The sequence below is a fragment of the Brachyhypopomus gauderio genome, unplaced genomic scaffold, assembly GCF_052324685.1.
Source record: "Brachyhypopomus gauderio isolate BG-103 unplaced genomic scaffold, BGAUD_0.2 sc45, whole genome shotgun sequence".
NCBI lineage: Eukaryota > Metazoa > Chordata > Actinopteri > Gymnotiformes > Hypopomidae > Brachyhypopomus > Brachyhypopomus gauderio.
Window position 1 is genome coordinate 2640806 of NW_027506871.1, and position 69398 is coordinate 2710203.

General features: G+C 44.1%; 7 protein-coding genes and 1 long non-coding RNA gene across 28 annotated transcripts in view; 6 read left to right on the forward strand and 2 right to left on the reverse strand.

Moving 5' to 3' along the window:
- Positions 1-7695: 7695 nt before the first annotated feature.
- Positions 7696-15254, forward strand: LOC143486816 (uncharacterized). The gene is made up of 3 exons (XM_076986269.1): positions 7696-8769; positions 11244-11518; positions 12869-15254. Exons 2-3 carry the CDS (start codon positions 11245-11247, stop codon positions 14680-14682), a joined length of 2088 nt encoding a protein of 695 aa, XP_076842384.1. The 5' UTR covers positions 7696-8769; position 11244; the 3' UTR covers positions 14683-15254.
- Positions 15255-15680: 426 nt separating this feature from the next.
- LOC143486817 (proteasome subunit beta type-6-like) lies at positions 15681-22333 on the reverse strand. 2 transcript variants are annotated; one of them, XM_076986270.1, is made up of 6 exons: positions 22196-22333; positions 16889-16956; positions 16654-16785; positions 16452-16581; positions 15954-16098; positions 15681-15850 (listed from the first exon to the last, which is right to left on the reverse strand). In XM_076986270.1, the coding sequence occupies exons 1-6, from the start codon at positions 22280-22282 to the stop codon at positions 15747-15749; spliced, it is 666 nt and encodes a 221-aa protein (XP_076842385.1). In that variant the 5' UTR covers positions 22283-22333; the 3' UTR covers positions 15681-15746. The 2 variants fall into 2 exon arrangements, with proteins under 2 accessions (XP_076842385.1, XP_076842386.1); XM_076986271.1 differs by lacking the exon at positions 22196-22333 and adding an exon at positions 21496-21646.
- A 200-nt stretch (positions 22334-22533) lies between these two features.
- Positions 22534-24071, forward strand: LOC143486819 (trafficking protein particle complex subunit 1-like). 2 transcript variants are annotated; one of them, XM_076986272.1, is made up of 5 exons: positions 22534-22585; positions 22981-23079; positions 23251-23321; positions 23522-23660; positions 23772-24071. In XM_076986272.1, exons 2-5 carry the CDS (start codon positions 22981-22983, stop codon positions 23898-23900), a joined length of 438 nt encoding a protein of 145 aa, XP_076842387.1. In that variant the 5' UTR covers positions 22534-22585; the 3' UTR covers positions 23901-24071. The 2 variants fall into 2 exon arrangements, with proteins under 2 accessions (XP_076842387.1, XP_076842388.1); XM_076986273.1 differs by lacking the exon at positions 22534-22585 and adding an exon at positions 22594-22769.
- Positions 24072-24601: 530 nt separating this feature from the next.
- Positions 24602-28451, reverse strand: LOC143486782 (motile sperm domain-containing protein 1-like). Of its 15 annotated transcripts, none has more exons than XR_013123670.1 (9): positions 28194-28441; positions 27557-27846; positions 27040-27115; positions 26738-26961; positions 26507-26659; positions 26344-26395; positions 25607-25810; positions 25412-25531; positions 24726-25297 (listed from the first exon to the last, which is right to left on the reverse strand). XR_013123670.1 is itself a non-coding variant. In XM_076986216.1 (7 exons), the coding sequence occupies exons 2-6, from the start codon at positions 27765-27767 to the stop codon at positions 26367-26369; spliced, it is 693 nt and encodes a 230-aa protein (XP_076842331.1). In that variant the 5' UTR covers positions 27768-27846; positions 28194-28442; the 3' UTR covers positions 24729-25515; positions 26344-26366. The 15 variants fall into 15 exon arrangements, 5 of the variants coding, with proteins under 5 accessions (XP_076842331.1, XP_076842332.1, XP_076842334.1 ...); XR_013123671.1 differs by having other exon boundaries at positions 24727-25297; positions 25412-25515; XR_013123674.1 differs by having other exon boundaries at positions 24611-25531; positions 25607-25828; positions 26507-26580; positions 28194-28448.
- An 11325-nt stretch (positions 28452-39776) lies between these two features.
- On the forward strand, positions 39777-42601 carry LOC143486762 (profilin-1-like). The gene is made up of 4 exons (XM_076986169.1): positions 39777-39916; positions 40139-40285; positions 41716-41911; positions 42058-42601. Exons 2-4 carry the CDS (start codon positions 40154-40156, stop codon positions 42153-42155), a joined length of 426 nt encoding a protein of 141 aa, XP_076842284.1. The 5' UTR covers positions 39777-39916; positions 40139-40153; the 3' UTR covers positions 42156-42601.
- A 5613-nt stretch (positions 42602-48214) lies between these two features.
- LOC143486721 (beta-enolase) lies at positions 48215-58484 on the forward strand. Of its 2 annotated transcripts, none has more exons than XM_076986092.1 (12): positions 48215-48360; positions 49888-49973; positions 50209-50304; positions 50423-50481; positions 50636-50705; positions 50961-51094; positions 51240-51462; positions 51576-51773; positions 51851-52052; positions 53493-53601; positions 53684-53742; positions 53820-58484. In XM_076986092.1, exons 2-12 carry the CDS (start codon positions 49889-49891, stop codon positions 53887-53889), a joined length of 1305 nt encoding a protein of 434 aa, XP_076842207.1. In that variant the 5' UTR covers positions 48215-48360; position 49888; the 3' UTR covers positions 53890-58484. The 2 variants fall into 2 exon arrangements, with proteins under 2 accessions (XP_076842207.1, XP_076842208.1); XM_076986093.1 differs by lacking the exon at positions 48215-48360 and adding an exon at positions 48953-49023.
- Positions 58485-62214: 3730 nt separating this feature from the next.
- On the forward strand, positions 62215-63703 carry LOC143486722 (uncharacterized). Of its 2 annotated transcripts, none has more exons than XR_013123641.1 (2): positions 62215-62387; positions 62672-63703. It is a non-coding gene; the product is annotated as an uncharacterized LOC143486722 (long non-coding RNA). The 2 variants fall into 2 exon arrangements; XR_013123640.1 differs by lacking the exon at positions 62215-62387 and adding an exon at positions 62402-62502.
- A 1749-nt stretch (positions 63704-65452) lies between these two features.
- LOC143486729 (stress-associated endoplasmic reticulum protein 1-like) overlaps positions 65453-69398 on the forward strand; it is a 10203-nt gene continuing 6257 nt past the window's right edge. The window contains exons 1-2 of one of the 3 annotated variants that reach the window (XM_076986114.1): positions 65453-65815; positions 66157-66618. In XM_076986114.1, the coding sequence (XP_076842229.1) occupies positions 66535-66618 (84 nt within the window). In that variant the 5' untranslated portion in view covers positions 65453-65815; positions 66157-66534. The remainder of the gene's footprint in view (positions 65816-66156; positions 66619-69398) is intronic. The other 2 variants (XM_076986112.1, XM_076986113.1) reach the window with 2 other exon arrangements.

The following is a 69398-nucleotide window of genomic DNA, read 5'->3' on the forward strand; positions in this document are numbered from 1 at the left end:
ATTGACTTCAGTGATTTCTTGTCATATATATATATATATATATATATAAACTTCTTTATGATTATGTTTAGGGTTTATAAACTAAGCACTGTTTCTCTGAAAAAGCATTAATGATCATGTGACAATTTGTGAGTGTGTGTGTGTTCACTGATGCGGGAGACACCTGTGAATCCACTTGGACTCTGATGGTTTCTGGACATTTGGATGGTCTGGTTGTAGGATATACTGATGAGTTGTTTTTGAAGAGCTTTAGAGGATGTTTGCTTCCAGATGTCGGTCTGCTGGACGGTTATAACCCTAACCCTAACACTAAAAATAACCCTTGTCTTTGTATTTTTCCCTTGATATGCGAGTGGAGAAACTGCATTTCTTGTGTGGATGTAGAAAGTTGAATTCAAATGGAAACAATTAAAAGAATATAAAATGTAAAAAATTTAGCATCATTCAGACAAATGAGAATAGATAAATAGACCTGTCCTCTATAAATACATCATGTTTTGCATTACTAGACTATTTCAGAACAGAAAGAGACCATCAAACAACTGCATACGTTTCCGACAACTGCAGCACATCATTACTGACGTCACCATCAGCATCATCCATTCAGTGAGTCTGTCCACATTGGGCCAGTGACTGAATATATTAATAATAATAAAACATCAGTCATCAAATATTATGTATATAAAAATAATACAAATATATATCAACAGCTATATGCCTTTTTAAAAAGATAAGTCTTAAGAAGAGCTTTAAAAGTGTCCTGGCTCTGTGTAGACCTAAGTTGGACTGGGAGACAGTTCCAGAGTCGTGGCACCGCTGAGCAAAAGGCTCGGTCCCCCATAGTTCGAAGCCTAGTGGGGGCACCTGGAGGAGCTGCCTGATGATCTGAGGGTGCGGATTGATGTTTGGGGGGTGAGAAGTTCTTGTAGGTATAATGGGACTTGACCAGTAATACATTTGTATGTAAGCAGAAGGATTTTGTAGTTTATCCGGGATGAGACAGGAAGCCAGTGCAGCGACTTTAGAATGGGGGTGATGTGTTCATATTTTCTGACCCTCATTAGGATTCTGGCGGCACTGTTTTGAATATATTGTAATACCTGGATGTCCTTGCCAGAAATCCTAATAAAAAGACTGTTGCAGTAGTCCAGCCTTGAAGAAATAAAAGCATGGACAAGTTTCTCAGCATCTTTGTGAGTCAGAAGAGGACAAAGTTTTGCTATGCTCCAACGGTGGTGAAAAGAGTTTTTGCGGAGATGTTTTATGTGAGTATTACAAGTCAGTTGCGGATCAAACCGAACCCCTAGATTTGTGACTGAGGAGGAGAGAGTGATAATCTGACCATCAAAAGTAAACTGGGATATGAGAGAAGAACGAACTTGATGAGGAGTACCAACAAGTAGGGCCTCAGTTTTACCACCGTTGAGCCGAAAGAAGTTGCTGCTTATCCATTCCTGTATATCCTCAAGACATATGGTAAGTTGAGACAGGGTTGTAGAGGAACTTGTTGCAGTTTTAAAATAATGTTGGGTATTGTCAGCATAACAATGAAAGGACAACCGATGTTTACTGATTATTTGTCCGAGGGGTAACATGTAAATGATAAAAAGAATTGGGCCAAGAACCGACTCCTGTGGGACGCCACATACGACAGGGAGTTACCTGGACTTACGACCACCCAGTAGAACATATTCAGTCCTGTCAGCCAGGTAGGACTGGAACCACTGCAATGCAGTTCCAGACAGTCCAATGGTGTCGTAGAGATGATCCAGTAGGATGGAGTGATCCAATGTATCAAAATATCCACTCATACCGTTTTCTGGTGTCCTGAGCCACACAGCACTGACAACATTATGCCTATTTCATACTGTCCTACAATACTGTAATGAACATCATAGGACACTATACCAATGTCAGTCCCTGACAGCATGGCAGCATCACAGTGGGTGCAGCTATTACCCAGAATGGTGGTGTTCATCATCATGCCCCTCTTGGTCCCTACAACACTGCCTACGTCATCACCTTCCCCAACAGAGCACAACACACACATTCTTCATCACTAGAGGGATGAAACAGAACAGTCTGGGGTTGTTGTCATCTGGGCAATGTGAGTTTGCACCGAGCTTTTGAAGTACCAAACAGGTTCACTGAACAGCCATGATTTGTCAAGAGTTGCAAGAGTTTTAGTTGAAGTGTTTGCTTTTTCCAAAAGTGTGAGATGTTTTGTGTTGTGTGTGTGGCATTGGCTGCTGTGTGATACATTTTGACAAAAGGAAACATACTTTCAGAAATTGGTTCTTAGTGTCTGCAAAAAACTAACTAACTGTTAGGGTTAGGTTAGCACTGCTTAAATGGCAGTGTCGTGTTAGAGTTAAAGTAGGGTTAGGATTAGGGTTAGTTAGCGTTAGGGTTAGTGTCAAGTGCTGCCATGACACTGAGACACATTAAGCCTGATCTTGGTGACAGTGAGGGTTCCAATACAAGAGGGTCAGGGTAGAGAGGGTTAGGATTAGATTAGGGTTATAGAGGGTTAGGGTTATAGAAGGTTAGGGTTATAGGGGGTCAGAGTTATAGAGGGTCAGGGTTACAGGCAGTGGCGGATGCAGCCAGCGTTTTTTGGACGGGCCAGCGTGTAATTGGGGTGGGCAAACACGAACTAAAGTTGTTGAGCGGGGTGGGCGGGTATATGATCATTAAATGACTCATGCGCTAGCGCTAGGCGAAAAAAAATTTTCATTCATTTTCATACGGAAAACTGTATTCTGAGCTTGTGATTGGATGGGCCCAGCTGCCAATCAGGGTGGGCCTGGCCCACCCAGGCCCACCCGTAGATCCGCCCCTGGTTACAGGGGGTCAGGGTTATAGGAACTCACAAATAACAGGACCCAGTTACCCTCGCCTGGATCAGGGTTATCAGGGCCTCACCCTGGAGCCAGGCCTGGGTGAGGGGCTCATTGGTGAGTGCCTGGTGGCCGGGTTTCTACCCATGGGGCCTGACCAGGCACAGCCCGAAGGAGATACATGGGTTCACTCTCCCATGGGCCCACTATCTGTGGGAGAGGTAGTAGGGGTTCGGTGCATTGTGGATTTGGCAGTGGCCGAAGGTGGGGGCCTTTGTTTGTTTGAAGAGTTCCGCTGTGTGTCTGTGTTGTGTGGCACGGCGAGGACCAGGGCGTCTTCCCTGGGAAAACTCTTCATGTTGTGTGCGCTTTAAAGTGTGTACACGTGAACGGGCGTATGGATCAGTGTGCGTGCTCATTGTGTTCAATGTTTTGTGTGTGACGCTGGTGCTGCTCCTCACTGTCGCCTCGCTCCCCGTTTTGTCTTGTGTTTCATGTGGGGAGCGACTGCGAACATGAGCGACGCGTCACTGTTATGTGTAAGCACAGCGCGCATTTGTGGGCCCATCTGTTTGTTGTTTGTACACCGTTTTTTTGTTTGCCAAGTCTATACATGTTCGTTTTGTCCTAATGTGCTTGTCAAACGTTCGGCGTAATTCCACGCATGCTCCTCCCCTTAAATGTGTGTTGGGGGGGGGTGCTGTGGTCCCGTGCCACGGAGTGTGTAGCTCCCGAGGGAGGCCCTGACCAGGAACGCTGGTTATTATATCCTTATTTCGGATCATGTCACGGGTTTTTGGTTTGGTTCTTCATTAAACCCTCCTTTTTCTCTGAGATTTGGCGTGATCGCTTCCTTTTTGTTTCGCTCACCCTGCCCATCACAGAATAACCAGCCACCCTTCAGAAGCCGCCAGTCTCCTTTACTTTCTCCTTCGTTCGTGGTCATGTCTTGTGTTGAGTGTGTACGTGGTGTGTGTTTGTCGTGTGTGTTGTGTGAGAGTGTGTTGAGTCTGTCTCCGCTCGTCCCTCCCTGTTTAAGTGTTGTGTTTGTATTGAGAACCATAAGTTAACACGGCGGGTGACTTGAGCCTGGGACCACTGAACGCTGCTCTCTCCCAGTGAAACCGTGAGTGCCTCTCGTTATACTCGTCCAGCGTTAGTTAGTATGTCTATTTATGTGCGTACTGTGTGTGGTTAATGTAACAACGTGGACTTGAGCAAGTTTGAGAGTTTGCCCGTGTGTGAATGTTTCACTGGTTGTTTGTGTGTGGACAGGTTGACCGGTGTGTGAATGTTTCACTGGTTGTTTGTGTGTGGACAGGTTGACCGGTGTGTGCTGCACGCACAATTGAGTGTGTGAGACGCGAGAGCTTCTTGGTTTTTTCGCCTCTCTCGCCAGATATCCAGTGTTGATGGGGGTGAGCGACTGCGAGCCGGAGAGGCACGTTCCTGTAGGCGTGACGCAGTTGCCACTCATGTTTAGCTTTCTCTCCGTGTATCTGCGGATCCCATTTTTTTTTCGTGCGTCTGGGTCCTGTCCGTTTGTTTGTATTTTGTCTTTGCGTGTTCATTTTGTCCTAACGTATAGAGTGATTTGTTTTATGTAATTCCTTGCATGCACCTCCCCCCTAAATGTGTGTAGGGTGGGGGTCCAGCGAGGTCCCATGCTACGGTGAGTGGTACGGAGGGTGCAGTTCCTATGGAGGCCCTGACCAGGGATTCAAGGGTGTTCTCCAGAGCCGGTAGGGGCCCCTCTCCTGCTGAATGAGGTGAGCTGTTTGGTGTCCCCTCCTGCTGAGATGGATACCCCTCCCCCCAGGTGCGGGGTGCCGAGATGGTTATGGTAAGTTTGTCTATGTGTTTTGTGTTGTGTTATTAAAATTAATTTTGTTATTCCACCCTTAAATACATTTTTGGTGGGGGGCTATGAGGTCTCGAGTCACAGAATGTGGCTGGGAAGGCGTAGCTCCACGAGGAGACCTGACCTGTTGGGAGGGACCCCTGAGCAGGTAGGTGCTCCTGAACCCCTTTATTTAGGCAGGGGAAGCCTGGGGTGTTGTAGTAGCAGGGTGTCTCCTCATGCTGAGAAGGGGTCTCCTCCCCCCTGGGTAAAGGGGGTTTTAAACAGTCAGGGCAAGTACGCTTTTGTGTTGTGTGTAGTACGTGTGCGTGTGTGTGTAATGTGTTGCAGGTTGCTCCTGGCGGTGGACCACGGCACTCCTGGACCTTGTGGGGTCTACCGGATGGAGACCCCCGCTCTCCTTCTCGGGGTGACCAGGAGGGCTCTGGGGCGGTTCTCCCAGCGTTGATGGGAGTGCACTCCTGGGTTGGGTGGAGGAGTCCACGCATGATGGGCCCCGGGAGGGGTTGACTCCCCAGGAGGCTGGGGTGACCCCTAGCGGAAGGCAGGGGTCAGCTCCGAGTGGAGAGGTAGGTTCGGGAGGTGGTTGCTGGGTGGTGTTGCCACGCCCCAGTGTGGCAGCCTGCACACATCCACACCTGTGACGTGTGGGGAGCTTGGTGTTCCCGGTCCGCACACAGCGGTGGGGCTCAAACAGCCAAGGGCCGGTTAGAGCGTGAGGGCCCTGTGACCGACCGGGGTGTGGTTTCATCTTGTTGACGGCCCAGTCGGTCCAGGGTCCCGCCCAGGGAGGTGAGCTAACCTGTTTGTTTTTATGTTCCAGCTCCAGGACTGCAGGGAACGGGTTCCTGTCTTGTCCCCGCCCTCCCACCCCTTTGCTCTGTTTTGTGTGCTGCCGCTGTGAGCCGCACAGCCAGAGGGGAGTGCGGCTTTGGTGGGGGGGTCTGTCACGTTGCGGAGGGCTCCCTACTGGTTGCCTCCGTCCACAGCGGCAGTTGTCCTGTTGTTGCTGTTGTGTTCATCCCTCGGGTGGGCAGAGCCCGCGATTTGTCTCACCTGAGGGTGGTTTGTTTGTCTATATATGTCTTGTCTTCATACCAGTTGACCACTGGTTATTATATCCTTATTTTGGATCATGTCACGGGTTTTCATGGCTCCCAGTTCATGTATGTATATCTGTTTCCTCACGCTAGTTTGGCTGGTCGTGTTAATCCACTGCCGGTGTCTAGGGGGTTATCTGTTTGTTCCTTTCATCTTTTGCTTTGCCAACAGTGTTGTCTGCCCTTTGTTAGTGTTGCTTTTTCTGTTTATAAGTGTATTATCCTTCCCCCATTCATGTCTTCATCCTTGTGTTTCTGCCCTGGGATTTTCATGCACAACCATCTCTAGGGTTTACAGTGAATGGTCCGAAAAAGAGAAAATATCCAGTGAGCGGCAGTTCTGTGGGCGTAAATGCCTTGTTGATGTCAGAGGTCAGAGGAGAATGGCCAGACTGGTTCAAGTTGATAGAACGGCATAATAACCAGCCGTTACAACAGAGACATGCAGAAGAGCATCTCTGAACGCACAACACATCAAACCTTGAGGCGGATGGTCTACAGCAGCAGAAGACCACACCGGGTGCCACTCCTGTCAGCTAAGAACAGGAAACTGAGGCTACAATCCTGGTCTGATGAGTCTTGATTTCTGCTGTGACATTCAGATGGTAGAATTTGGCATCAACAACATGAAAGCATGGATCCATCCTGCCTTGTATCAATGGTTCAGGCTGGTGGTAGTGGTGTAGTAGTGTGGGGGATATTTTCCTGGTACACTTTGGGCCCATTAGTACCAATTGAGCATCATGTCAATGTCACAGCCTTCCTGAGTATTGTTGCTGACCATGTCCATCCCTTTATGACCACAGTGTACCCATCTTCTGATGGCTACTTCCAGCAGGACAACATGCCATGTCATAAAGCACAAATCATCTCAGACTGGTTTCTTGAACATGACAATGAGTTCACTGTACTCAAATGGCCTCCACAGTCACCAGATCTCAGTCCAATAGAGCACTTTTCAAAATCAAATCAAATCAAAATCAAATCAAATTTTATTTATATAGCGCTTTTTACAACAGTTGTTGTCACAAAGCAGCTTTACAAGTGCCGAGTCCTAGCCCCCAGTGAGCAAGCCAAAGGCGACAGTGGCAAGGAAAAACTCCCTAGTTTTTTTGCATGAGGAAGAAACCTTGAGAGGAACCAAGACTCAGGGGGGGAACCCATCCTCCTCTGGCCGACACCGGTCACCATGACAACAACAACAATATAGACAGAAAGAAGAGAAAGAAAAGGAAAAAGATGTAATAATGTCCATCTTGGTGTAGGCATCCGGTTAGGCAGGAGGTGGCTGGCCCAGTATGGATCGCTTGTCTCTCCTCATCTCATTATTCCTCGAGCAGGCGGGCAGCCATGTGGAGAAATGAAACAGGGAAAATTAGCACTGTATGAGGACATGTACAGGACAGGTAAAATTATAAACATTTCTGGAGTGTGGCAGCAACTCCGGCACCAAGTTAAATTATTATAGCCTAGCTAAAAAAGGCAAAACCAGAAGGTAACATAGACTTGGGGGCATTCTGAGACAATGGCATCCATCCACTGCACTGTCAACAAACTTGAGTGACCACGAGCAGTGACAGGATGACAGCACCAGCACCCCAGTCTACCATAAAACCCTTCGTCTATGAACCCCTGGATCTGTACCTTTATCTAAGGGGGATATTAATTATCAAACGCTAGACTAAATAAGTGGGTTTCAACCTAGATTTAAAGATTGTGACTGTGTCAGAGTCCCGGACGCATTTAGGAAGAGCATTCCAAAGCTGGGGGGCCTTATAAGAAAAGGCTCTTCCCCCTGCTGTTACCTTGTTAATTTTTAGAACTAATAAAAGACCAGCACCCTGTGATCTTAGTGGACGTGGGGGTTCATAGTAGGAAATAAGTTCCTGGAGGTATTCAGGAGTAAGCCCGTGCAGTGATTTATAAGTTAATAAAAGAATTTTAAAGTCAATACGGAATTTAACTGGGAGCCAATGCAGGGCTGATAGGACTGGACTGATATGTGGCATTTTGAACTATTTAAATTCCTATTTGAACATCCTGACAGTAGTGAATTGCAGTAGTCTAGTCTAGAGCTAACAAAGGCATGCACCAATTTTTCTGCATCATCCTGTGATAATGCATTTCTTAACTTGGCAATGTTGCGGAGATGTAGAAAAGCTATCCTAGTAGTATTATCTATGTATTTATCAAATGATAGGTCAGAGTCGAGTATGACGCCTAGGTTTTTGGCTACTGTGCCAGGTGTAATGGGGTAGTCTGCGAGATTAAGCATTAGATCTGGAATTTTCTGTTTTGAGGCCTTATGGCCCAGGAGGAGAACTTCTGTTTTGTCCTCATTTAGTTGGAGGAAGTTTAGAGACATCCAGCATTTAATATCTCTTACACAGGCCTCAATTTTTCCTAAACTGAATTTGTCATCAGGTTTGGCTGATATGTAAAGTTGTCATCTGCATAGCAGTGAAAATTGACACCATGTTTGTTTATAACTGTTTATAACTTTGGGATGTGGTGGAACGGGAGATTCACATCATGGATGTACAGCTGACAAATCTGCAGCAACTAATAAAGGTATAAACACTTTATTTACCTAATAAAGTGGCCGGTGAGTGTATATGTACCATATGTAAAGTACACTGTGCGCATAAATGATGGCATCAAGTGACTCATGACATCATGATGCGTTATACAGTCTCACTGCTGTTGGGATGGATGACCTATGAAAGCTCGATTCTTCAGCGAGGGTGTTTCTGACTGAGGGAGCTGCTCACATCACCCACGGTCTCGTACAGAGGGTGACGGGGGTTAACTGAGAATAAATAACTCACTGAAGGAAGTGAACTTATCAGGGTCCATAAAGGAAACATGGACTCAAATGATAATGAACTGCTATTAAAAACACAGCAGGAGATGAGAGTGCACAGTTATTCAGCAGCAGGAGAGACGTGTTCATCACAGCACTGAGCAGGTGTGTATGGTTTAGGGTTAGGTTTAGGGGGTTATTGTTAGGGTGTGTATGGAGCTCATTTACCCTCAAGAACCTTAATTTTAATGTGTTAATTATAATGTGTAGTGTGCATGAATAAAAATTATTAGACAAGTTAGATTTTGTTTAAATAAATTGAAAGTTTATGACTTTAGTTATGTAAATAGTGAGATAGCAGCTTATGCCTAAAATACTGTTTACAGGGTTGTTGTTTACAAGGTTATTGTTTACAGGGTTAATGTTTACAGGGTTAGTGTTTATAGGGTTATTGTTTACAGGTTTAATGTTTACAGGGTTATTGTTTAAAGGGTTAATGTTTACAGGGTTAATGTTTACAGGGTTAATGTTTATAGGGTTATTGTTTACAGGTTTAATGTTTACAGGGTTAGTGTTTATAGGGTTATTGTTTACAGGGTTAATGTTTACAGGGTTAGTGTTTATAGGGTTAGTGTTTATAGGGTTATTGTTTACAGGTTTAATGTTTACAGGGTTATTGTTTACAGGTTTATTGTTTACAGGTGTATCATTTATAGCAGGGGTGTCAAACTCATTTTCACCGCAGGCAACTTATAAATGTAACTACTCCTTAATGTTAAATAACTGCATTTATTACTTATTCAAGTTACAAATATTACAGATATATTTGCAAAGATGTAAAAAATGTTTGATTGTTGCTCTGTTATTATAACAAATACTTTTAATTTGATTATGAAACCCACATTACTCCACATTAATCAAACTATCCAAGTGAATAAAGAAAAATAACATCAAAGATATCACATTTACTTTGTTCAGAATTTGAAATATCAAATAACTGTGAAAATAGCTTTATGCTTATAGTCAAAGATTTGTGTTTCGAAAATGCTCCCTCTGAAAAAGACTGAAGCGCAGGCCATTGTCACAACAAAGCAGCTTTTACTGCCGCTTCGTTTGTGGTTGTGAACACATTCTGTTGCGATCACAGTTTGCCTTTTAATTCTTTGGCAATTTGTTGTTTTTCTTTATGCCTAATTTTGGCATATTAGCTCCATATTTGGTCTCAAAATGCCGACGCTGGTTGTACTCTTTGATAACTGCCACCGCTTCATAACACAAAAGACACACCATTTTATCTTCTTGAAGCACAAACACGTATTCCCTTTCTCATCTTTCTTGAAACATCCTTCTATCTGCATCAATGTTTCTCTTCCTGGACATTTTTGGGAGCATTATTTGTATTTGGGTCATTCCAGGATTTTGGTACATTTCCTGTCCCACCAATTAAATTTCAAATGTACATATCCAAAATATCTAAATGACTATTTTTTTAACATTGTACTTGTTATAAGACAAACTGTAAAATTTGGTGGAAAAATAAGCACCTTAGATATTATTCAAAAGACCGAATACCTTTGAACCACCTCAAAAAATTGCCATTTTCTCTTGTCCCACACATTGGGTGACCAAATCCTTTGCCAAATTTAACAATTAAATTAAGCTCTAAATAAATTACTTCCTCTTGTATATTGTTGAAATGCATCTTCTTTACTTATGAAAACAACTTCTTTGGTCTACATTGTATTGCATGTCAGTTTTTACACTATTAAGTTGTGTCCCACAATATGCGCGCAGCCCTGTTACCATAAAGAATTTTATCTGGCAGAGAAAGGGTTAAAAATATTTGTGTACTAGCACAAAGGTATTTGCATCACAAGGACATTTCCTGCCCACATGGCAAGAAAAATGGTAAGTGCTCTAACAATTTTCAAGGTTTTTTTCCAAAATATGTTTGTCCAAGTTGTGTGTGTCACTCAGTGAATGCAACCCTGTTCCTCATATTGTAAGACTAATATTGAGTAGAGTCAAAATTTACTTTATATACTTATATAACCATATTTGTCCTTGATCTTGTATACATAGCTAAATTTTACAGTGAGCATCTGTTCCTGGGGTAGACCACAACTTAGCCTAAATTTACAACCCTGTTAGTCGCAACCCTGTTACTGCATACCAATTTACTGCACACCAATCTAATAAAGAAAAAACTTCTTCCATATCTGAGATTGACAAATCAAACTTTTTGATAGTTTATAACCTGTAGATAATAAATATATGATTTAAAATGATCAAAAATGAGCAAAAGTTACCACCCCTGAAATGTACCAAAATCCTGGAATGACCCATTTCTCAATTACACTTATTAGAAAAATCACATGACACTACAGTGTTGCGATGCCGTCACTTCACAGGCAACATAATTGTGGGAAATGTAGTTTTTGGTCACTGCATGTATTTGACTTTTATTTTGGACAATTAGGCTTTTAAAGTTCTCGTGGGCCACAAAAATGACGTGGTGGGCCAAAATTGGTCCGAGGGCCTTGAGATTGACACCCCCGATGTACAGGGTTAATTCTTAGAGGGTTATTGTTTACAGGTGTGTTGTTTACAGGTTTAATGTCACATCTCTTCTTTGTCAGAATGCTCCTCTTCACCGTCCTCTTCCTCATTTCTCGGTGCTTCGTCATTACAAGCAGTGGTTGCCACAGCGACAGGAACAAAGACCACCGACCTCGTGTGAGCTGCGTGGCTCAAAGTCTAAGTGCAGTGCCTGATGGGATAGATTTAACCACACAGGTTTTGGTTCTTACTCAGAACCAGTTCATGCTGCTCTCCTGGGTCACCTATAGCGCATTCACACACCTGCACGAGCTGGACCTGAGTGAGAACCACATCAGTATAATTGACCCGCCAGGTGAGTCAGAACCACATCAGTGTAATTGATCCACCAGGTGAGTCAGAACCACATCAGTATAACTGAACCACCAGGTGAGTCAGAACCACGTCAGTGTAATTGACCCACCAGGTGAGTCAGAACCACATCAGTGTAATTGACCCGCCAGGTGAGCACCACTAATATGCACTGGTGCTGGGGTTGGGCTTTTATATAAAGCTGCTCAATATGGTCTGTAAAAACAAACTTTCACTGTCAGTTTACACATAATGACATGCAGACCTTCCCTCATAATAATATTAATATTTATTATAATGACATGCAGACCTTCCCTCATAATAATATTTATATTTATTATAATGACATGCAGACCTTCCCTCATAATAATATTTATATTTATTATAATGACATGCAGACCTTCCCTCATTATCAAATGTATGTTTATAATGACACATCTTCCCTCATTACAATATTTATTTATAATGACATACACTCACCGGCCACTTTATTAGGTATATCTTGCACCTTGTTAGTACCAGGTTGGACCCCCTTTTTGACTTCAGAACTGCCTTAATCCATCATGGCAGACTCAACAAGGTACTGGAAACATTCCTCAGAGAGTCTGGTTCATATTAACATGATATCATCACACAGTTGCTGCAGATTTGTCAGCTGCACATCCACAAGGCATTTGCGTCCACAGAACTGAGGCTTACTGGAGGCTTATTTTCTCTTTTTCTGACCATTCTCTGTAAACCCTAGAGATGGTTGTGGGTGAAAATCCCAGTAGATCAGCAGTTTCTGAAATACTCGGACCAGCCCGTCTGGCACCAACAACCAAGCCACGTTCAAAGTCACTTAAATCACCTTTCTTCTCCATTCTGATGTTCAGTTTGAACTGCAGCAGATCGTCTTGGTCATGTCTACATGACTAAATGCATTGAGCTGCTGCCATGTGATTGGCTGATTTAACATTTGTGTTAATGAGCAGTTGAACAGGTGTTCCTAATAAAGTGGCAGTTGAGTGTACAAGCCTTCCCTTGTTAAAATATTTACATTTATTTATAAAGACATGTAGACCTTTCCTCATAATATTTACATAATGATTATGAAAATGTTCATCAAGTACATTTCACAAGTTAATTTATTTATACTACAATTAGTGTTTAAAAGTGAACTACTATGGTTAGAGTACTGAACACTAAAGTGTTTTGGTTAGAGTATTTAAGAGTAAAATACTCGTTTATTGACATTGAACAGTTTGCACAACAAGAGATCTTACTACAGGAATACATCATAATGCTGACATCAATAAAAATGTCTTCAAATTCCTCATGGTTGAATTCCTTGCACTTGCATGGTCTCTCTCAGGTCCAGTGCTTGGAAACCTGAGCGTGTTGCGGTTGTCCAATAACAGGCTGAGGGGTTTAGGGAGCCGGGTCTTCAGCTCCACCCCCAGACTTATGGAGGTTTACCTGGATGGAAACGCTCTTCACTCCCTTCATGATTCCACCTTCGCTGACCTTCCACACCTAGAGGTCATCAACCTGTCACGGAACCAGCTCACCGTCCTCCCCCTCCGGCTGCTCGAACACGTCTCCTCACCCAACCTCAAGACCTTTGACCTGGAAGATAATTACGTGCAGACCATGCCTGATGGGTTCTTCTCCTCAAAGCCTGACCTGCCCTACGTCTACCTGTCCCGGAATCCGTGGCAGTGCAGCTGTGAGGCGAGCTACCTGCAGCTCTACCTGGAGGACCAGGCTCACAACATATACCAACACACTGGCCCCACCACGCTGGAGAACAGTCCAGAGAGCGTGGTGTGTGCAAGGCCACAACACCTGAATGGCCAGCCCATTATTGATCTGAAAAAGGAAGACTACTGCAACTCAGACATGCCTACTGACACCATCATGGCCACGCCCACTAACACCCACATGGCCACACCCACTAACAACCTCATGTTGACAACCATGGCCATACCTAATGAGACACACACTAACACTCCCATGGCCACATCCTCGAACACCCTCATGGCCATGCCCACTAACACTCCCATGGCCACACCCAGGGGGCATGGGAGGGGTGTCGTCAGGGGGGATTTCTGGCACTTTCTCCCCACCCAAACATCCACCCAAACAACATCCAGGAGCACAAGCAAACATACTGAACCCACCACAACCTTAATGATTGTTAAACCAGCAACTAAAACAACAATTAAACCATCAACATTTAGTCCATCTGCTACACCCAGTGCATCATTTCCCACCTCCACCCTTCCCTACACCGTGTCCTACGTCTGGATTACACACAGGTCATCTAGTGCCCCCTCCTCTCACACTGCCCAGGCCAGGCTGCCCCTAGTGGGGGCGGGTCTGGAGCGTGGTGTGCGGGGACTGTGGTGCTGGTGGCTGTTTGCTGGGCTGTTGCCACTTTGTGTTCTTTCAGGTATCTGCTGCTGCATGCTGCTCCTGTGGCTCTTACGCACCTACAGCGCCCTCTACAGGCCACTCCGAGAACAGCGCCACACTGCTGCCTGTGGTGGGTCCGTCGCCCTGCAGGCATACCGCGCTACGGACGGGGGAAAAGGTATAGGTGGGGCAGGACCCAGTGGACAGCCAGAGGGGGTGGTGTTCTTACCCCCAGAGCAGATTCGAGAGACACAAGCGGTGTTTCGGTCAGTTCTGTTCATCTCAAAAGGACAAGAAGGAGATGACAGGGCAGGAGGAGTAAAGGATGACAACGGAGACGCAAGAGAAAATGACCTCGCATCTAAAACGAAAGAGGAAGAAGATAGGCTAGGGGTGTCTGAGCAGAGAGAGAGAGGGGGAGAGAGGGAGGGAGAGAGGGAGGGAGAGAGGGAGAAAGAGACCACAGCAGCAGACACAAAAGAAGTGTTCAGGAAGACCTTGTATAGGGTGATAAGCCGAGAGGAAGAGATAGAAGGATGGAATCAAGTGGAGGAGAGCTGGCAACTGAAGCAGGCAGGGAAAGAAGAAGGGATGAGAGGGGAGGAGGAAAGAAGGAAGACACGGTACAGTCTGATCCTCAGGGAGGAGAGAGGGAGTGTAGTGGAAGACAGGAAAGGGGGAATAGAGTGGTTGGTGGGAGAATGGTTGATGAGTGGAGGAGGAGTGGAAGAGGGGAGGAGGGGGGAGGAGGGTGGAGGAGGAGAGGAGTAGGAGGCCAAACGTGTCTGTCATTAGAAGGAGAACAGAGCCTCACTGACTCCGCCCACACCTGCACGAGTGACACACACCTGGCGGAGCTGCTGCACAGGTGTGAGTAGCAGCTCTTGCGTCTGAAGGACGATTTCTAGCAGCAGTTCTAGTGTGTTGTTGTGTGTTCATTTTTCCTTGTGTTCTTTTTGTTTCTATGCTTTAAGTGTTTCGAGATGTTAATACAAGTCTGTCATCTCTGTCAGGTATGTAGGTGTAGCTTGTGCTGACATGACAGTAATAGAACCCTCTGTTTCCCGAGACCGCATGGCGCCTCGTCTTAACCATGACTACTTCAACCCACGTGTAATGGATGTGACTTTCATATTTTGCAGCACATTTTAAATCATTACAGTACAAGACTGGTGAAGAAATTATTAAACCTTTAAATCTCTGGCCTGTGTTCAGCATACTTTAGATAGACAGAGAAATAGACAGATTGACAGACAGATGACTGAGATGTTCACAAAAAAAAAAAAGTCACAAAATACAAGTCCAAATTAAGTCACAAGACTTTAGGCTGGAGTCTAAATCAAGTCTCAAGTCAATACCAGGATAAACTGGGGGAGAGATCATTGTATATATGACCTTGGGGCCTCTGCCCGTTATCGCCAATACCACTGAGATTTTTTTTTAATGTAAGCGCCAGTCTTAGAATGACATAGAATGTGATTTAACAATTACATGAAAGCTTTTAATCCCTTCAAGAAGAGCCTCAAAACCTGTTTAGATTCGTATTTAGTTAAGGAACTTTGATGGTTAATTATTTTATTACTTTATCACATTTTTCTTAATTACATTTTGTTTATTATTCTAATTATTATTCTAAGTGTTGCCATGTTATTTTTATTGTGTTTTTCTTATATTAATTCTGTAAAGCATTATGTATGAAAGGTGCTATACAAACAAAGACTATTATTAAAACTCTTTCACTCAAATAATCACAGGAGGAAATTACATCATCCATTTTATTGCAGCATTTTTTTATAAACAAAATACAATGTTTTCAAACTACACAATTACGGGAGTTATTTCCCGGTGATCACGTGCCTCTCTACGCCGTTCTCAGAGATGACGGCGAGCCTCACCACTCCACCACTGGACCCGTCTCTCTCCATGGCCAGAGACAGCGCTGGACACAACACAACACACACGTCAGCTCTCTGCCTCTTACACACACACACACACACACACACACCTCCCCCTCTCTTCTATGCCCCCCCTCTCTTACCAACCTTGTGCAGTGAACTGTAGACAGTCGTCCTTGCTCATGCCGGCTCTGTAGCTGGAGTCCACAAAGCCGTAGATGTAGCTGCTACCAGATCCTCCCACACACACTGGCTGCCTGGTCAGCATCCCCCCCACAGGCACAGTGTACACCTGCCACACACACACACCAGGGTGTGGGGGAGGGGTGAGGGAGGGTGTGGGGGAGGAGGAGGGTGTGAGGGAGGGTGTGGGGGAGGAGGAGGGTGTGGGGGAGGAGGGTGTGAGGGGGGAGGAGGGTGTGAGTGAGGAGGGTGTGAGGGAGGGTGTGGAGGGAGGAGGAGGAGGAGGAGGGTGGGGGGGTGAGGGGGAGGAGGAGGGTGTGAGGGGGGAGGAGGGTGTGGGGGAGGGTGTGAGGGAGGAGGGTGTGGGGGAGCAGGGTGTGGAGGGTGTGAGGGGGGAGGAGGGTGTGAGGGGGGAGGAGGGTGGGGGTGTATACATGAGGGCTTTGTCAAAGCAGCACTCACCTGCCCACCCCTCCGTCTGTCCCAGCCAGCCACAATGATCCCTGCCATTAGCTCCTCCCTGTACCTATAGCACATCTCTCTAAAGAGATTAGCAGCTGTCTGGACCAATGGGGGCTCGTTCAGTTCAATACTGTATGGAGCAGAAGGAAAACTGTGAGATCTAATAACTGAACTCTGACGTGAGAGTTTGAGTTACACGTACCCGTGGAAGCCCAGCTGGTAGGTGACGGCGTCAGCGATGGCCTGAGTGTCAGCTGCAGACCCGGACCGACAGCAGAAGATGGAGTGATGAATTGGGGTGAGCTTGTCCGTCACCCTGTTAGCTACGTATGCACTGCACACAACACGTTTAAGGACTGTTAAATCTGTGGCGTATGAAAGCTTAACATTAACTTTAATATCACGGGCATATAGTGTGAGGCTGAACATGAACTTACCCTGTGGTGGTTCGAGAATCTGCGCCAATTACAACTCCCCCATCAAACTCCACGGCCATGATAGTGGTCTGCACAGGTAGAACCAGTTGTGTGTTACTAACAGTGTTAGGAACGTTTCTTTAAAAAAGTAATTAGTTATAGTTACTCACTACTTGTTCAAAAAAGTAACTGAGTTAGTAACTGAATTACTCTATAATAAAAGTAACTCGTTACCAGGGAAAGTAACTATTTGCATTACAGTAAAAAAAAGTTATATGCCAATGAATAAGGATTTTTTGAAAAAGCAGTTTTCACAGTCAGTTGAAATGAGTAGATCAGAAAGGTGTTTAACTTTTGATATTTATTGCACATCAACAGACCAGTGCAGGATAAAATCCTTTAAAATCCCAAATCTTTGTAAAAAAAAAAAATAAAAGTAAACAGTTACACTATATAAAGTGCATTTACAGGGTTGCCAACTCTCACACATTGAGCGTGAGACACGCATTTGACCGTCTTCACACGCTCTCACGCCACACTTCCGATATCTCACGCCGAAAAAAATCTAGTTTATTTACCTCTGATCCACATCTATGATTCAATGAGTTACTAGTTCGCTCTAGTATCTATCAAATTAAATTAAATTCTCTCAACCTGAGACAACTGGTTTGTTCACAAAAGAAGTAAACTTAACAATAAAACCTCTATTCTTAATTAAATAAATCAAATACCCAGTCTGGTAGACATTCAGGAACTTCAAGTATTTTCTTAAATAATGTTTATATCGCCACCTTGAAAATGCTAATTTTTCTTCAGCTTGCTCCTGACTCGCCATTTCTGCCTCTTCTCCGTTTGGTGCGTCACTGGTTGTGCTTCGGCGCACATGTAAAAACACTGGCTCTGATTGGCTACCATAACGCTGCCTTAGCCTTACTGTCTTGTTAAGTTAAACAGGTGTTACACAGATAACTGTGACCTATCGAGATCTGTTACTCCTCACTAGCCTGGGCAGGGGTCCGCTTGCATTACTGTTAGTATATCAATATATAGTAACACACCGCTTTTAATGACCAGTAACGTCAACGGCGTTGTAACGACAGGAAAAGTAATTAATTATATTATCCCGTTACCAACACTGGTTACTAACTGGTACAATACGAGGTCGAGGTTTTATGCTGTAGCTACTTACTTATGGTAAGAGGAATTACTTCAGAACAAGCAGTTAGCTCACGGTCCCAAAAGTTTAAATACGTCACTGCAACCTACCTGGGTTATATGACTTAGCTACACTGCTAACATAGCTAGCTGGCATAGCTAGTTAACCACAGAGTTGGCGATTAGGCCTGCGAATCTTTGGGAATCCCACGATTCGATTCAGAATCGATTCTTGGGGTAACAATTCGATTTCTTCCCGATTCTTTCATATCCCAACGATTCGATTAAAAAAACGATTATTTTCCGATTCAAAAACTATTCTCAATTCAAAACGAGCTACTCCGGTCTGCTGGCATGAAAGCAGAGTACATTTATAAAGATATTATAATTGTAAAGGTTTTATCAACATATTGCAATAATGTAAACACACAAAGGTAAATCCAAGACAACATGTCTGTTTGAGGCTGACACTCAGAACACTACATTAAACTAATAAAACTGTAGTAAAGTAAATAAAATTGGTAGGCTTAGGCTAGGTGCCAGAACTGGCCACTACTCAAAAATTTTATTATACAAAAATACTGCTCTTTCTGTAAAAACAACAAATTGCTTCGTACAAGAATTAGGCTTAGGCTAGCTGCCTGTTTCTGAGAACATGCCACTTCCAGAAACAAAATTACACGTTTTTCCTTAACAAATCACAAAAATAAAAAATATATGAAAGTGCTTCCAAAAATAAAAGTGCTGTTACATTAATAAAATGGGTATGTATTTTCTAAAAGCCGCATATATCTACTGAACTGAACACATTTAACTGAACGGTTTCTGATCTGAACGGGGCCTGTAGCATTTCATGTGTGACAGATTTGGCTTGTGTGTTGTGTTGAATTCAGACTCCCCTCGTTTATCCGCATAAAGACGCTACAGATTATATTGTTGATTTATGTTTCTATGCATAAATAAGAGCTAGACTTTATCCATCATTCACCTCTGACCACATGACTTCGCAGTATTACAGCAGTATTATGTCTAAATATCTAGTTAGGACAAAACTAGAGTGCTCAATGAACTAAGTATTTTTATTTTAACTTTATTTTACCAGGAGTTATAATCATTGTAACTTCTGAATATCATCTGTAGTGTCTTTATGGGTGTGCAAACGATCAAGCCCATTCTAACCCGGGCCGGGTTGACGGTAAAATCTAAAGTGTTTCCAAATGGTTGCTGTGGACCGCAGAGCCGTTTGGACTTCATAGCGGCGCAACAACAAATACCGTACACTACACAACCCGCTGTAGCTTTACTAGCATGCCTGCACATAGTCAAAGCTGTTTCCTTGTTTTGCCTAGCACTACGGTGGCTGAGAAGGCACACACACACACCCGAAAAAAAAAAATCGATTAAAAAAAAAATATGAGAATCGATTCTGAATCGTTCAATATTAGAAACGCGATTCGAGCTCGAATAGATTTTTTCCTGCACCCCTATTGGCGATACCAAGTAAAATGTAGTAAGCGTAGCAAATACCCAAAAGTCAAGTGCAGAGTGAGGGTGAGGTGAGCCCGCTCTCTCTCCAGAACCACACAATACTTCACGGACAGCCCCACTCTCTCTCTCGCTAGAACCACACAGTACCCCGCCCAGAGCCCCACTCTCTCTCCAGAACAGGGGCGGACTGGGGAGAAAAAGTGGCCCGGGAGACTGGCCCACTATATATATATATATATATATATATATATATATATATATATATATATATATATATATATATATATATATATATATGTGTGTGTGTGTGTGTGTGTGTGTGTGTGTATACTGTATATGAATCTATACATGGCATGTAGTGTATATGACGGCGTTTATTGTCATATGGACAATATTAATTCCAGCAATAATATGATTACAATATTGGCTTTTAAATAGTCCACCATAAGACCACCAAACAAGTTGTTAAATAGTCCACCATAAGACCACCAAACAAGTGCACGCAAAGTGCATCCTAAAGAACAACCTACAACTCTAACGTGGGTATTTCTTCCTCTTACCTATTTGTGGTGGTTAGTTTTAATCTAAGAATTTCAATAGCTTTAAAAAAACGCAGTGCGCAGTGCTCTGGAACCTTTAGGACCGCCACTTGCGTCCGTGTTAACCGTGTTAAGGTAATTTGTACATGGTGCCTTAGACGTTGCAGAGGCGACAGCAGTACATTTAAAATAACATGTTATTTACAATTTAAACTGCTGTATGTTTTCGTAGTCCGGCCCGTATTTTCTGGGACAAGTTGGTTTTTTTCTGATCTCCGCTGCATACTGTCAGCCCGCACCAGCTGGCCCAGTCCGGTCCAACTCGTTCATGTGTTTACAGGCTCAGACCGCGGCCGCGCTGAGCAGGTTTGCCTGACTGGAGCGGGGGAGGTAATAGACACAGTTAAACAGCAGCGTGACTACGGGCCGGGGCCGCAGTGCGCGGCAGTGGCTCCTCCACGGGCTGAGTTAAACCACCGGCGGCCAGCGGCCCGGCGGCCCACTAACCCATCGGCCCACCGGGGAAATCCCCGGTAGCAATGTATGCCAGTCCGCCCCTGCTCCAGAACCACACAATACTCCACGGACAGCCCCACTCTCTCTCCCCAGAACCACACAGTACCCCGCCGAGAGCCCCTCTCTCTCCAGGACCACACAGTACCCCGCCGAGAGCCCCTCTCTCTCTCCAGAACCACACAGTACCCCGCCGAGAGCCTCTCTCTCTCTCCAGAACCGCACAGTACCCCACCGAGAGCCTCTCTCCCCCCCCCTCCCCAGAACCCCACAGTACCCTGCTGAGAGCCCCTCTCTCTCTCCAGAACCACACAGTACCCCGCCGAGAGCCCCCCTCTCTCTCCAGAACCACACAGTACCCCGCCGAGAGCCCCACTTTCTCTCCAGAACCATACAGTACCCCACCGAAAGCCTCTCTCTCTCCAGAACCACACAGTACCCCACCGAGAGCCTCTCTCTCTCTCCAGAACCACACAGTACCCCACCGAGAGCCTCTCTCTCTCTCTCTCCAGAACCGCACAGTACCCCACCGAGAGCCTCTCTCTCTCTCTCCAGAACCGCACAGTACCCCACCGAGAGCCTCTCTCTCTCTTCTGCCCTCAGTTAACTGTTCTGTAATCAACCTAGACAGCGAGCTAAACATTAAAGGACTCAGCAATGATGAGACGATGTGACGTTGTTTTGTTCTTTACTGAGACCCTTTTTACTGTAAAACTGTAACAAAACGAGAATTGACAATGTACATAAATGTTTGTCATAAAATAAATACACTTCCATAAACATACTGTCACAAGTCATTACACAAATGAACATTTACGTGCCCTTTAGCCAAAACTAACATAAACAGAACTGAATCGTGAAAGAAACTACAATCAAACAGACAAAAAAAGCTATTTGACATACGACAAGCTATTGTGTGGTTCTTACACTTACAGATTATGATTTGCCAAGGCTCACAGGTGATATGAAGATTTATTTTTTGTGCTCGAATGGCCGTTTTCTAATCTCCAAATGTACAAATGTAGCAAGGGTGCCCCTTGTGGCGCAAAAGAGAATTAAAATGTTGACCAACCGGGTCTCGCTGCAAGTGTACGGGACAGAACACTCTCTCTCCCCCCCCCCCCTCTCCCCAGAACCCCACAGTACCCTGCTGAGAGCCCCTCTCTCTCTCTCCAGAACCGCACAGTACCCTGCTGAGAGCCCCTCTCTCTCCAGAACCGCACAGTACCCCGCAAAGAGCCCCTCTCTCTCTCCAGAACCACACAGTACCCCGCAAAGAGCCCCTCTCTCTCTCCAGAACCACACAGTACCCCGCTGAGAGCCCCTCTCTCTCCAGAACCACACAGTACCCCGCAGAGAGCCCCTCTCTCTCCAGAACCACACAGTACCCCACCGAGAGCTCCTCTCTCTCTCTCCCCCTCTCTCTCTTTCTCCCTCTCTCTCTCTCTCTCTTTCTCCCTCTCTCTCTCTCTCTCCCTCTCTCTCCCTCTCTCCCTCTCTCTCTCTCTCTCTGCTGATCTGTCTCATCCTGACAGTCTCATACAGCTAAAACGGACGCGCGTGCCCGCTACGGTTAGTTTCCTACGTGACTAAGTTTGGTCTACTGATTAAAGGAGATACCGGGTCTCCTCACCCCGGTGCTGACGGCCCGGCGCCTCCAGTCCGGTGATGAATCACTAACGGATCCGCGCTGCACGCGCCTCACCGCCGGCGACGCCATCTTGATCTACTGTTTGGGTCCGCTGGCCAAGCGGGTCCTTCTCGGGAGGAAGGTGTCTAAAGATTATGCCTGTTACAGAAACCTCGTAACATGTTTGTGTTTGACGAACAAATAAACATAAATCATATAACAAAATGTTTGTAATAGTAATAAATATTCATCGAATCGATGTCAATATGTGGCATGTTCTATATATATATAAACAAAAAGAAATAAGCTTTTTCAGGCAATATTGAATATGCATTTTTTTCAACCCGTTGGAGGTCCTTCTGAATGAACACGGAAGCGTTTGGCTAGAACAAGGTAAACAGATGCGTCTCTACACAACACTAAACACTAAAATACAACATTAACACTCTACAATACAACACTAACACACTAAAACACAACATTAACACTCTAAAATACAACACTAAAACACAACACCGACACTACCACAACACCTCCCGCGACATGGTCGTGCTGCACCGGGGTGTTTTATTTGAATGTGTGTGTTTTATGTTGTGTGTGATGTGTGTTGGACCAGTGCGTGTTTGTTCAGAATAGTCAAATTAAGGGTCACAAACAGATCAGGAATTCACTTACACCGTGTCGATACATTAAACATGGGCTAAGATGGCATTGCTGTTTGTGAGTATTAATATGAAGCTATAGAACAGGCGATGATGGTGACTGATCCGTGATCTTGGGTCTTGCAGATGACGGTGCATAATCTGTACATATTTGACCGCAACGGCACCTGCCTGCACTACAGTGAGTGGAACAGGAAGAAGCAAGCGGGGATTTCTAAAGAGGAGGTGAAGTCAAAGACCACCAAGCACACACGATTCTCCCTTCGCAGTAGCTGTGAGACTCGTGTGTGTGTGTGTGTGTGTGTGTGTGTGTGTGTGTGAGCGAGCTCGTTTGTGTATGAGATTCAGCTGTTTGTGTTTTGTGTGTATGAGTCTTAGCTTTTGTGTTATGTTTAGGAGTTCAAGCTCATGTATGGAATGCTGTTTTCCATTCGGTCCTTTGTCAGCAAGATGTCTCCCCTCGATATGTATCCTTTAACTGGACATGAAATGGGACTTTGGGGACATTATTGCTGCAGGAGAGCCCAGGCTTTGGGACATTATAGCTGTAGTGTTTGTCTCCACAGCAGATCCGTGGTGTGTGTTTAGGTTGTGTGTGTGTGGCTTGTGTGAAACGTGTTTGTGTTCTGCAGTTGTGTCTGTTGCTTCCTTGAGCATTCCACGCCAGGAAAGAAGGATTTATGTCCTTCCAGACGAGTCGTTATAAACTCCACTACTATGAGACTCCAACAGGCATCCGGCTGGTGATGAACACAGACCTGGGTGTCCCCAACTGCAGAGACATCCTGCATCAGATATACAGCACGGTGGGTGTGTGCATGCGCATACATTCAATTAATATACAGTACAGAGAGAATGTGTCTGTCGCAGAACGAGTCGGGCGTACAGATGAAAACGCCCTCTGCCTCCTTCTGTAGGTTTATGTGGATTGTGTAGTGAGGAATCCTCTGTGTGTGCTGGGGGAGACGCTGCAGAGTGAACTCTTCACCAACCGCCTGGACACCTTCATTAGAGCTCTGCCTTTCTTTGGTGTCCGCGCTGCCTAGGATGAACCACACATGGGTGTGTGTGTGTGTGTGTGTGTGTGTGTGTGTGTCCGGATACTGTTTAAAATATTTTTTGTATGAATTGTTCTCTGCAGCCTCTGGCTGATCAGTGCATTAGCTACTGTTCAATGTGAATCTAAATATTAATAAATGATTCCAAATTCACATGAAGCTGGGTTTTTTTTTTTTTTTGTCTGGTTTATGGGTACAGTCTGTAATGTGTTTAATAAATAATGTGTCTATTATAGGGACAGGACTAGGGTTAAGAGTTGGGTTTGGAGTTAAGTTTGCTGGGAAGCTGTTGGGAAGCTTCACTAGTTACTGTTAATTACTTGTATATGTATGATGTATCTTGCAAATTAGGGGCAGTCATGGTCCTGTGGTAGGGAACTGGTCTTGTTCTTGGAGGGTCGTGGGTTCGATTTCCAGACCTGAGGCCATGACTGAGGTGCCCTTGAGCAAGGCACCTAACCCCAACTGCTCCCCGGGCGCTGGGCTAGGGCTGTCCACCGCTCTGGGCACGTGTGCACCACAGCCCCCTAGTAATCACTAGTGTGTGTGTTTGTGTTCTGACTGCACAGATGGGTAAAAAGCAGAGGACAAATTTTGTTTGCCATGAAAAAAATCACAATTGACAAACATGGCACATATGGTATGTGTAATGTATTAGACCATCTAGACTGGGATTAGCAGGCTTCATACGCCTGTCTCTCCATACGCCTGTCTCTCCATACGCCTGTCTCTCCATACGCCTGTCTCTCCATACGCCTGTCTCTTCTGTAGCCAAAACGTGGTTGGGTCTGTTACTCAAAAAAAACGAACTTCATAAACTCAGTAACGACCTCTTTATTTCACTCTTTTCTCCTCAACAACATCCTTCCTCCTTTCCCGCCCACCAAACTCTCCTCCCCCTTCTCCCTTCATATTAAAAGTCTTCCTTCTAAATAATGGCCCTAACCTTTAAGACTGAACATGTTACAAACAATGTTAGGTTATATGAATAAACAAATATTGCCTGTCTATTTACTAGGAGTTTAAACTCCTTCACTTAAAAAAAAAAAATAGGTGTATCCAGATAGAACAGACTCCTTTTACCCATTTAAACAACGGAATAAACTGAAACAATAAATATAACTTTGCATAACGGTATAACGTCTTTTCAAAAATTATATATATTTTAAGTTTCCATTGTCTGACACTCAGGGCTTGAAGCAACTTGTAAGGTGATGCCCCCTTTTTGGTAAGACAGTCTGCAAGCTGTTCCTTTGTACTGTGCCACAGCACACGTTCAACCTTCTGTGTTTGTACGAGTTCTTTGATGCTGCTTATCTCCAGACGAAGCCGTTTCTCAGTGACTGACTTTGTGGACTTCAGCGCATCGGAAAGTGAATGATTATCTGTGACACACATAATGGGTGGAGCATGTTCAGTGTCCCCAGTAGTTAGTTCAGAGAACAGAGTGGCCAAGAAAATGGCATTATCAATTCCATCAGAGAGTGCTAGTGTTTCACCAGCAAGTGTGCTCCACACAATCCTCTTGACTGCCAAGAAAGGGGTGAAAAGTTTCCATCTTCTCCCATTAGAACAATCATATGTCCTCCTTGAGTGCCACCATCTGAAACGAGGCATCACTGAACACTCAATTTGAGTGCATTGTCTGCCTAAGTGTTGGAAATTTAGAACTACTTTCTTGGACTTAAGCTTACATATTGTTCTGTTTGCTTCATGGATTGTCTGCACAGTTGCATTTTTGAAGCTTGATGCCAAATGACTAGCATCAAACATGGCATCTGGCCTACTTTGTCTTGCTACCCAAAGAATTTGGCCAATTTTTGATCGGAGTTCTCCCCGTGGTTCTTCCTCATACCCAAGAGATCTTTGCCTCGCTCATTAGGGCCCTAGAGCTGAGGCTGAGGTTAAAATTAGAGCTAGGGTTAGGGATAAAATTAGGGTTAGGCTTCCTGCTAAAATGCTTTGAGACCATGTTTATTTTTAAAACTGAAATCTACATACATTTTAAATTCATTAACTGAACTGATTAGATAGAACAAACAAACTCTTGAAAGGCTTTTAATAAACCAAAATAATTTTAATAAGATAATAATTAAACAATTGCTTTATTTATTGCTTTAATATTAATGAAGTTTATGCAATACGGTTGACTCCAGTTGACCCTAACCCAGTTACAATGGAATTTGCTGCGGACCAATGAAAACTGGAATTCGGGCCGCAGTTAGACACCCCTGAACTCCTAAACCCTAACTTACTAACTCCCTAAACCCCTAGCTCACTAACTCACTAAAACCCTAACTTACTTACTCCCTACATTCCTAACTTACTAACTCCATAAATACTAACTCAGTAACCCATAACCCCCTCTTAGTAACTCTTACCCCCTACCTAAAAATCTCTTAACCATAAACCCCCAAACACTAGTTCTTACCCCTAAAATGATTCAGCCTCCTGTTAGTGAAGAAACATCACAGTGAGTAGCCCTGAGGGAAGAAACAGAAGTGAATATCAGAATCATGAGTGACTGTCATGGTGGAGTGTTTCATGCAGCAGCCCCGTGATCTGTAGGTGTTGCACTGGATGGAACATCTCACCTAGCACATAAGAACACACCAGCTTCTGCATCACCGTGACATGGGCATGAGATGGAACCATGGCACTGGGCTCACTGTGGAGGGGGAGCATTAAGACTGTGACACACACCAGACCCATCACAACATACATGAGGAACTGGATGGTACTCTCCGCTGAATAAAGACAAAACAGAAATAACCAATGTGATCCCTCATCAATGTGATCAATGTCTCCCTCTCACCCTCTCTCACCTCTTGGGTGGTTGTAGAATGTTGGAGATGTACTGCTGGGTAACGCAAGGGCCGTTCTTGCTCTGAGCTGTGGATTCTCCTGCCCTCTTTCTCTCTCACTCCCCTCTCTGAGTTCTGTCAGTACCTCCCTGCTACCCTGTTGCCCTTCAGCCCCCCACACATCCACTCTGAAGCAATTCCTCCTGCCCCAGTGCCGCTGGCTCACATCCATCTGTCTTATCACGCTACACACAAACAGAGGAATGCTGGGATATATAGTTCCACAAAGTTATAATGTGCTTCGAGAGGCAGTTTGGACTCACATATCTACACAAGAGCGAGCTCTTACACTTCCCACAGCCTCCACCACGGAGTACAGGGAGGGAGCAGTACCCAGAACTGACAGAGAGAGAGAAACACTATATTAGAGATTAATGTTCATTTGTATATTACTTCTGTTTTGCAGCAATAAAAGGAGGTTAATCTGGATTTCCTCTTATAATTTCAAAATAACCATTCCCTCATAATCTCATAATTACCTTTAGAATTACATCACTTTTATTCAGTTCTGCTCTCTCAAAACACTGGCCCCACACACACACACACACACACACACACACACACACACACACACACACACACACACACACACACACACACACACACGCGCACACACACACATATTCACATACATACATACAAATACACAAACACACACACACACACACACACTCACTCATTCACGTATGCACACACATACACACATACTCACGTATTCACATACATACATACATACATACAAATACACACACACACACACACACACACACACTTCCTCACTCTTAAAGTGCAGGGGAAAGTTGCAGGGGTTGTAGAGGGTGAGAACTCTACGTTGTGTGCTGTGCTGATTGGAGTAAAACACCAGCTCTGTAGGAAAAACAAGCACAGGAACACCGTGGATTCCGGTGCCCCTTCTGCCCCATCTGCACCCTTCTCCTGTCCTCTCCTCATCTCTCGCGCACACACGGTTCCCGTCGTCGTGGTTCTCCATGGCCAGCTGAAGTGGAGCTCATGGCTGCTAGCTACCCAACACTGGCAGATACAAGCGGCTGGGTGTTAGACGACGCCATCTGGTGGTAACACATAGAAGTGAAAGTGAAACTATTGAAATCGATTAATATAAAAGGCAACAAGACCACCTATGCTGCACAGACCGTTGTGTTGTCGTATATATCGTATATAACAGGTTTTATTTTTCGAAAATACTTTCCGCAGTAGGAATCACGGGGAAGGGCGGGTTGAACTGGCCTTCATACGGTTACACACCAGTAGTTTGACAGGTTTTAACCAACGTCGTTTGGGACGTTTTCTCAAAATGAAACTTAAAGCACAGCAATAGTCTATCAGAGGTGTTTAAATGTGCACTTTATACATATTATAAGGACAAACTGCAAAACTCGACGTGTTTATGGCTCACCCTGTGTCCTGCAGACCTGTCGCTCCGTCCTCCTACACCAGAAAACCCAAACCCGACTCCGTCCGGCTGCCCGTTTCCGTGTTGTGTTCTTTGGAGGTGTATAGGTCACGACAGGTCTGTCCTTCACGGTGAGGGTACGCGGTTAGAAAACGAGGGTGTAACGGACCTGCGAAATATTCACACGACAAACTACCAGAGCGAGAAGAGAATTATTATCTTTTAATACCAGAACTGCACTAAGCACCAGTGAGATGAGTGTAAAAGAGATTAATTCTGACTGATCTTCACATGTATGAAGAAGCATATATGAAGTAAATATGAAGAAATAGGATATTTTAAATATCTCAAAAGTATTAAGAAAAATACTGATCTTTCGTATCGGTGTCTGACCACTAAACACAATACAACCCTAATCTGTATCACAACCCTCATCTGTTTGTGGAATTCAGTTTTAAAACTGAAAAATAGAAGTAGAAAAAAGTAGAAATACACAGACACAGAAAACACATATACAAATACACAAATACCTGATACACATATACAAATACACAAACAAAAATACATGAATAAACATAAAAGTACAAACAGGAAAGAACGTTTTTTACTCTAAATCAGTTTTACCAACAAATGTTTATGTGCTTGTACATGCACAAGATTGTGCTTGTGGGTTTATTGTTGTCTTGTTTATGTTCTGACAGTTTTTGTGTTTATCTCTGAAAAAAACACAGAGCACAGTGTAATGCTTCAGCCATCCAGCAGAGGGAGCGTTTCTGTACTACAGACCTCCCACACTTTCTTATACTCAAGAATTTCCCCTGCAAGTCTTGCAGGAAGCTGCTTGTGCTACACTGACTATATTGAAGTATCTTGCAGTGTCTTCACGACTTCACTACACAGACACCCACACAAGTTCGGCATCTCTCTCTCACTCTGTGTATCTCTGAGTCTCTCTCACTCTGTGTATCTCTGAGTCTCTCTCACTCTCTCTCACTCTGTGTATCTCTGAGTCTCTCTCACTCTGTGTATCTCTCTCTCTCACTCTGTGTATCTCTCTCTCTCTCTCTCTCTCTCTCGTTTGCCTAATATGGAAATATCTGAGTGATTTGTAAATTAAACAGTATTAAATGTGTTAACTGTATTGCCAGAGGAAATCTTGTGTATGCATGCAGCAGAGTGAAGATGTAGAGGCAGATAGCAGATGGAGAAAATGGTGGAGCAGATGGAGAAAATGGTGGGGCTGATGGAGAAAATGGTGGGGCAGATGGAGGGAGATGAGCAGTTTTAAGATGGTGCCTCAAAGACTGTTGCACCACTTCCTGTTTGACTCAGGAAGTCAAAACTTCACTACGGAACAACGCACAGAGGTTGTGTGTAGTGGAATATGAGTTCAGACAGAGAACCTGAAAATATCAGGACAGCTCTCACATGGTTGTGTGTGTGTGTGTGTGTGTGAGAGAGAGAGAGAGAGAGAGAGAGAGAGAGAGAGAGAGAGAGAGAGAGAGAGAGAGAGAGAGAGAAAGTGAGAGAGAGGAGAGAGTGTGTGTTGCCTCAACAACTAGAGTTCTACTATACTTTAGCTATAATATACTATGGCTAACGCTGACCCCTACCCCTGACCCCTACCCCTGACCCCTAACCCTGACCCTACAATATAATATGATAAAAGCAAACTGAGTGAGTGGACACATTTACTTGGAAACACACGTCTTGGTGTTTGGTGTACAACACCAATGTGAGGTATTATTTTAGTGATGTAATCCTGTATCCATTTGAGCCCTTAATAAAATACACTTAGGGGAATGAGTGTTTTAATCTTTGTTCTAATGATATTCCTTTACTATATATCTTACACACACTCTATATACTTCATATATCTTATACACACAGTAACGCAGGCATTTAAATGACCCTGAAGGCTGTGTGTCTGTGTCTTCTGTGTTTATACCCTAAAGGCGTGAATTCTCTTCATTAGTCAGCAAGTGATCACATGTAAGTCTGGAATGTCACCCTGCACACAGGCACATACATGCACCCTTCCAGACAGAAGCAGTGGATCACCAACTAAACCGATGGAATCACAAGCACGTTGCTGCCCCATACGTTAACACACACGTGTACAGGTGAGTTCATGCACACGTGGCACAGCTGTGTTGTATCAGCTGTTAATATTGGACAGAGGTGGATTCTTGTAGGTGAAGAATGTGAAATAATTTTTAAATATTACAGCAGAATAATCTCATGTGTTCACATTGTGGTGAAATTATTGAGTCATTCTCTTGATCACTGAATCAAATGAACGAGAGTGACGCAGATCTTCTTCTGTGTCTTCTGTGTTCTCTTCCTCATAGCGCAAGTAGCTGAACTGCTTGTCTGTACATGTTACTTCAGACCTTTCAGAGATAAAAGCTGTGACATTTGAGAACACAGTGTGTCCACACAGTCCACAGAGTGTGTGTGTAACTCACCTACAGGGTCCACACTGTAATCATACAGGACACAGCTGGAGGAGGAGCTTGCTAATTCTGGCCCATGGTGGTGGGTGGAGCTTGGCAATGCTGGCCTGTGGTGGTGGGTGGAGCTTGCTAATGCTGGCCCATGGTGGTGGGTGGAGCTTGGCAATGCTGGCCTGTGGTGGTGGGTGGAGCTTTGCAATGTTGGCCTGTGGAGGTGGGTGGAGCTTGGCAATGCTGGCCTGTGGAAGTGGGTGGAGCTTGGCAATGCTGGCCTGTGGAAGTGGGTGGAGCTTGGCAATGCTGGCCTGTAGAGGTGGGTGGAGCTTGGTAATGCTGGCCTGTGGAGGTGGGTGGAGCTTGGTAATGCTGGCCTGTGGAGGTGGGTGGAGCTTGGTAATGCTGGCCTGTGGAGGTGGGTGGAGCTGGTTAGTGCTGTTCTCTGTACTCTGAGACTTCATCTTTAGAGTCACAAGCACTGCACATTTCATGTAACCCAACATATGCACTTCCTCTTCCTGCTCTCAGTCTCATATGGCACCATCTGATTGGACCATCTTTTGGTGTCACATAGTGCCCTCTGATTGGTCAAAGTGAAACTGGCCCACTGGCACACATTTCCATTGTGCTGACCAATCAGATCAACAGTTGTGCTGACCTGCTCAGGTCAAAAGTTTTCTCTCTCCCTCTCTCTCTCTCTCTCCCTCTCTCTCTCTCTCTCCCTCTCTCTCTCTCTCTCCCTCTCTCTCTCTCTCCATTTCAGTATGAATAGGCCCATGAGTTTAACGCCCAACGTTGTTTCTCTTCCGATCTCCTCACTCAGGCTTTATTTTGGCAAACAGGATGTTGTGGTTGAGTTGAGCAGAACGTTATCTCTCTCTCTCTCTCTCTCGCTCTCTCTCTCTCTCTCTCTCTCTCTCTCTCTCTCTTCGTAACTGATCATTTTTTCTCAGACCTTTTTAACAAAAATCTTTTAAGTTGTCTTTAGTTTAAATCCATCTTTTGGCAGTGACACATTTAGGGACATTTATGGATCTTTCTTTATGGGTGTGTGTGTGTGTGTGTGTGTGTGTGTGTGTGAGAGAGAGAGAGAGAAACTTATGACATTTTCACATAAAAAACATGAAATGTAATCCCAAATTTCAATTATATGACCAACATGAAAAATGACAAATTCTTCTTGGAGCAGGGCACACATAATCTTTTACTGCATCAGATGAGAGACAGAGATAATATCTCCTGTCTCTGAAATCCTACTTCACATAACTAAATGAGTCCTACACACATTCACAGTGCTGTGTTTAACTGTGTTTCAGCTATCCCCATTCCTGTACCCCCTCAATCTCTGAGCAAACATGCCAAGGTCACTGCTACACTTCTAAAACATCCATACAAACATACATGACACGCCCCAAACATGCGCCAAACACATTCCACAACCAAATAAGCCCCAAATACGACACTCACCAAACATGCTTCAACCACACATCATACATCACACCCCAAACACGTTCCACACACCAAATATGCCCCAAATACGACACTCACCAAACATGCTTCAACCACACATCATACATCACACCCCAAACACGTTCCACACACCAAATATGCCCCAAATACGACACTCACCAAACATGCTTCAACCACACATCATACATCACACCCCAAACACGTTCCACACACCAAATATGCCCCAAATACGACACTCACCAAACATGCTTCAAACACACATCATACATCACACCCCAAACACGTTCCACACACCAAATACACATCACTCTCCAAACATACACCAAACACATTCCTACCACCTCACATGCCCCCAACATTACATACACCAAACATTCATCATACTCCCAAAACACACTCCAAAGACACACCAAAAACTCCTCATACTCGCAAGCACACTCCAAACACATCAAAAACTCTCCAAACACACACCTGTAATCATACGCCCCAAACATGCTTCACAACAAATACACACTAAACACATTTTACACTCCAGGTACACACCATACACGTTACACTTTCCGAACACACTCCAAACCCTAGCCTTTAATATAAGCCTTAATATTGACCTTAATATAGACAGATTTTTGGGGAAACAGAAATGGTGATCAACTAAATCCTAAGGAGAGGGGCAGGTGTCGAACAGTGTGAACAGGTGTATTAGAGTGGGGACAGATGTACACATACAGACATACCACATATTCCAAACACACACTACACAATACATACACGATACACTTACTAAACGTACACTATATTGCCAAAAGTATTCGCTCAACCATCCTAATGATCGGATGGACTGCAGAGTCTATTGCTATCTTCAAGCGTAGACTGAAGACTCACCTGTTTGTTGAGTTCTTACCAGAGCACTAACTCAGCTGATACCACTTGCCGTTGTTCTTAAATTGTATGTCTGTCTATGGTTATTTGTACTTCTTGGCAAATGTCTAACTTGCAAAACACTAGGTAATGATACTGACTCCTGCAGTTTAGTAGTAGTCTGACTCAATGGTGTCTTGAATTCTGGCCTATCTGTACTATTTCCTATGATGTATTCTGTGATCAGAAGCAAAGCACTTTGTAAGTCGCTCTGGATAAGAGCGTCTGCTAAATGCCGTAAATTGTAAATGTAAATGTAAATTGGAATCAGGTGTTCAACTTCCATGGCCACAGGTGTATAAAATTAAGCACCTAGGCATGCAGACTGTTTTTACAAACATTTGTGAAAGAATGGGTCGCTCTCATGAGCTCAGTGAATTCCAGTGTGGAACTGTGATAGGATGCCACCTGTGCAACAAATTCAGTCATGAAATTTCCTCACTCCTAAATATTCCACAGTCAACTGTCAGCTGTATTATGAGAAAATGGAAGTGTTTGGGAACGACAGCAACTCAGCTACGAAGTGGTAGGTAATCTGTAATCTGACTTTTTGGAAGAATAGACAAAACTCCCCATAAACACACTCCTAAACCTTGTGTACAGCCTTCCCAGAAGAGTTGAAGCTGTTCTATCTGCAACATCATATTGAATTCTATGGATTAGGAATGGGATGTCACTTAAGCTCATATGTAAGTCAAGGAAGGTGAGCAAATACTTTTGGCAATATAGTATACCTACTACACACATACCACATGTACCACACACTTACTACACATACATACTACTCACACACACACTTGGCTTGGTGGTTAGCACGTTTGCCTCTCAGCACTGGAGTCTTGGGTTCAAGTCCCTATCTGAGTGGAGTTTCCATGTTGTCAATGTAGGTTTCCTCTGGGGTCTCTGGTTTTCTCCCACAGTCCAAAAACATGGAGGTCAGGTAATTTGGCAGTCCATGTGTGTAAGAAGAGAGATCACATTTCTCCAATATTAGCAATATTAGCAAGACTAGCATACAGTACAAGGTTTTATTGTTGGTTTTTAAAGGCTTAAACGACCTGGCTCCCTCTTACATTAAAGATATGCTCTGTTATTACGAGACCCCTAGAGCTCTAAGATCATCGTCACAGTTGCTGCTGTCTGTTCCTTGGTCTAGACTTAAGCGGAAAGGGGATCGAGCCTTTTCTATTGCAGCACCAAAATTGTGGAACAGTCTGCCAGTTGATATTAGAGGAGCATCATCAGTCACTTGTTTTAAAACTAAATTAAAGACATATTTTTACTCTGTGGCTTATGATTGTAGCTGAGCTGTCTAAATTGTTATGTTGTGTGGATGTGATATGGTATTTTTTTACTTTATTATTGTTAGATACATGTGTGTGTGTGTGTATGTGTATATGTGTATGTGTATATGTGTGTATATGTATGTGTGTATGTATGTATGTATGTATATGTATATATATGTGCACGCACACTGTCTATTTTATTCTGTTTTATTAGTTCTTTTTATTGATGTTTTATGTGAAGCACTTTGGGTAACACTTGTGTTTTAAAGTGCTATATAAATTAAATAAACTTGAAACTTGAAACTTGATGTGTGTGACTGTGTCCAAGAGAAAACCTAAGCTTTTATTTAACATTGTCAGCAATATTGTTTCCTCCCCCCATTTAGTACCCCTTGCTTATCAGAAACTGAGTGTAACAACCTTTTCAATTTCTTTGTTGATGAGGTTAAAGCTTCTCAAAACTTACCAGGTTCATCCCTTTTTGGATGTTTTTAAACCTGTTGTACTTCAAGACTTACTAGATGTGATCAGGTCATTGAAGACTTCCACCAGCTCTCTTGACATAATACCATCACATTCTGTTTTAAGACTATTTCACAGTATCGATTAATCTATTTTAGCTATAGTGAACTCTTCATTGTCAAGTGGTTGTGTTACATCTTTTTTTTACATTTTAAACATGCTATTGTTACACCTATCCTGAAAAAGCCTAACCTTGACCCAACAGTCCTCAGTAATTATAGACCGATCTCAAATTTACCCTTCATAGCCAGAATCCTGGAGAAAGTAGTGACGAATCAGCTGATTTCCACCCTGGACAAATATGAGGTGTGCAACAACTTCCAGTCAGGATTTTAAAGCAGCACTCTACAGAGTCTACTTGATAATGTTCAAAATGATTTACTGATGGCTGCTGATGCTGGAAAATCCTCTGTGCTTGTTTTGCTTGACCTCAGTCCTGTTTTCGACACAGTCAATCATGCCATACTGATTGACAGGCTAAGGGACTGGGTTGGAATCACTGGACCAGCCCTCAAATGGTTTAACTCTTATCTTGAGGGGAGGAGTTTCTCAGTGTCCTCCAATGATAATAGGTCGCACGCAACCCCTCTGTACTTTGGGGTTCCCCAGGGATCAGTTTTGGGGCCATTGCTTTTTTTCATTATATCTATTGCCCCTGGGCCAGCTAATTAGGAGTTTTAAGATCTCATACCATCATTTTGCTGATGACATTCAGTTGTATGTGTCCTTTGTTCCGGGTGAGACAATTAGCCTTGATAGACTCATACAGTGTGTTAATGCAATCAGGGACTGGGCCTCCTGTAACTCACTCCAACTAAATGCTGCTGAAACTGAGGCACTAGTTACTGCACCTGATGGAGTGACTCCTGCTATTATCAAGAGCCTAGGCCCACTCTCCTCTGCAGTGAGCCCCACTGTACAAAATCTGGGTGTCTTATTTGATAAATCCCTTATGTTTGACTCCCACATTAACCTGTTGATCAAGTCTAGTTTTTATCGTTTAAGGAACATCAGCAAACTTAGACTTAGAGTTAGACAATCTTTATTGTCATTCATTGTACACGGGTGTACGCAGAACAAAATTTCATGGCATGTAGGCTCGCACAGTGTACGAGAATTGAGAATTGGATATATAAGAAAGAAAAATAAATTAGATTAAATTAAATGTAACAATATCAATCAATCAATCAATCAAATTTTATTTATATAGCGCTTTTTACAACAGTTGTTGTCACAAAGCAGCTTTACAGCTTTTAGATTATTGCAACAGTCTCCTAGCTGGATGTTCTGGTAAATCGATAAACAAACTCCAGCTGGTTCAGAACACAGCAGCACGAGTTTTAACAAAAACTAAAAAGTTTGATCACATTAGTCCCGTACTATCGTCATTACACTGGCTGCCAATTAGATTCCGTATTGACTATAAAATACTTTTATTAACATATAAAACGCTGCATGGCTTAGCTCCAGACTATCTTAGTGAACTTATTGAACAATATAACCCAGCGCGTTCACTTCGCTCGCAGGACGCAGGGTTATTAACTGTTCCTAGGATCAAAAAGATCACAGCAGGTGGAAGAGCCTTTTCTTTTAAAGCTCCACAATTGTGGAATAATCTTCCTGCCTCTATTCGGGACTCAGACACAGTCTCAATGTTTAAAACTCGATTAAAGACTCATCTGTTTAGTTTGGCCTTTGATTAATCTGTTACATATTTACTACATCTCGTATCTTTTCTCCGAGGTTCATCTGGAGAGTAACATTGCAGTCGGAGCCTACAATACCAGCATCGCTGCTCCGACACGGAATGAAAGCCTGGCGTTCATCAACAGACATTTACAGTGACAATATCATAACCCAGAACTTTCATTTTTACCTTTACTTAGTCTGATTGTGTGATTTGTGTGTGACTTGTGTATTTGTCTGTATTTTGTGTAATCTGTGTGTTAACGGGCCGCCCAATGGAGGATGGGTTCCCTTTTGAGTCTTGGTTCTCCCGAGGTTTCTTCCTATTCCCCACTATCTTAGGGAGTTTTTCCTCGCCACTGTCGCCCTTGGCTTGCTCATTAGGGTTCTGGACCCGTAGTATTGTTAACCTTTTAAATCCTGTAAGGCACTTTGTGACAACATGTGTTGTGAAAAGCGCTATACAAATAAACTTTGATTGATTGATTGACAAGTGCCGAGTCCTAGCCCCCAGTGAGCAAGCCAAAGGCGACAGTGGCAAGGAAAAACTCCCTAGTTTTTTGCATGAGGAAGAAACCTTGAGAGGAACCAAGACTCAGGGGGGGAACCCATCCTCCTCTGGCCGACACCGGTCACCATGACAACAACAACAATTTAGACAGAAAGAAGAGAAAGAAAAGAAAAAATATGTAATAATGTCCATCATGATGTATGCATCCGGTTAGGCAGGAGGTGGCTGGCTCAGGATGGATCGCTGGTCTCCTCATCTCATTATTCCTCAAGCAGGTGGGCAGCCATGTAGAGAAATGAAACAGGGAAAACTAGCTCTGTATGAGGACATGTACAGGACAGGTGAAATTATAAACATTTCTGGAGTGTGGCAGCAACTCCGGCATTTAGTTAAATTATTATAGCCTAGCTAAAAAGGCAGAACCAGAAGGTAACATAGGCTTGGGGGCATTCTGAGACAATGGCATCCGTCCACTGCACTGTCAACAAACTTGAGTGACCACGAGCAGTGACAGGATGACAGCACCAGCGCCCCAGTCTACCATAAAACCCTTCGTCTATGAACCCCTGGATCTGTACTTTTATCTAAGGGGGGATATTGATTATCAAACGCTAAACTAAATAAGTGGGTTTTCAACCTAGACTTAAAGATTGTGACTGTGTCGGAGTCCCGGACACATTTAGGAAGATTATTCCAAAGCTGGGGGGCCTTACAAGAAAAGGCTCTTCCCCCTGCTGTTACCTTATTAATTTTTGGAACTAATAAAAGACCAGCACCCTGTGATCTTAGTGGGCGTGGGGGTTCGTAATAGGAAATAAGTTCCTGAAGGTACTCAGGAGCAAGCCCGTGCAATGCTTTATAAGTTAATAAAAGAATTTTAAAGTCAATACGGAATTTAACTGGGAGCCAATGCAGGGCTGATAGGACTGGACTGATATGCTGAAATTTTCTAGTTCTGGTCAGAACCCTGGCTGCAGCATTTTGAACTATTTGAAGTTTATTTAGATTCCTATTTGAACATCCTGACAGTAGTGCATTGCAATAGATTCCAGTAACCAGGGTTGAGAGAAGACTTCAAGAATATGACAGATGGCATTCCAGGATTCACCAAAGTCCGTGGCGAGAGTGAGCCAACAAGGATCTAGTGTACAAGTGTAGAAGTGCAGAAATGTGAGGGGTCACCGATGATGTTGAGTGAACGGGATATGCGGCGCACTGGTGTGAGGTCCTGGATAGGTGGAAGAGAAGACCCGATGATCTTCTCCGCTGTCCTGAGGTGAGTGGTCTCCCTTAAGGAGCTGGAGATGCTGGTGCACGCTTTTATTACCTCGAGACACGACTACTGTAACTCTCTATTTACATCTATTAGTGTCCGTGCTCGGGGACGCCTCCAGGCTGTTCAGAACGCAGCAGCAAGGTTGCTCACCAAGTCTGGGGGACATTCTCATACCTCACCACTGTTATTTGTGCTTCACTGGCTGCCGGTGGAACAGAGAGTTCATTTTAAGATTGTTTTCTTACTTTTAAATCATTAAGGGGTCAAGCACCACGCTACCTTGGTGACCTCCGACACTGCTATGCACCTCTGAGGGTACTAAGGTCTTCTGAAGCCAACCTCTTGATCGTGCCACGCACCCAGCATAAAACACAAGGTGATCAGGCCTTCGAGGTCATAGCACCCAATCTCTGGAACACTCTGCCCATGGCTTTGAGGACAGCTGACTCTGTGGAAACAACTAAAGACACACTTTTTTAAGCAGGCATTCAAATAATGCTGTTATTTCAGTGTATATTGTGTTAACTTGCTCACTTATTTTATTTAATATTATGTATTTCATTAACAATAACTCTCTCACTATACGATTGTCTTCTATTAATCTCCATCATTGTAAAGCACTTTGTGATTCTGTCTGTGAAAACTTACTTACTGTGTCCCTGCATGTTCAGTAAAACAGTTGTGTGAGTGTGTGTGTGTGCATGAATGTGTGTGTGTGCTTGTGTGCCCAGTGGTGGATGGTGCTCTGCCACTAGGGTCTGTTCTCTCTCCCCTTCCTGCACCCCATTCAGTCCCCCAGGGGGCTGTGGGCTCCGGTAGAGAGTACGCTGTGTGTGATTGGCTACTGCTTCTCGCCAGTGTAAGACAGTGTTAAACCCGTGTTAAAAACTGTAAAGCAATCTTGAAAGGCGCTATATAAATCGAACATTCATTCATTCCTACATACTACACACATATATCACATAGACCATTCACATACACCACACACAACATACACATACACCATTCACATACTACACACACACACCACATACACAAACATCCCACATATGCCACATATATAGTACACATGTGCACACACCACACATACACATCAGACACACAACACACAAATGTAGAAGTCACACACACACACACACACACACACACACACACACACACTAGGTCTGATAGCTCTTCTGTAGCTGTGGCCCAAGAGCTCCCAGATATATGGCCAAAGAAACCTCACCTTGTGTTACCACATGGTTTTAGGAATTTAGCATGGTGGGCCATTACTTCAACTTAGGGCTACCAGAAGCAATGTAGGAATTAACTATAAAATGTGTGTGTGTGTGTGTGTGTGTGTGTGAGAGAGAGAGAGAGAGAGAGAGCGCATCTAAAACTTTGTACTGTGCAAGGAAATAAAAAAATCTCTCCTCCTTTTCTCTTGTCACTACATTCTGGTTTCATTCTCATCCTCTGCAATTTCCTCATTGTCTTTTTCTTTGCGGAAGTGACCCGCGGGTAGGGCGCGCGGGTCTGCGCAGGCAATATAAAGTCTCGTGGACTTCCTTGTATTCACTTTGCATTGCAGCTTTGCTAAAGTCACCGGTGACCGACAACAGGTAGCACGCGACACTTTCCTTACACATTTTGCAGCTCTCTCGCTTATGGCTTCAGAGTAGCTTTCACTCGGGGAATGTTTACCTGTAGATACTAATTTTGTATTAGTGTTTAGTATAGCTAACCATAATTAGATATTTTTTCCAGATAGTGAAATGCAAGTATTTATACATGTAAATACAGTGTATTTACTCATGTTTGTTCAATTGTGTCTTGTCTCCAAGTTTTTAAAGCTCAAGATGAGTTGGGATAGCTACATCACCAATCTTACTGGCGGCGACTGGGTGGACGAAGCCGTTATTGTCGGACACACAAGTGGACAGGAGTCCGTGTGGGCGTCTTCGCCAAACGGGTTCCTGAAAAACATCACGGTACTAATAACGTTGGTGTTTAATGAGAGTGTGGGGTGTGTGTGTGTGTGTGGGGTGTGTGTGGCAGTGCCGGTGTCCCGCACACACGCTGTTGTCTCCATCACGCCTGATCCTGCTTCAGCCACAGCTGCACTTACAGGACTTTATTACCTTTATGTTGTCCTGAAATACATTTGAAGGGCAGAAAGTTGAAGAAGCATGGAGAAAGTGTAGGTGCGCTGGAGAAGGGATTATTTAGAAAGTATCAGCATGTTCACGTCGTGTTTAGGTGTTCATGCTGCCTGTACAGTGACATCTGTATAATCATCATAGGGTCGAATATAAGTAGTCAAAACTTTGATTTGTGAAAATGGGGTGCTGCTATAATGTTCCGGAGTTTGTGCCGGAGTTTGTTTTGTGTTTTTTCTCTAAACGCCGTGATCTGTAGTTGCAGCTCGACCAAATTTGAGTGATTTCCTTCATAGCGCGCGAGCTCTGTAACGCTCCTTATTTGGTCATGCGAATTAAAGTCGCGCTCGCGATGGAGGAAGTGAAGGGTACTGTCGACTCACTTCCGCCTTCACGCCCACAGGCCGCCTCGCGCCCACAAGCACTTCACATTTCACCGATTACATGCATTGATCACCTCATTAATTATTTGAGTTTAAGACCCCAGGCATTTTGTATTACTTACCTAGAGCAAGTTCCAGGAGAAGGAGGGTGTGGTCAGGTGGTGGTGGTCAGATACTTGCTGAACCTGCTCTAAGTCACTAGTGACAGCAGAGACGGTGGTGCTGTGGTCACAGCGAGGAACATGTTGTGTGCTTGTATTCATGTGACACACTGAACAAAAACTACCAAGAATGGAAAGATTCTTACTCTCATGTACACACACTCACACACACTCGTGTGCACACACACATGCACTCATGCTCACAAATGCAGCGTAGAGCGTGTCACATAACTGCATCTGCACAAGCTCTTAGTACAGGTACATTCACTGCAGCATTGTTGACCTGTATTGCACAGCATGTTAGTGTGTGTGTGTGTGTGTGTGTGTGTGTGTGTGTGTGTGTGTGCTACAGAGTGCAGCTCCGTGCAGTGGTACAGTATAACTGGCTCGATGACCACAGTGGCTACAGTGCTCTCTCTAAGTGACACTGAAATGTATAACTGTATTGTCAAAAATCTGAAAAGCAGATGTGTGTCCAGAAACACTGATATTCGTGTGTGTGTGTGTATTGCACATGTTTGTGTTTTGGAGGGTGATTTACGTAAAACAGCTCCCTTCAAACATGATGACACACGATCAGATCCACAGCTGGAATGTGGGTGTGTTGGTTGGGGTACTGCATTCCAAAAATCCACCAGCATGTTACAGCGTGTGTGAGGGGGTTGGACTACAGTGTGTGCAGAGATGTGATCTCCTCTCCCGTACTGTTCTTGCCCAGGCAGCGGAAGTGAAGGCTCTGTGTGACACAGATCGCAGCAAACTGTTTGCCGGTGGCGTGACCATAGGGGGGAAGAAGTGCACAGTGCTGAGAGACGCCCTGCACGTGGACGGCCAGAACACCATGGACCTCAAAATGAAGACATCAGAACACGACCCTCATCCCTACTCTTTCACCGTGGGCAAAACGTGCAAAGGTCAGATGCATGTGCATGCATACACGCATGCTGACACACATACATACACACATGCGTACATGTGAGCACACACCTTTAACCCTAAACCTAACCCTTACATTTAGGTTTAGACATAACCCTTCTATCGCTCTGTCTGTGTTTCTCAGCTCTGATCATAGCCAAGGGTGTGAAAGACGCACACGGAGGAAAGGTGAACCCTCTCGTCTTTGACATGACTGCTTACCTCAGGAAGCTGAACCTCTGAAGCACTCTGCCATATGTCCTGCTGCATACACACACACACACACACACACATTCACACTCGCACACAGTGGTTAAGAGATACAGTTCTGATTGGAGATCAGGTGTGTGCATGGTGTGTGTGTGTGTGTGTGTGTGAGTTGTCTAATGCTGGTCTGATATCAGAACCCTGTCTCTCGCCACCTTATCTCGGAGAGTTGCTGTCTGTTCTCCACACATACACACACACCTCCACCCAGGTGGTCTGCACCAGCTGTTGGTGTGGAGTGTGGAGACCAGGCTTCAGCCGGCTGATCAACTGGTTATCTGTTCACTGATTGGCTGACAGATGGTACTGCACTGGATGGGCAGAGCTTCATTTTAGGCTGTTTTAACTGTTTACTTGTTTCTTGATGCTGTTACTGAACAAACTGCCCATGTGCAGCCAAATAAAGAGGAAATGTATACCAAGATGGACAAGCCTTTATTTATGGTGTGTGTGTGTGTGTGTGTGTGTGGGGGGGGGGGGGGGGGGTGTGAGTACATGCACTTCTCCTTTCAAAGTGGAGTTACATTATGAACAGTGAGAGGAAAGAACTTTGTCTCTGTTGTGCACACACACGCTCACATACACACACTCACGCACGCTCACATACACACACTTGCGCACACATATACACTCACGCACACACACACAGAGGGGAACATATGGTTCATTTGCTGTGTGAAGACTGTCCTTAACTGGAAGGTGTGCTAGTGGACAGTGAATTGTAGCTGTGGGTTTGGCTCCATCTGTTGGTAGAGTTATGAAACTTCAAGAGTTGTGGTTTTGATGCAGTTATTTGGCAGAACACCACACACATACACACACACACACACACACACATATATACACACACAGACACACGCTCATGCACACAGACACACATATATACACATACACACACATATACATACTCATACACACACATATATACAGACACACATGCACACAGACATATATATACACATATACACACACTTATATACATACACTCATACACACACATAATCACACACACACAGATATATATACACAAACACTCATACACACACATATACTCACACACACATATGTACACACATATATACTCACACACACATATACACACATATATATACTCACACACACGCATACACACACACACACATATACTCCTCTGTCTGACCAGTAGCTCATGGAGAGGGTGTGATGTATTGTCTAGTATAGAAGTGAGTCTGTTGCTAAAGGTGCTCCTCTGTCTGACCAGTAGCTCATGGAGAGGGTGTGATGTGTTGTCCAGTATAGAAGTGAGTCTGTTGTTAAAGGTGCTCCTCTGTCTGACCAGTAGCTCATGGAGAGGGTGTGATGTATTGTCTAGTATAGAAGTGAGTTTGTTGTTAAAGGTGCTCCTCTGTCTGACCAGTACCTCATGGAGAGGGTGTGATGTGTTGTCCAGTATAGAAGTGAGTTTGTTGTTAAAGGTGCTCCTCTGTCTGACCAGTAGCTCATGGAGAGGGTGTGATGTATTGTCTAGTATAGAAGTGAGTCTGTTGCTAAAGGTGCTCCTCTGTCTGACCAGTAGCTCATGGAGAGGGTGTGATGTGTTGTCCAGTATAGAAGTGAGTTTGTTGTTAAAGGTGCTCCTCTGTCTGACCAGTAGCTCATGGAGAGGGTGTGATGTGTTGTCTAGTATAGAAGTGAGTTTGTTGTTAAAGGTGCTCCTCTGTCTGACCAGTAGCTCATGGAGAGGGTGTGATGTGTTGTCTAGTATAGAAGTGAGTTTGTTGTTAAAGGTGCTCCTCTGTCTGACCAGTAGCTCATGGAGAGGGTGTGATGTATTGTCCAGTATAGAAGTGAGTTTGTTGAGTGACCTTCTTTCCACCACTTCCTCAAAACCATCCATTGGGCAGCCCAGCACTGAGCTGGCTTTCTTGATCAGTTTGTTGAGCTTCCTGGTGTTTCCTCCTCTGATGATGCTTCCCCAGCAGACTGCTGCAAAGAAGATAGCACCAGCAACAACAGACTGGTAGAAGATCTCCAACAGCTTGCTGCACACATTGAAGGACCTGAGTCGTCTCAGGAAGTATAGTCTGCTCATCCCCTTCTTGTACACAGCGTCAGTGTTGGCCAAACCAGTCCAGTTTGTTGTCCAGCAGCACACCCAGGTACTTGTAGGAGTCTACCAGCTCAATATCCTGACCCATGATGGTGACAGGGCAGATTGTGGACCTCTTCCTTCTGAAGTCCATCACAATCTCTTTGGTTTGGGTCACATTGATGATCAAGTGTTTCCTTTTACACCACCCAACAAATCTGTCCACAAGGTCTCTGTATTCTCCTTCCTATTCGTCTTTGATGCACCCAACCACCACTGAGTTGTCAGAAGATTTCTGAAGGTGACAGAGGTCAGACCTGTACTGGACGTCAGTGGTGTACAGGGTGAAAAGGAAGGGGGAGAGCACAGTTCCCTGTGGCGCACCGATGTTGCTGACCAGATGATCAGACTGGCAGGTTCCGGTTCTCACATACTGGGGTCTAGCAAACAGGTAGTCCAGCACCCAGTGGATCATGGGCTTATCCACCATCATCTTAATCATCTTAATTATGTTGTACATTATCTTCTCACCCTGAAGCTACACTGTAGAATAATGTGGAACATTCTAACACTCACTAACACATCACACACATCACAGTGGATCGTGTCATACACTCAAGTGCTGTAGTGTTCAGCAGTAGCGAACCGTGACCGTTAAAATTGGGCCCGCTCCCACTGCAATTAAAAAACAAATTAAGAATCCAGACGACAGTCCAGCTTTAGAAACGCAATAAACAATAATATCTGTACTAGATAACTTCTTAAGCAAAATAAGGTTAACAGCTCCGTGTTCCTCGGGAGCGGAATATGTAAACAACGCGCACGAGGACATCAAAGGACTGAATCGAAACTAGCTAGCGGTGGTGCTAACGACAGCTAGCGTCGCCACAGCAGGCGGAAATGATCATACAGTTAAGCCCGCCCACTAAGAGGGAAGATATGATTGGTCAATTTTACTGTCATTTGAAACTGGTATTGCGCTGAATTATAACAGCCAGGCCCTCTGTAAATGAACAGCGGTCATCACAGTCCTGATAGGGGGAGACACAGGCTTCCACTTAACCCCTCACCTTCCAACACAGATTGAATAGACACGGGTGAAAAATTTATTTGCTTATATATTTGTAATTGTTAGATGTCGATTGTCAAACTGTAAGTAGATAAAATAAAATTGGATAAATTATATTATATATATTTATGTTTTAAGAATATTTTAGGCCCTCTGAGAGGGCGTAGAGGGCCTTGACGGTTCCCCACTGGTGTTCAGAACACACACACCCACTGTTGTGTACGGATGTGTTCACTGAACGTGGTCATGTGTTTTGTGAATTCTGTACATTAACAATTCAGTTAAACACTGAACGTAAATGTGAGCAGCACTCACATGCACGTTTATCACTCACACACGTTTATCACTGAACACTCACACACGTTTATCATTCACATACGTTTATCACTGAACACTCACACACGTTTATCACTCACACACGTTTATTACTCACACACATTTATCAATCACACACCTTTATCGCTCACACATTTATCACTCACACACCTTTATCACTCACACACCTTTATCACTCACACATCTTTATCACTCGCATACGTTTATCACTGAACACTCACACACGTTTATCACTCACACACATTTATCACTGAACACTCACACACCTTTATCACTCACACACATTTATCAATCACACACCTTTATCGCTCACACACATTTATCAATCACATACCTTTATCGCTGACACACCTTTATCGCTCACACACCTTTATCACTCACACACATTTATCATTCACACACCTTTATCACTCACACACCTTTATGACTCACACACATTTATCACTCACACACATTTATCGCTCACACACCTTTATCACTCACACACATTTATCACTCACACACCTTTATCACTCACACACCTTTATCACTCACACACCTTTATCACTCACACACATTTATCACTCACACACCTTTATCACTCACACACATTTATCACTCACACACCTTTATCACTCACACACCTTTATCAATCACACACATTTATCTCTCGCACATCTTTATCAATCACACACATTTATCACTCACACACATTTATCACTCACACACCTTTATCACTCACACACATTTATCACTCACACACCTTTATCACTCACACACATTTATCTCTCGCACATCTTTATCACTCACACACCTTTATCACTCGCACACCTTTATCAATCACACACATTTATCACTCACACACCTTTATCACTCGCACACATTTATCACTCACACACATTTATCACACACACAGTTATCTTATCACTCACACACCTTTATCACACACACATTTATCACTCACACACCTTTATCACTCACACACATTTATTACTCACACACCTTTATCACTCACACACATTTATCACTCACACACCTTTATCACTCACACACATTTATCACTCACACACATTTATCACTCACACACATTTATCACTCACGTACCTTTATCACTCACACACCTTTATCACTCACACACATTTATCACTCACACACCTTTATCACTCACACACATTTATCACTCACACACCTTTATTACTCACACACATTTATCACTCACACACCTTTATCACTCACACACCTTTATCACTCACACACCTTTCACTCGGACACATTTATCACTCACACCTTTATCACTCACACACATTTATCACTCGCACACCTTTATCACTCACACACCTTTATCAATCACACATTTATCACTCACACACATTTATCAATCACACATTTATCACTCACACACCTTTATCACTCACACACATTTATCACTCGCACACCTTTATCAATCACACATCTTTATCACTCACACACCTTTCACTCGCACACATTTATCACTCACACACCTTTATCACTCGCACACATTTATCACTCGCACACCTTTATCACTCGCACACATTTATCACTCACACACCTTTATCACTCGCACACATTTATCACTCGCACACCTTTATCACTCGCACACCTTTATCAATCACACATTACTCACACACCTTTATCACTCACACACCTTTATCACTCACACACATTATCACTCACACACCTTTATCACTCGCACACCTTTATCAATCACACACATTTATCACTCGCACACATTTATCACTCACACACCTTTATCACTCACACACCTTTATCACCTAGTCCTAGTATCCAGAACACAAACACCACTATGAAACCTCTCAAATAGCTAGTATTAGCCATAGAATAGGAAATGCGTAGTGTGTGTGTTTGAGAGAGAGAGAGAGAGAGAGAGAGAGACAGAGAGAGGGAGAGAGTGCATGTGTGTGTGTGAGAGAGGGAGAGTGCGTGCGTTGTGTGCCCTTTTAGAACCCAAACCCACTCTCATATTTTCCATTTAAAGTGAACTCTGACCTTTCTTTGAAGTGACAATTTTTACAAGGGAGCATCTCAATTTTACACTGTTGCAGTAAAAATGAATCACTTCACCATATGTAGACGGGAAGCGAGAGAGATTAAAAATTGTAATTTAAAGTTTTCAGAGATACAGGATGTTTCTGAGGTCTTTCATCGCCTATGTGTAGTGAGTGTAGACCCAGTAGGCCTGTGTTTAGTGAGTATAAACCCCTGTTCATTGCCACGCAATGAATTACTGTAACACTCATCTCCCTTTACACTCCCTGTGGATTAATGTGATGTTGATATTTTAATGTAATTCATACACTCAGCTGCCAAGGGTTTAAGTGATTGAAGGTTTTAAGTGATTCTGACTGGTGTTGCACATGGGGAAAACCTGCCACATACACTTACATCGTCATGGTTACAATCAACCTGTCACACACACTGACATCGTCATGGTTACAATCAAGCATGATGGAAGCTGCCCCCACGCAGCTGACTTAACGATTAAACATTTAAAGAAGTTCATGTGTAAAGTTTTCTCTTGAGTACTTCAAGCTGTGTCTTCGTTACAGGAGCGGTTATGGTCAGTTGCCAGACGCTCCCTAACGTGTACGCCATATACGGCCCTGTCGCCTCTATAAATTGCGCAGTTGAATTTGGGGCGTGAATTCGCAGTCAGACACACAGGCGACCCCGCTACAGACCACACTCAGGTAATGAAACATAAAACGCACTTTTTGCCGACTTCGTGTGCATTCTGCTAATTTAACATTGTTAAGACACTTGATGCCTTTTGTAAGCACGAGCACGAGCGACCTGAAGGTTTACTGCAGCAGTTCCTATTTGGAGGAGTGGAGCTGGCTCTGCGGAACGATCCCCGCTACGAGTGCACACATCTCACACAAACTTCTTCACAGAGTAGCACTTAAAGCCCGAAACTCGAGCGAAATGGGTGAAGTCCGTGGACGCGTGTTGAATGTATTTAGGGTGAAGGTCGCGCGACATCTCCGTAAATAGAACGTTCCCCACGCGCGCGCCCGGGCCGCACGACGTCAGCGCCCTACAGGTCCAGAAGACTAAAGTATGTGGAGATATAAAGAACCACAATGGGTTTAAAGTGACCGATATCGCGAGGTCGCGTGTTCGTTGGCCAATACAACTGGATCAAAATGAGTTTGGATTTTATTCCCTGTTTGAAACGGCGCAAGTGGCTTCTTCCCCTTTTAGGACAAAGTTCAGTTAGGAAATGATGAGCTGCATTGCGACAGGTGCGCACAGCCCTGTGTGTTTGACCTCAAACGTGCACTTGTGCAGCCTCTCAACCACGAGATGACTCACTGACTCGTGATCGCTCTTTTGAGCCGGACTGGTGACAGGTGAGTTAAGGTTGTATCTGCGAGTCTAGATCCGTGACGCATTCGGCCCGTGTGGCCTGTGTCTGGTTTATGGTGATGATCTGACCTGTATATTGTAGGCATATCGACCTGTAGGAGCGGCTCATCTCCTGAGACGGTGAAAAATACTTGTCGAGAGTGTGAGGTCATGCGTGTTCAGATACTGTGATGACTGTCCACGATCTCGTCCTCTTTGGCTCTGTTTACTTCTGTTTCATTTATATAGGCAAATTAATCTGTTCAGTTTATGGGGCATCATTACACAAGTCGATAATTTAGTACTCAACTCATTTCTGTGGTTTGTTCAAGCTGCACTTCCCACTGGAAGCTACAGAGGGCGACAAAGTCCCCCTTGTGGAGACTTCAGTTTGTCCACCCATTTACAGATATGACAATTCATAAATTTTAGGGTTTGATTGGGTCCTGCCAGATGTGTGTGCAAGCTCCGAGCTTTCCGAGCTTCAGTTGGGCTTCATCAGCAGATTGGATGGGGTTAGATTGTTGGATTGGTCTGCCAGTCTCCTGGAATATTCCACAAATTCCACACACACACACCAAGGTCAGAATGTTTCCACAGAAATGTCAGGGTTCAGTAGGGCTCTGAAAAAGGTCACCTAGACTCTTGAGTTGAGCTCTATAGACATTACACCACGTGTCCTGTGTTCCTCTAAGTGTCATTCCTCAGAACTGGAATGAGTTCCTGCAGGCCTGCATGTGCTTCTGTTCTTGTCTGTAAAGCGTCCTTAGGTACTTTGCGCTATACAAGTGGAAATTATTATTGCTATAAACAATATTATGTGTACGTGAATATGGAAGATGATTAAGTTTGACACCCCTCCCCCCCAGGATGTCAATCACAAAAATTATTGCCCGTGAGATCCTCGACTCCCGAGGAAACCCTACTGTGGAAGTGGACCTGTACACTGCCAGAGGTGTATATATATACACACACACACACACACACACACACACACACACACACACACACACACACACACACACACACACACGTCTATATACTGGTGTAGGCCTAAGGCAGAAGGATGGACATTATAACATTTTCTCTACATGATGATGAGCACAAGAGCAATGTCTGGCTTGGCCCCTCCCCCTGCTCCCCCACACCCCTCCCCCTCCTCCCCCACACCCCTCCCCCTCCTCCCCCAGGTCGTTTTCGTGCTGCTGTTCCCAGTGGGGCGTCTACTGGAGTCCATGAGGCTCTGGAACTGCGTGACGGAGACAAGGGCCGCTACCTCGGCAAAGGTACACACACATACACACGTACTTAAACCACACGTGCACAAAACACACACTCGGGCCATGGGCTGAAACACCTGTTACATCCTTACTCAGAGTTTTGAAGTGTGTTTGTGTGTATCAGGGACTCAGAAGGCTGTGGACCATGTGAATAAGGACATCGCTCCCAAACTGATTGAGAAGGTAAAACTCAATTACCAGCGTGCTGAAGCTTGGAAATATTTACCATGAGCACCAAGGTCTTGTGTGTGTGTGTGTGTGTGTGTGTGTGTGTGTGTGTGTGTGTGTGTGTGTGTGTGTGTGTGTGTCTGACACTTCTCTGCTTGTGTGACGACAGAAACTCAGTGTTGTTGAACAGGAGAAGATCGATAAGTTCATGCTGGAGCTTGATGGAACTGAGAACAAATGTAGGTGCAGCACGCACGCACGCACGCACGCACGCACGCACACACACACACACACACACACACACACATCTGTGGCTCCCATCTCGCACACAGGCACACACACACACACACACACGGCTTCCCATCACACATGCACTCCTTAAGACTGGGACTGGGTCTCTCTCTCTGTGTGCCTGTGTGTGTGCCTGTGTGTGTGCCTGTGTGTGTGCCTGTGTGTGTGCCTGTGTGTGTGCGTGTGTGTGTGTGTGTGTGTAGCCAAGTTTGGTGCCAATGCCATCCTGGGAGTGTCTCTGGCCGTGTGTAAGGCTGGCGCGGCGGAGAAGGGTGTTCCCCTCTACCGACACATCGCAGACCTCGCTGGGAACAAAGACGTCATCCTACCTGTGCCGGTGGGTGGGAGGTTCCTTAAGTAGCATGTGTGTAAACACTGGTGTGGTGCTGGGTTGTAATGTCATAATGCCACAAAGGGATTGGTGATCCAACTTGTGTGATGCACGTGATCAGAGCTGCACCCCTCCCCACTCCCCTCTGCAGGCGTTTAACGTCATCAACGGGGGCTCCCATGCCGGGAACAAGCTGGCCATGCAGGAGTTCATGATTCTGCCAGTAGGGGCGAGCTGCTTCAGCGAGGCAATGCGCATTGGTGCTGAGGTCTACCACAACCTGAAGAACGTCATCAAAGCAAAATACGGAAAAGACGCCACCAACGTGGGAGACGAGGGCGGCTTCGCCCCCAACATCTTGGAGAACAACGAGGGTGTGTAGGACCTGCTGACGTCTGCGTTCATGTGTGTAACTCTGGACCTGCTGACGTCTGCGTTTGTGTGTGTAGCTCTGGACCTGCTGACGTCTGCGTTCGTGTGTGTGTAGCTCTAGACCTGCTGAAGTCTGCCATAGAGAAGGCTGGGTATCCTGATAAGATCATTATTGGAATGGATGTGGCTGCCTCCGAGTTTCATAAAGCAGGAAAATACGACTTGGACTTCAAGTCTCCAGACGACTCCAGCCGCTACATCTCAGGAGGGCAGCTGGGAGATCTTTACAAGAGCTTCATCAAGAACTACCCAGGTACACTCGCACGCATCCTGCTTTGTGATTTGCTGTGGGGTTCGTGTTGGTTGATGTGTTGCACACTTGTCCTGCAGTGATGTCCATCGAGGACCCTTTTGACCAGGATGACTGGGAGAACTGGTCAAAGTTCACTGGCTCTGTGGACATTCAGGTGGTGGGGGATGATTTAACCGTCACCAACCCCAAACGCATCCAGCAGGCTGTGGAGAAGAAGGCCTGCAACTGTCTGCTGCTCAAGGTCAACCAGATCGGCAGCGTTACAGAGTCCATACAGGCGTGAGTACAGACAGCCATGACCCTTGACCCTAATGTATGACTCTGTAGATGTCGTTGAGCCAGTCCAGCCAGCAGGGAAGAGCCCTCGCCCAGAGATGGGGACTCGAGTTTGGGACTCGGACTCGAGTCGCACTTAAGTCGCATATACAGTGACTTCAGACTCGATTTAGACTTGCATTCAAAAGACTTGCGACTCGACTTGGACTCGTGATTTGAGACTCGTGAACAATCTTTTATTTGTAATGTTCTTTTGTTTCATTTGACAACTTTTTCTCCGCCTGTCTGTATGCTTTTTACTTCCCGCTGATGTAACATTTTCGGCGCGCCGACCCTCGTCCGGTCGCGACGCGTCAAGTATTTCGCAAGCGACCGTTGCGCGCGACTTCGCACACGCGAACCTGGCGCTGCGCGCGCTGCAAAACATCGCGATCATGGCGGCGCTGGTGAGGACGCTCGCTTCTGTTCCACCATTCATAATAAGTTTTGGGTACAAAACAAGTACAAGTAGCGAATAGAAGAGCAGCAAACTGCAGCGTGTGTGGCATAAAAATACAGGACGCTGGTTCCACCACATCTAATTTTATTCGCCACCTGAAAACCCACCCGGAAAGGTTAGTCACTGCCTGAAAGGTTATTAGCAATATTGCAATATTGGTATTGACTTGCCACCAGTGCAGCAGTAGAGAGGGTGTTCAGTCATGGAGGCCTCATAATGCGCCCTCACCGAGCCAGGCTAAGTGCAAGTACCCTGTCAATCTTGATCTTTTAAAAATGTAATGCGTTAGTTGCATTAACATTTTCCTTGTATTGGAAACTGAAAGACACCTTGAAATTCAAATAGATTGAGTTTGATCCCGTTCATTAGGAGACAAATAGTTGTTTCTGCAGGGCTTTTTATGTCAATCATTATTATTGTAAAATTTGAATTCTGTTTTTAATTTTTATTTTATAATGACTAATTTGGTTGCTATTTTCCTTATATGCAGACCTTTCATATATATATATATATATATATATATATATAGTTAAAAATGTGATTTATTTTTTTTCACAGCCCTCCTTTATCTTTTAAAACAAAATATAGCAGATGTTCTACTGAAAGAAGAGAATATTGTATCCAGAAAAATGTTTTGTAAGAAAAATACTTTTTGGAGAAAAATACGGATACAAAATTTATCTGGAAAACGTTTGTGTGTGCATGCGCACTGTTAAAAATTGTATTTCTTTATTTACCAGTTTAAGCTATTATACATCAGAAGTGTCATAACAGACCATTACAACTATACAGTGATTTGCGACTACAGTGTCACTCAAATATTTGGGACTTGACTTGGACTTGAGGTCAAAGACTTGAGACTTGACTTGGACTTGCAAAAAATGACTTGTGAGCATCTCTGCCCTCGCCACAGTGGAACCAACACATGCCTTCTGTGTCTTTAGCTGTAAGCTGGCCCAGTCCAACGGCTGGGGTGTGATGGTGAGTCATCGCTCAGGGGAGACGGAGGACACCTTCATTGCTGACCTGGTTGTTGGTCTTTGCACTGGACAGGTAATGTACCTGGCTACTACCGGGTTCACATCTCTGGGGTTTATGGCCAGAGCTACTAATGATTTTGTTTTTGCTTAAACAGATCAAGACCGGCGCCCCCTGCAGGTCGGAAAGGCTGGCGAAGTATAACCAGCTGATGAGGTTGGTGTTCTCAAACCAAATGATGCCAGTGAGCTGCTGTGGTGATTCATGTTAACCTGGTCTGGCTCCCCCTGTAGGATCGAGGAGGAACTGGGAGAGAAGGCGAGGTTTGCTGGTAGAGACTTCCGTCACCCTAAAGTTAACTGAACTGTGGACCTTCATCATCCTCATCCTCACAACATTCTCAGACTAATGTCTTGCAGTTTCAGAACAATTCACAAGTTTTGAAATAAAAAGGAGCACTTAAACCGTTTAAACTGTGACTGTGTCAATAAGTCAGTAGCTGCATTCCAGTACTGGGGATGGAGGCTAATGCATCTCTGAATTCATTTTCGACATGGTGTGGTCAGACGAATTATACATGACCCAACTGTGTGTGTGTGTGTGTGTGTGTGTGTGTGTGTGTGTGTGTGTGTGTGTGTGTGTGTGTGTGTGTGTGTGTGTGTGTGTTATTCATTCCCCCACTCTGACGTCTGCTCATGTAGGCCACTCCCCCACTCTGACGTCTGCTCGTGTAGGCCACTCCCCCACTCTGACGTCTGGGCCCATGCATGTGTGAAAGGAAAATGAGGTTTTGCATTTAGGAGCAGCGATCACTTAGCAACGGTCAGCATGCAGAAACTTCAGCATAAGTTTAATGACCCAGAAACCCAAATGAGTAAGAAAGAGGGTGTGAGAGAAAGTGTGTGTGTGTGTGTGTGTGTGTGTGTGTGTGTGTGTGTGTGTGTGCACATATACTGGAAGTTGTGGAATATAGCAGAGAGGTTGTGGCTCACACATGTACACAAACTGAGCTTTGACAGGTGGAAATGACATGAACAGCAGCAGCATTGGAGATCTGAGGCTTGATCAAACAAGCAGGAGGTTAGACCAGATCTCCTCCCACTAACACCTGCTGGCGTTGGACCAGATCTCCTCCCACTAACACTGACAAGGGCTTTTACTTCTATATTGAACTCTGTCGGCATTATACAAAATGTAGTAGGACCTACACATTATCAAAATCATACCCTAGATTTAATCTTAATGCTGGATATCGATGTAGATAATATAAATAAAACCGCAAACCGTAGCAAACTCTGATCACTATTTAGTCCAATTCGCTAAATCCATCCATACACATCCGCTCGTCTCCTCGGCAGTGTATAAAGCGCTCAATAAATTCATCAACAGCAACACAGTTTATTGAAACCCTCCCTGATTTAACTGCTTTAGCTCATTCGCCATCCGATCCAGGAGAGTTAGATAGTCTAACCGACTGCTTAGAGAATACCTGCAGATCAGCACTAGATATAGTAGCTCCACTCAAATATAAAAAGGCTAGATCCAAAAATCTCGCCCCGTGGTACATTGACCAAACTAGAAACTTAAAACAAATAGCACGTAAATTAGAGCGGAAATGGCGATCTACTAAATTGGAAGTATTCCACTGTGCCTGGAAGGATAGCATTATTGACTACAAACGGGCACTCACTAAAGCACGCTCAGCATACTTAGTCTCACTGATAGAGAAAAATAAAAACAATCCTAGATTTATTTTTAATACTATTTCTAAACTTACAAAAAACCAAGCAGGCACAGAACCTCAGATTCCATTAAACCTCACTAGTAATGTATTTATAGATTTTTTTGATAATAAAATAGAGAATATTAGAAAAAATATAAAACCTTTTAATACAACGGGTATGTCATCTGGTTTGGTTGATATTGATTTAAATTACATACCAGGAGAAAAACTTGATGCTTTTCATCCACTCCCACAATCAGAATTAGAGAAAATAATTTCTTCCTTAAATTGTACTACCTGCACACTAGACTCAGTTCCCTCAAAGTTATTAAAAGAAGTATTACCAGCTGTAACTGAACCTCTTCTAACTATAGTTAACTCATCCATTACAATAGGTCACATGCCCAAATCATGTAAACTAGCAGTTATTAAACCACTGATCAAGAAACCAAATCTTGATCCGACTGTCCTATCTAATTATAGACCCATTTCGAACACATCATTTATATCTAAGATCTTAGAAAAAGCTGTTGCCCAGCAATTATGCCTATATCTGCATAGGAATCACATATTTGAAAAGTTCCAATCTGGTTTTAGGCCCCATCACAGTACTGAAACAGCATTAGTCAAAGTAACAAATGATCTCCTCCTTGCTTCAGATCAAGGCTATGTATCACTGTTAGTGCTTCTTGATCTTAGTGCAGCATTCGACACAATTGATCATAGGATCTTGCTAGAAAGGTTAGAACGCTGGGTTGGAGTCTCAGGCACAGCCCTTTCATGGTTTTATTCTTACTTAACAAATCGCTATCAGTTTGTAGAGCTCAATAATATTCCATCCAAACGTACAATAGTTAAATATGGGGTCCCGCAAAGCTCCATCTTAGAACCACTATTATTTACATTATATATGCTACCATTGGGCACAGTTATAAACAAACTGTGTCAATTTTCACTGCTATGCAGATGACACTCAACTTTACATATCAGCCAAACCTGATGACAAACTCAGTTTAGGAAAAATTGAGGCTTGTGTAAGAGATATTAAATGCTGGATGTCTCTAAACTTTCTCCAACTAAATGAGGACAAAACAGAAGTTCTCCTTGTGGGCCCTAAGGCCGCAAGACAAAAAATTCCAAATTTAATGCTTAATCTTGCAGACTATCCCATTACACCTGGCACAGTAGCCAAAAACATAGGCGTCATACTCAACTCCGTCCTATCATTTGATAAATACATAGATAATACTACTAGGATAGCTTTTCTACATCTCCGCAACATTGCCAAATTAAGAAATGCATTATCACAGGATGATGCGGAAAAATTGGTGCACGCCTTTGTTAGCTCTAGATTAGACTACTGCAATTCACTACTGTCAGGATGTTCAAATAGGAATCTAAATAAACTTCAAATAGTTCAAAATGCCGCAGCCAGAGTTCTGACCAGAACTAGAAAATTTCACCAGTCATATCAGCCCTGCATTGGCTCCCAGTTAAATTCCGTATTGATTTTAAAATTCTATTATTAACATATAAAGCACTGCACGGGCTTGCTCCTGAATACCTCCAGGAACTTATTTCCTACTATGAACCCCCACGTCAACTAAGATCACAGGGTGCTGGTCTTTTATTATTTAAACTTATTTAGTTTAGCGTTTGATAATTAACAACCCCCCTTAGATAAAGGTACAGATCCAGGGGTTCATAGACGAAGGGTTTTATGGTAGACTGAGGCGCTGGTGCTGTCGTCCTGTCACTGCTCGTGGTCACTCAAGTTTGTTGACAGGGCAGTGGATGGATGCCATTGTCTCAGAATGCCCCCAAGCCTATGTTACCTTCTGCCTTTTTAGCTAGGCTGTAATCGTTTAACTTAATGCCGGAGTTGCTGCCACACTCCAGAAATGTGTTTAATTTCATCTGTCCTGTACATGTCCTCATACAGAGCTAATTTTCCCTGTTTTATTTTTTCCACATGGCTGCCCGCCTGCTCGAGGAAAAATGAGATGAGGAGAGACAAGCGAGTTATCCAGTGCCAGCCACCTCCTGCCTGACCGGATAGCCTACACCATGATGGACATTACTACATATTTTCCTTTTCTTTATTTCTTTCTGTATAAATTGTTGTTGTTGTCATGGTGACCGGTGTCAGCCAGAGGAGGATGGGTTCCCCCCCTGAGTCTTGGTTCCTCTCAAGGTTTCTTCCTCATGCAAAAAACTAGGGAGTTTTTCCTTGCCACTGTCGCCCTTGGCTTGCTCACTGGGGGCTAGGACTTGGCACTTGTAAAGCTGCTTTGTGACAGCAGGTGTTAGTGTCCTCCCACTAACACCTGCTAGCGTTGGACCAGATCTCCTCCCACTAACACCTGCCGGCGTTGGACCAGATCTCCTCCCACTAACACTGGTTGGTGTTTGACTACACCTCCTCACTATAACTCGGAAATGCAGCAAGCAGCACTGGGTATCCTGAGGAAACAAAGACCGTCATTGGCCTAAACAGCTAAGGGGGAGGTGCCCAGAGTGGGTAACAGCTAAACTCTGACCCTGACTCTAACCTCTAACCCTAACATCTCACTGCAAAGCCAAAGGTGGCAACAAAGGCTGGTATGCAGCCTTTTCTCTAGTGAAAACGGTGTTCTGCACAAAGACTGGTGTGCATACTCTGGTGAAACCTCACTGTTCCACATACACACACAGACACAGGACATAAAAAGCCCCTACACATGTCTTTGACTATATCTCTACTCTCTGGCTTGTATACAGGTCTGGCCCAAATGTCTACTGTCATGGACTACACTCACTGTTCACTCACTGTTAGCTACATGGCAAAACAGTAACTTAATTGCTAGGTTTGCTGATGATGCCACCGTAGTGGGTGGCCTATAGAGATGAGGTGAGCTGATGGGAGGAGTGGAGCAAAGTGAACCATCTCCCAAATTTAAACAAGACAAAGGAGGTGGTGGTGGATTTCAGAAGGACACACGTTCCTCTCAGTCTGAACATTGTGGAGATGGTGAGCAGCTTCAAGTCCTGTATTGCACATTTCTCAGAACCTTACCAGGCCCTGAACATATCTGCCACCAAGAAGCAGGCCCAACAGAGACTAACATCTAACCGTAACTAACATCTAACCGTAACTAACATTAAACGTGAACATTAAAAAGCATCCAGCAGCATCATGGACAAACACTTACCCACATGTACTAATGGAGAAAAATAAAGAATCATGAATCTTGAATTGCTGGGTTGGTGCTGGACCAGAAATCTAGTTACTCACTGTGTTGGTACCGGATTACGTTGGAACTGGACAGTCCATTTACCACAATGGTCTAGTGTTTTGGCTGGTGTTGGGTTATGGTTATTGTTGGGGTCATTGTAGCTGGTATTGGGCGGTCATTGGGTTATTGTTGGGGTAGTTGAAGCTGGTGTTGGGTTATTGTTGGGGTAGTTGTAGTTGGTGTTGGATTATTGTTGGGGTAGTTGTAGCTGGTGTTGGGTTATTGCTGGGGTAGTTGTAGCTGGTGTTGGGTTATTGTTGGGGTGATGTGGCGCTAGTGTTGGGTGGTATTGGGGACCTGTGTTGGGACGAATGTTAGAGGAAAGTTCTGTGGGGGGTAAGTAGTGTGCGTCATAGAGAGGAACGAGACTCAACCTGCCATCCATCACTCAGATAAATGTGTGTGTGTGTGTGTGTGTGTGTGTGTGATGCAGAGGTCAAAGACAGACAAAAAGAACATGTGGGAGTGACTTTGGGAATGTATGAGTAGTGTCTCTCTCTCACTCTCTCTCTCTCTGTCCGTCTTTCTTGGTTGCTGTGGCGTGACCGTCTTAGGTCGTCACTGGGGAAACTCTCCCTCTGTGTGGAACTATTGTGTCTCTGTTACATTACATACGCACAGGAGGAAATAGTTCCTGCGTGGTTGTCGTTTCCAGGGGGAAGTTTTATGGAGGGCGGAACCTGAAAGGGTCAGGGGTCATAGAACTGTGTTATTTCTCTACACCGTCATAAAAGAGGAAGAAACTGTAAAAAGAACAGTGTGTGTGTGAGTGTGAGTGTGTGTGTGTGTGTGTGTGTGTGTGTGTGTGTGTGTGTGTGTGAGTGTGTGTCTACATTATAGTCCAACTTCACAGGCAGGCTCTTTGGCATGTCTCTCTGTCTCACACACGTCTCAAAGGCGTCTGTGGAAGTGGTGAAGAGCAGAACAAGCTGCTGAGTGGAACTGTGGTCTAGTGGGAACAGAGACCTGGACACACTGATTTACAGAGAACAGAGACCTGGACACACTGATTTACAGGATGGTTGAATGATCAGAAAGACACGAACACAGGCAGACAGGAGGGATTAATGATCAGAGAGCTGATCAAGTTATATCCAATGAATACAGTCAGATCATTAGAGTGGAGCTGAAAAGATTGAGGAGCAAAAAAGGGAAACAAGGATGAGAGAAGGAGACAGGTAGAGAGACAGATGAGAGGGAGACAGAGAGAGACAGGTGAGAGGGAGACAGAGAGAGAGACAGGTGAGAGGGAGACACAGAGAGAGAGACAGGTGAGAGGGAGACATAGAGAGAGAGAGGTGAGAGGGAGACATAGAACAGGAGACATGAGAGAAAGACAGGAGAGGGAGACAGATGAAAGAGAGACAGATGAGAGTTTGGATGCATGCTGGCATTGCCGAGGGTAACGCGTTGGAATGTGTGACATCACAGTGCTTCCCTTTAAAATGGCCGCCCTGGCGTCCGCTGTTAGACGCATGTTGCCTCTGCAGCACAGAAGTGAGGTCACTCTCTTACCCAGCTCTACAGCACCGCACTATGTCTGACTGATTCTCCCCTTGAGAATCTGAGTATTTGTTAGGAGTGTAAGACTTTACCATTGTTTAAATCTCGGGATGACTCCTTGCCTTCTTCCACAATTCCTCATCTGCATCGTCATGGTGACACAGGTGGCAAGTAAACCATCACCACGGAGACCAGAATCTGAGGTGAGTGTTAGGCACATTGTCATCATGTCCAAACAGAGTTCATCTTTTCTCCTCAGCTGTCAGACCACAGAATGTTCTCACGTTTCAGGTGCAGTGGTGTGTGTGTGAGTGTGTGTGTGGAGGTTGGCAGGAAAACACAAAACACTAAACCTTCAGGGTTAAGTGTATCTGTGTTTTGTTCATCAGAGTACAGTTTTGAGACAGCAGGAATATCCTAAAATAAATTAATCAGTAAACCAAACATCTAGAGTTTGCATCAGAAATGCTGCAGTGGTGAGTGTGTGTGCGTGCGTGTGTGTGTGTGTGTGTGTGTGTGTGTGTGTGTGTGTGTGTGTGTGTGTAGAGTTTGCATCAGAGACACTGCAGCGCTCTCATGTCTGAGGGAGTCGTTTCTAAACTAATGCCCGTGACAAATGTATGTTACATAACTACTGTACAGTGGCCTGTAGTGTTATTAGTTATTTCACAGGTTGTGACTGGCTTTAATTGGCTTTTTACCATCTACCTTTTGCTATGAGATTCAGTTTGAAGAATTAATTAATTCTTAATTCTCAATTAATTAATTGACAATAAAATGATGCATGCTTGTGTTTGCATGCACATGTGTTGCTATGTGTGTCTGTAAACCTGTGTGGGTGTGTTTATATACATGTGTATGTATACCTGTGTGGGTGTGTTTATATACATGTGTATGTATACCTGTGTGGGTGTGTTTGGTGTTGGTTTGTGTATGCATGTTTATGTGTTTGGTGTTTGTGTGTTTATTTTGTGTGTCTCTGTGTGTGTGTGTTTGTTTGTGTATGCATGTTTATGTGTTTGGTGTTTGTGTGTTTATTTTGTGTGTGTGTGTGTGTTTGTGTGTGTGTTTGTGTTTCTCTACTTTTCGATGGCAGTTACGACGGGTGCGTTTAGTGGGAGCATGCGGCTACATGGAGTGTGTGTGTCTGTACATTGCACGTCATGATAGACTAGTCGACTTGATATCAGCTCAAATTCCATACGCAAAGAATGAATCCATTTTTAAACACTCTACAGTTAGACCTGAGTGGTTTAATGTAACATCTGAAATATTTCAAGGAGTTGCTAATACACCAGATATCATTTGTATTTCTCAGAGTCAGAAGCGGGTTATAATATACGAAATGTGCATTTGATCTGTATATGGAGGAGTCTTATAAGTCAAAAATTTTAAACTACCAAACATTAGTGAATACTATTGAAGGCTTAGGATTTAAATGCCAACTGATAGTCCTGGTGTTCGGAAGTCTTGGTCATGTACATAAACTTCCAGTACGTGGTCTTAGACTTGGGGGAGTTAGCAAAACAAAAGCCAAACAGGTGGTGAGATGTTGCTCAATCTCAGCAATTATGTGGAGTCTGCACATTTGGAAAAGGCGCTGTTTTCTTTATCCTTGAAATCGCACTTGAGAAATGAACTGTATACCATGCTGGATGTTTTTTTTAGCAATATTTTGTTTCCTGATGATGTTATTTACTGTATATGGAATCAAATAAAGTATAAAGTTTGTGTTTGTGTGTGTGTGTTTGTGTGTGTGTTTGTGTGTGTTTGTGTGTGTGTGCTTGTGTGTGTGTTTGTGTTTGTGTGTGTGTTTGTGTGTGTGTGTGTGTTTGTGTGTGTGTTTGTGTTTGTGTGTGTTTGTGTGTGTGTGTGTCAGGCTTTGCAGGATCTATTAGGAGCGGAGATCCCTCCTCTTTTATTGAAGCAACCAGAGATGGTGGAGGGGGGTGTGTCAGTTCAGAGCTCCACCTCACCATGGAGTGACAGACACAGACTGCTAGTGCATGACCCAGGGGCGGAGCCTCCAAATGCTGTGCCACGCCTTCTTCTGGACTTCCTGAACAGGCAGAAGAAGGTGAGGGGGCGGAGCAGGAAGAACTCTGCACGTGGATGCTTTGGCATGAAAGTGGACCGCATTGGTGCTCTCAGTGGCATGGGGTGCTAACACACACAGGTATGGGGTGCTAACACACACAGGTATGGGGTGCTAACACACACAGGCATGGGGTGCTAACACACACAGGTATGGGGTGCTAACACACACAGGCATGGGGTGCTAACACACACAGGCATGGGGTGCTAACACACACAGGTATGGGGTGCTAACACACACAGGCATGGGGTGCTAACACACACAGGTATGGGGTGCTAACACACACAGGCATGCGGTGCTAGCACACACAGGTATGGGGTGCTAAAACACAAAGGTATGGGGTGCTAACACACACGGGTAAGGGGTGCTAACACACACAGGTATGCACACAAACACTCATACACATATATATTCATACATACATACACACATTTATTTATACATTATATATTACCCTACCCTAACACACCTTCTTAGACCTGCTCTGGTGCTTTTGCTGAGCTTTATGATAAAGCCTAAATCCAATAATGTGGTTTGAATGTTTTCAAGACCTGCAGTGATGGTGAATGGAAGTTCTGAGAGCTTTCCTCTGTTTGAGGAATCATCTGGACCTGCCTGGACACGTGTGAGAGATGCCTGCTGCTGTAGGAGTGTCTATTCTTCCTCATAGACTTGACTCGTCTCTCATCCCTCAAACCCTCTTCTCCCCCAAATCAATGAGAAGAAGAAGGATAGGAACTCATTTGGTCTGGGACGTGCAACACCCACCCCGAAACACCCACACGACAACACTCTGCCCGAAATGTCTGAGACTCTTCACTCAAGAGAAGAAATGCTGTATTTGACTGTGTTTAAAGACACAGTCCTTGCTGTGTTTGTGTTTAAAGACACAGTCCTTGCTGTATTTGACTGTGTTTAAAGACACAGTCCTTGCTGTATTCGACTGTGTTTAAAGACACAGTCCTTGCTGTGTTTGACACTATTGCATGTGACTGACACCCAGCTCAGCTGGTCTGGCTGCAGTTTGAACTAACATAGCAATAGTGTAACACAACTGACTACTGACTGACTTAAAGACAAGTCAATTAATCAGAAGAATGTCTAGGAAATATTTAGGTAAGCAGTCTGATCAGATCTATGATCAGATCATAGATCAGAGCCTGGATCAGAGCTATGATGTGATAATTTGAGGTAGTGATAGCCTGAAATCTGACCTGCAGTCAGTTATCTGGAATACACCTCTCCCTGGTGTCTATTACCATATGACCTGTCCTGAGTTTTCTTTCAGGGCTAAATGTGTATGTGTGTACTCACTGCGTATACATGCTCATCTTTATCATCTGCACTAGCGGATGTGATGGCATTTCTGTTCATGTTTGCACTCTGTAGATTAGGACATTTTTGCTTCCGGTGGAAAGTTAACATGAGTTTAACCCTGTCTGTGTTTGTTTTGTGTGTGCAAATGTTATTTATAATGTATAATCAATGATTAAATATCAGATCAAAATTTGCAAAGCTGAAACCGTGAAGTAAATAATATAGTATATATTGACTGTACTATTAATTCAAACATGTTTTACATTCATTGGCTGGTTTCCTTTTACTCAGGGATAAAGTTTCATAACTATGTTTTGAATCAAATATAAACACTGAATTCTGTTCTTCTACCCAGCAGTTTCATACTCTCCTCCTAGAAAGGGTACAGCACCAGTTGTCTGCCATCACTGCTTGATTGTACTTTACTGTTTCTTGAAACAGTCTTTGTGCTTATAGGAATGTAGTTTACTTGTCATTGTAGATTCAACTCTACGCATATAGTCTCAAGTTTTATTTCAAATGTAAACATGCATCTGAAAACGTTCTCAGAAGAACATAACGGAGAACTTAACGCCCAGAATATAATGGAGTAAAAAAGATTAAATGGCCCACAAACGCAGAACGAGTTCAGAGCCCATCAAGATGTTTTCATCTTAGAAGATCACGGTCCAGCAGAAGAGGTTTAAAAAATGTTTGAGTTACTGAAGTAAAGAAGAGGTAAAACAAACAGAAAGCAAGACGTTACTATCTGGGTAGTTCAGTTAGCGTAGAAGCCAGTTAACGTTGATAATTCTGACATTTCGGCAAAACTTTTAATTCTAGCTAGTAGCTAAATAAATCATTAATTGTCATCTTAATCATTTAGCTAACATAGACCTATATCTCACTCAGGCAAATAAATTATTTTTATGTAGGTAGCTAGCTATGCTAGTCACGCGAGTGCGGTCGGCAGCACCCCATCTTGACAGACTCTAGTTCATCGTGACAGACTAGTTAATCTTGACAGACTCTTGTTAATCTAGACAGACTCTTGTTCATCTTGACAGACTCTTGTTAATCTTCTAGACAGACTCTAGTTCATCTTGACAGACACTCTAATCTTGACGGTTTGGCTTCATAAAGCCACACGTAGCTAATGAACCTAGTAAAACAATGGACATTTATCAGGATTCATGAACTCAAGTGAAATTGGGCTGGACTGTTAACTAAACTAACAAAATGCTCCATACAAACAACAACAAAAAACTTGCCTAAACATCTGAGTGTAAACAAAAATAAAACATATTAACAGGTAAAGTATGTGATTTTAGCTAAAGAGTTAACAATTTAACTAGCTGCATTTTAATGTTTTCAGAAACCCTGATGTCTGTCAATCAATCAATAAATCAATCAAAGTTTATTTGTATAGCGCTTTTCACAACACATGTTGTCACAAAGCGCTTTACAGGATTTAAAAGGTTAACAATACTATGGGTCCAGAACCTTATGGGACCCTATGGGTCCAGAACCCATGTCTGTCCTTTGCATAATTTAAGATTTTTTTATTTTAATGTGTATCTTATTTTAAATCTGGTTCTAAATTGTGTTAGTATTATATTGACTGACAGGATTTTGGTTATGGGTGGTGCATGTCCGTGTACACGCAAGTCTGCACCGTCGGTGGGTGTGTTGCCAGGTCCTACAAAAATATCCCGCCCAAAGTCAGTGTAAAATCCGCCCATCAGAAGCCTAAACTAGCCCAAAGGCCAAAGTTGTTGTTGGGGGGGGGGTATTGGCGGCGAGTGTAACTTGTTGAGCGGGGGGGGGGTGTAAATTGTCGACCCGGGAAGCAGTGTTAAAATAGAGACAAATTAAGTATCATATCGCCATCGATTCTTAGTGTTGACTTGTAACTCCCGCGCTGGCCCAATTCAAAAGTAGCCCAAAAAACCGCACCCCGCGCGACCCCAGAATTTTTATCCGCGGAAGGAGTTTCAATCAAACCCAATTTGGCGTGAAAACAGCGAACCTGGCAACTCTGCTGCACCCGCGGCTCGCCGAGGACGGCAACTGAAGAGCATGAGCGGTCATCTCAGAGTTTTCAAAAGTCTCCAATAAAACCACAAAAAATCGTTAGACTCTTTTATTTTTTGACATGTCACTTAATAGGTTGCCAGGGTCAACAGGAAAGGCGGGTAAAGCGATAGAACTGTCCGGGCTCCAAGGTGGTGGAATGAACTTCCCTTGTGTGTCCGAACATCGGAGTCACTTGCTGTCTTCAGACGCCGACTGAAGACCCACGTCTTTCAAGTGCACTTTACATAATTATGCTTCGTCTATTGTGCATTATCGTCTCTTTCCTCAGGTGCTTGTTACAGGTATTGCTTACTGTCTCAGGTATTGTGCATAATTGGGTTATAGGAATTGCTTACTGTCTTATTCCTCGGGTGATGTGTATATTCAGGTATAATAATGACTTGGCATAATTGTTAGGTATCATATGACTTTCGTCTAGTGGTTTTTCCAGCTTAGAGTACCTTGTGTTCAGGACTATCTATTCTACCTTGGAGATTCCAAGCAACTACGTAGCACTTTTGTAAGTCGCTCTGGATAAGAGCGTCTGCTAAATGCCATAAATGTAAATGTAACTGACCAAAACACGCGGACAATATAGGAACTGCATATTTAAAATAAAATTGAGTTTATAAAACGGGGTTTATTCTTCTTTAATAATGCAGGTTTACTCCGCGGGCAGGACTGAACCCCCTGGCGGGCCGTATGTTTGGCACCCCTGCGCTAGAGAGTCTGAAAAGTCGCTAAGTTGGCAACACTGGAGGGAGCGTGCGCCGCAGCACTGCACGAGCGGAGGCAGTCACGTGATGGAGACTTGGACCGTGTGATCACATGATGGGGGCTGAGACTGCAGGATCACGTGATGGGGCTAGGAGCGTGTGTGATCACGTGGTGATCTCGAGCAGTGAGCGACCGTTGCTGCGATAATATTATTGATTCTATCGATGATTTTGTTTTCCGATCTATGATCTACTCAGCTGGTGTGTTTTGTTTGACTTAATTGTGCGGGACTGGAGGTTATTTTACTGTTGACAGTCGTCACCATGTCGGCAGTCCAGCGGATGAAAGTAGCGAATGAAAAACACAGCAAGACCATCACGCAACGCGGGCACGTCCAGAGAGCCACGGTAACGGGCGCGCGCTCGCGTTAGCACACCGGCTCGTGCTCGGGTCACGGTGTCAGTTATAGCGCTGTATTCATGTAACGCGCTGTGTTTATGTCAAGCGCTGTACTCATGTCACGCGCTGTGTTTATGTCAAGCGCTGTACTCATGTCACGCGCTGTGTTTATGTCAAGCGCTGTACTCATGTCACGCGCTGTGTTTATGTCACGCGCTGTGTTCATGTCACGCGCTTTATTCATGTCACGAGCTGTGTTCATGTAACGCGCTTTGTTCATGTCACGAGCTGTGTTCATGTCACGCGATGTGTTCATGTCACGCGATGTGTTCATGTCACGCGCTGTGTTCATGTAAGGAGCTGTGTTCATGTAACGCTGTGTTCATGTAACGAGCTGTGTTCATGTCACGCGCTGTGTTCATGTAACGCGCTGTGTTCATGTAACGCGCTGTGTTCATGTCACGCGCTGTGTTCATGTCACGCGCTTTATTCATGTCACGAGCTGTGTTCATGTCACGAGCTGTATTCATGTCACGCGATGTGTTCATGTCACGCGCTGTATTCATGTCACGCGCTGTGTTCATGTAACACACTTTGTTCATGTCACGAGCTGTGTTTATGCAACGCGCTTTGTTCGTCACGCTCTGTGTTCATGTCACGCGCTGTGTTCATGTAACGCGCTGTGTTCATGTAACGAGCTGTGTTCATGTCACGCGCTGTGTTCATGTAACGAGCTGTGTTCATGTCACGTGCTGTGTTCATGTAACGCGCTGTGTTCATGTAATGCACTGTGTTCATGTAACGCGCTGTGTTCATGTCACGAGCTGTGTTCATGTAACGCGCTGTGTTCATGTCACGAGCTGTGTTCATGTCACACGCTTTGTTCATGTCACGAGCTGTGTTCATGTAACGCGCTTTGTTCGTCACGCTCTGTGTTCATGTCACGCGCTGTGTTCATGTCACGCGCTGTGTTCATGTAAGGAGCTGTGTTCATGTCACGCACTGTGTTCATGTAACGAGCTGTGTTCATGTCACGCGCTGTGTTCATGTCACGCGCTGTGTTCATGTAACGAGCTGTGTTCATTAGGGGTGGGAATCGTTTACTATCTCTCGATTCGATTCGATTCCGATTTTGGGGGCCACAATTCAATTCAAAAATCGATTTTCGATTCAAAACGATTTTCGATTCAAAAAACGATTTGATTTATAAAAATGTCTGCTTCAGTCTATAAAATCTGCATGATCTACTACAGTCTGCTTTGCAAGACAGAACGACAAATACAGAAAATTAAGTGTCTTTCACATTTAATTAACAAAAATTAAGTGCTTTGGTAAAATAAAATGGTTTTTGTTGTTACCAAAATTCTTGAGCTTCATTTTGCGAGCTGTCAGGGCTGGCTCGGATGCAGTTCCCCCAGCCGTCGCTAGGGGCACCAGAGTCAGTCCCAGACTAAACCGACATAACCGTACGTTCTCAGCCAGTCTCTGCTTTCTCTGTGATTGCTTATCGATTAATGGTGTCTCGCCACCTCTCTCTGTTATGCTTTCTCTTTACTTATTCGAGTATCTTATGCATCGCTTCCTGACCCATCTCAAGTTTTCCCAATCCTGTATGTCTTCCTATCCGTTTTGCCTTATTTTTGGGAAGGGTTTTATTTTGCTGCAGCGTTTTTTGCCAGTTATTTCTGCTGGTGTCCTTGGTTTCGTTTTCGCGTTGCATTTATCCGCGCTGTTTTTTAGTTACTGTTGTTGTTTTGTTTCTTCCTCCCGTCTCACTACGGTTGAGTGTTATTTTTCACGCGTTGTATTTTCCGCATTGGTTTTTTTGTTTCCTCCGTGCCCTCACGGTTTTGCTTTCTATTCTCGTGCGCGTTGAGTCTTCCGTGTTGTTTTGTTTGTTCGTTCTGGGTCGCTGTGCGCGTTTCCCTCTCGCTAATACATGTGACGAGTGTCAAACGTCTTGCTCTTGCGAGCCGGCACTTGGGTCCATCCTTCTCTATATTATTTCTCACCCTTCTCTATATTAACGCTCCCATGATCACCGCGTTACACAAGCCTTACACACGAGCTACATTGGGTCCAGTTTGGTCTTCCCCGGCATTCGGTAAAAACCAAAATGAACCCATATTTTTTGCCTTAAATGAAGACCGGACAGGTTGAATATCTCTTTCCTCCATGTCTTTTGAACCTTTTCCGCGCATGAGTGTGTCCCAGAACATGCTGCGTAAAGTCTCGTGTAATTTTGTAATTACGTAACGCGAGACTTCACCACGACTTAGAATCGATTTTGGGACATTTAAAATCGATTCTGAATCGTAGTAAATGAGAATCGATTTTTGATATATGAATCGACTAGTGTTCATGTCACGTGCTGTGTTCATGTAACGCGCTGTGTTCATGTAACGTGCTGTGTTCATGTAACGTGCTGTGTTCATGTAACGCGCTGTGTTCATGTAACGCGCTGTGTTCATGTCACGCGCCGTATTCATGTCACGCGCTGTACTCATGTAATGCGCTGTATTCTTGTAACGCGCTGTATTCTTGTAACGCACTGTATTCATGTAACACGCTGTATTCTTGTAACACGCTGTGTTCATGTAATGCGCTTTATTCTCGTAATGCGCTATATTAATTTAACGCGCTGTACTCATGTAACACGCTGTACTCATGTAACGCGCTGTACTCATGTAACGCACTGTACTCATGTAACGCACTGTATTCTTGTAACACGCTGTATTCTTGTAACATGCTGTACTCATGTAACGCACTGTACTCATGTAACACGCAG

Coding starts and splice junctions, on each gene's coding strand:
- LOC143486721 (XM_076986092.1), top strand. CDS start 49,889: ATGTCAATCACAAAAATTATTGCCCGTGAGATCCTCGACTCCCGAGGA. Junction 49,974..50,208: donor GGACCTGTACACTGCCAGAG/GTGTATATATAT, acceptor CTCCTCCCCCAG/GTCGTTTTCGTGCTGCTGTT. Junction 51,774..51,850: donor CTTCATCAAGAACTACCCAG/GTACACTCGCAC, acceptor CTTGTCCTGCAG/TGATGTCCATCGAGGACCCT.
- LOC143486782 (XM_076986216.1), bottom strand. CDS start 27,767: ATGGAGAACCACGACGACGGGAACCGTGTGTGCGCGAGAGATGAGGAG. Junction 26,962..27,039: donor GCTCGCTCTTGTGTAGATAT/GTGAGTCCAAAC, acceptor GTTTGTGTGTAG/CGTGATAAGACAGATGGATG. Junction 26,396..26,506: donor GGTGTGTTCTTATGTGCTAG/GTGAGATGTTCC, acceptor TTCTTCCCTCAG/GGCTACTCACTGTGATGTTT.
- LOC143486817 (XM_076986270.1), bottom strand. CDS start 22,282: ATGGCGTCGCCGGCGGTGAGGCGCGTGCAGCGCGGATCCGTTAGTGAT. Junction 16,582..16,653: donor TACCAGCTGGGCTTCCACGG/GTACGTGTAACT, acceptor TGCTCCATACAG/TATTGAACTGAACGAGCCCC. Junction 16,099..16,451: donor ACAGACGGAGGGGTGGGCAG/GTGAGTGCTGCT, acceptor TGTGTGTGGCAG/GTGTACACTGTGCCTGTGGG.
- LOC143486819 (XM_076986272.1), top strand. CDS start 22,981: ATGACGGTGCATAATCTGTACATATTTGACCGCAACGGCACCTGCCTG. Junction 23,322..23,521: donor AAGATGTCTCCCCTCGATAT/GTATCCTTTAAC, acceptor ATTCCACGCCAG/GAAAGAAGGATTTATGTCCT. Junction 23,661..23,771: donor TGCATCAGATATACAGCACG/GTGGGTGTGTGC, acceptor CTCCTTCTGTAG/GTTTATGTGGATTGTGTAGT.
- LOC143486762 (XM_076986169.1), top strand. CDS start 40,154: ATGAGTTGGGATAGCTACATCACCAATCTTACTGGCGGCGACTGGGTG. Junction 40,286..41,715: donor GGTTCCTGAAAAACATCACG/GTACTAATAACG, acceptor GTTCTTGCCCAG/GCAGCGGAAGTGAAGGCTCT. Junction 41,912..42,057: donor CGTGGGCAAAACGTGCAAAG/GTCAGATGCATG, acceptor TGTGTTTCTCAG/CTCTGATCATAGCCAAGGGT.
- LOC143486816 (XM_076986269.1), top strand. CDS start 11,245: ATGCTCCTCTTCACCGTCCTCTTCCTCATTTCTCGGTGCTTCGTCATT. Junction 11,519..12,868: donor CAGTATAATTGACCCGCCAG/GTGAGTCAGAAC, acceptor GGTCTCTCTCAG/GTCCAGTGCTTGGAAACCTG.